Consider the following 55,004-nt stretch of genomic DNA (forward strand, 5'->3'; position numbering starts at 1 on the left):
TCATCCAAGACCCTCATTATTGGACCCCTTGCCAAGTCACTAGTCTCAGATTGTTGAATAATAATGCTCCATCGTTCGCCAATTAAACGCCATTTAAAGCCAATTAAACATAAAAATATCTGAATATATCAAAGGATTGATTTATTGCAGTTCCTATAACGTTATGTTATGTCAAGATTTATGAAAAAAGTACAAATGAGGTAAAAAGTATTCATGTGTGACCTCAAATGCCCTCTTGATAGCTGAAAACTCAAAATATGCTGGCAAAATTTTAATGATTTTTCTGCTCAAGTAACAGCTAAACATTGAAAGATGATTTGTAGAAAATATGGAAAGGTAAAGAAATTGATATTGAGGAGCCATCCGAGAAAAAACAACCAAAACGTTTATTTTGTATACAATAAAGAAAAAGCTATTTGGCCCCCTCTAAATTTCATGACTCTACACTGCTGGTATAAATGCTTGTTAGAACTTCGTTGGAAAATCTAAGTTTCTCACCCCTCCTATGAATTTTCCTATTTAGGCCATTGTCTGGTGGTTATTACTTCTAATTGCCATTTGATTTAATTTGAGCTTAACTGATATCTAAATACCATAATGCACATGCTATAGTGTAAATCTGTATGACACATATAATGTTGTATCATATTTTTTGGTAGATACAGAGTCTTTTCAACTTCTTTAGCCCAAGCCCTCAAATATGCGAAATTCTTAGCAAAATATCTTTAACACCCAGGCAGTCAAAGATTCAAACTGCTTCTACCTTACTTCATTACCCCCCCCCCCCCAATAGTTCTGTGTCCTTCGGTAAATTTTGTTTCATTTGGTGAAAATCATTTGTTGGTAGTCAGTAGTAACAAAGTGACGCCAAGATTTTACTTCATTTATTTTTTATCAGTATTTATCTTCTTATCAGTAGGAATTGTGAAGGACATAGACAGTTGTAGAATATGGTCAGCCACCTATGACGTTGAATAAAGGGAAATTGCCACGTAAAAATGCCATGTTTTTTAAAACACATTTACAAAATGGGTGTTTTCCCAAATTCTTAGGGTTGTGATCAGCAAAAATATTTTTTTTTTGGCCTACCAATCTTCCAAACCTGGCTACGCCACAGTTAAAAACCAAATTCTAAAAATGGACGTTTCCATCATTTACTAGTGACCTGAAGGGTGTGGCATCAAAATTAGTGTCTAACACCCCCCCCCCAATCATTGTTGCTTAAATCCGCCCCTGTACTTCATTCATGGACTTTTCTCATTATTTTCATTATTGTCAACAGTTTGTGGTAATGGAGAGGCTGAATTGAGTTTTTATTTATGGACCCCTATAGCCAAGGGCCCTCTGACCCCTTCTCTTCTCAGCACTGATCGTTTGATGTCTGCCATAAAACTCCATCTCTTGGAAATGTCTTGGAAAAAACGTTGTTGATGTTGCCCAAAGTTTAGCCTCTTATTGGGACCAATGCGCATGGCAATCACTTGGATGGCCTAAAGTGTGTTACAAAACTCCACGCGAACTGGTTCGGCTTTGGTTCCAGGCAGACGGGCAAGTATGATTCGAAACCTGACAAACAATTTACTGTACAGAAAAGGTATTTTTTGTTTTTACAGTAACTGTTTATTTCGCTTCCCCGGAGTACGCGAAAAATTCCCAGCCTTTCTCTACACATCTTCAGGACTATACCTAGACTGGGCAGTCTGTGCACGCAGAACTCGGATGTCCTGGTTGAAACGCTATAGTTTTTCGTATGCACAATTTGTTCCTTCCGAGGCTAGCTAGCAAAGCAATGTTAATCACAGCTCAAATCAAACCCACATAAAGCGTTCGACAAAGGTAGCAGCTCTGACAAAGATGGGAAATTTTTCTATTTTTGGTGTGCGACATTGTATGATACAAATTGTATCTATTTATAATCTTTCTTTGAACAATAGAAGTTGGAGATTGATATTGATCTAGATGAAATGTGTCTATTCACTAAATCAACACAAAATGTGACAAGAACTTACATCTGACAAGGCTAGTTAAAATAGTGTGGTTGTGCTATAAAGTTATTAGTGTAGCTCTTTTCATAGTCAAGCACAACTTCCCCAATATAAATTAGCAGTAATGTAAAATATTTACAAATTTATGTGGCCTCTATGGGCGAAAAAGACATGAAATAGTTTGTTTTAACAACAAGTTTCTTAATTTTTTTGATAAAAACATCAAACTTTTCACCATGAGACATTATATTAAAACACTAGTGAAGATTTCAGTCTGTACTTAGCTACTAACTCACTAATGAGTACATACTCTAAGGGTCTGCTGTTGATTCTCGATTTCCACTGAACCCCTCTATTCATGCGAAGCTGTCTCGACCTTCATCATGGGCATAATTACAAAATTTTGCTGCAAAATGAAGTTCAGCCACTTGATTTGATCTAATGTTAATTCAAATCCTTGATTAAGCTATTATTGAGCCTCATTATCTAGTTGACCAGTAACCTGTACATACTAGGCAATGACTTTAAATTGGTTATGATATAAAAAGGCCACTGAGATCACTGATCTCACTTAACAGAAATGGTTTTATTGTAATGGAAAAGTTTGTAGGCTAATACTAGGGGGTAACGGTAGTTTGGTTGTATCTTTGAAAACCATTTGCACCAGCTTTATTCTAATCCATTTGCTAAGTGTATATATTTAATTTTTTTTGAAAAAACCATTTTTGGTTTGTAGGGGCCTCAGAATGTGATTCTACATCTCTGGGGTGGGAACAGCCTAGTAGCCAGTCTATTCTTACTTGAATCAACATGAGAGGCAAGATACTGCCACAAACCAACTTTATTGTGTATAAATGTTGATAGCTTGAATATAAAAGACAAATAATTTAAATATATATATTTGCTCAATCTGGGCCAAGCCAATGCTGCCCAGATAGGCCAAAACAGGGGCGGATTTAGACGTTCGCACCGTTCGCACATGTGACAGTCAAACTTTTAAAATTATACTAAGAATCTGTCTCGAGAGAGGTTTTTGCTGAACAACAACTTTTTCGCTTATTGGCAAATTTCTCATTTGTGTTTTGATTCTATTTACTCGGGAATTATGCTTCAGTTATATTTGACAACTGAACACCGTGCAGGAGCAGGAAGATCCAAGGTCTGAATCATGCATGATTTAAATCTGGCCATAAACAGAAGCAAAATCTTAAACACAATCTCTAATTCTATCTCGATCTTGATTCAATCTGATTCAAATCTCAAAGCATCCTGACTAAAAAACAACAGGGTACCAATGTAGTTAGATTAGGGTATTTCGGTGCACAGTATGATTAGTAGCATGTTCGCACCGATTCGCACAGCTTTTGTTTCAAAATATTTAGCCAATCAAATTGCTAGATAGTGCGAACTTCGGTGCACAGTATGTTTTTTAGTAAGGTCGCACCACTGGGCTAAGATTAATCCGCCCTCATTGCGTGTATTGTGCAGTTTTGAGCTTATTTATGCCTGGCATGGGCAAGTTTTTCACTGGAGAAAAGGAATTTTGTGTTATGGAGTCGGCTGGCTACATGTAAAACGAATAGGTTAAACCTGGTAATTTGGAAGACAAGGTCGCTAGATTTTCAGAGTAACATTCGACACGGGATGTTTTCAAGTTTCGATGTTCATTACCTCCTCCATGGATCGAGGGCCTACTAATGTCAATAAATGCACTGGACTGGGGTGATAATCAGTGGGCGATACCTGCGATTTGGCTCTGGCGAAGAAATAATGTTCAGGACGTTGGCAGAGAAAAATTTTCACTTAGACAAAACTTTCAAAGTGAATCTTTTCAATGTGGATTTTCAGTTCTTTATCAGCTTTCAGATATTTCCGGGTAATGTTTACTTGTTTGGGTATTCCCCTGAATTCGAAGGGGTTTCTTGGGAGTAAAATACATGCTTACACGCTGATTTGGTTTAGCTATTAAATAATATTAGTTATTAATGCAGGTTTTATGAATATTTGTGTAAATTTGTTCTATTTGGTTAGTTCTGAAAATTCATTGCAATGATGTTTTTTATTTTTTCGCGTGGCCTGGTTTGTCATCGTATGCTATAAACAAATCGAAAAAGACGACTCGAATTTTTGCCTGACTATGAAAGGAAAACCGTCAATACGCTTTCTTGCTTTACGCTTGGCTAAGAAACAACACAAATGATTCTGTAGTATCAATTGAAAACTCAGATAAGGAATAAACAACAGTTTGGCCACGTTCTAAATAAAAGCCAATTTAATGTGCGTGTCGACTGCTCAAATGAGAAGGGGGCGAATATCCTTAAAAACCAAGGGGTGTGGTCACGAATGATATTTCCGACCACACCCTTGTGTGCGACAGTCAGAATATTTTCTAGATCCGCCCCTGGGCCAAAAGATGCTAATATGGGTCAAAATAGTGACTTATGGTTATTCATGACTTATGGTTATTACCTTGCATCTGAAGGTTACCTTCCATCAACAGTGTTAAATCAAAGGCTTTCTCATGACAAATCAAAAATTCCCTGCAGACATTCTAAATCTATATATACTATTTGAATATGCTTGATGTATGTTTCTGTTAAGAAATAATCATAACTGAAAAGATACATCCATAGAAATGAAAGTCACAATTAAGTAAAAATATTCTACTTAACAAGAAAAATGAATTTCAACTATATATTTCATTTAAATATAACATAAACTAAGTAGTTGATTAGGAACTTATAAAAATTGTTTTCTCATAACTTTTAAAACCTTTAAAAAAAAAAGTTTAAGGCTTTTCAAAGTGAATTTTTGCTGTCTTCCTAAGTTGTAATTTCTTACAACATGGAATCGTGTTTGCCATTCTATGCAAGAAGCACTGGATACATCTTGTTGGATACATTTCATCGAAGTTAGAACCACTTTGGCATCTAACCTCTTGCTAAACCTCGAAAAATTCCAGTTTAATTTTTTTTGAAAATCCAACATGCCAAATTGTGTTGTTTGTGTATGATATATAAATATTTTTGTTTTGTGTTAAATCCTTTTATTTTACAGTAGGAACTACAAAAGCATGCCTGCTGTTGGGAAATAAAAATCTACGAGAGGTATGCTCCAATAATTTGTTTTTCTTTTAATTTTGAAAACATTAAGAAAAAAGACTTCTTTACAAATGATATAAAATTGGAAAATAAACAAGAACCTATTTATCCTTTCCCCTACACTATGATGTTTTTGTCACAAGAGATTGGGGGGAGGGGGCTGTACATGTACATAGTGTATAGAATGACATGTAGCCCATATTTGAAATTTGTAAAACCATTCAGGCCCATTTGTTCATTAATTTTTACTCCTAGTAGATCCCCAGTTTTTTGTTTTTATGGTAAGAGACTACCTAAAGGAGATCCCCAGATGCACTTGTTTAGAGTGTTGTTCCACAGTTAATCATGTCCTTTATTGTTTTTGTCCTTATTTCTGTAATTTTGTTATTTGTTAAGTTTAGAACAGTATTTTCATCTAATTTTTCATCAATTTTTTTTTCTCATCAATGATTCAACATTTGGCGCTGTTTATATACCGAAAGGCCGCCAGTTCACACATGTTTAGAACAAAACTTGAAAAACTTGAATCTTTTTATTCATCAATTGATTGATTCATTGATTCAGGTTTGATTGATCAATTGATTCAGGTTTGATTGATCATCAAAATGCCCTTATATATGCAGAAAATAACAAAGAATAAATGAAGATATGAAAACCAGACTTGAAAACTCCCATTTAAAAATCTTTGTTACAAAGGGTTAAAAAGATGATAAAAGGGTTATGGCTTTTCAGTTGCTAGGAAATGGATACCTGCATAACCAAGGAGTTTTAGTTCAAAATAGTGTAGGCTGTAGTTCAAATTTGAAACTAAAACAAAACATAAATATTATTTTTCCAAGTTTTTAATAACAGCTGCATAAATATTTTTCCTGATTATATGATTCCTCTCTTTTGAAGGCACCCAACAAAACTTTCTACCAGTTATGGAAAGGTATGTATATCTAAAAAAATATAAGAAATTATTTCAGAAATTAGAAGGGCATTAATCAAGGAAAAGCAACCACTAGATCTTATCTATGAATTGCAACCTTATTGATTGCTGTAGTGTTCAACTAAAGTTGGAATTTTCAAATAACAATATCTCATAAGGGTCATTCCATGCCAAATGGACTAGGGGTCCCACATGCACCACCTCAGATTTGCACGACGCTTCAGAGTATCAATTTTGAGGCTTCTAGAGTTATCAAAATCAAGCCAGGAAATATATCTCCCAGAATTGCGGATCAGAGCCAAAGCTGGGGTCTTTGAAGAACCATATCTTTGGGATGGTATAAGATATCAAGCTGAAATTTTCAGGATGCTCCTACATATACGAATATTAACATAAATTTTCATGCAAATCTGAGGTGGTGCATGTGGGACCACTTCAAAAATTGGTCCATTTGGCATGGAATAACCCATATATTCGCATGTGTAGCACTTTGCTATAATTTTTCATCTCAGTTCTTATAAGCATATTATTATTTTTTGTAGAATTGCAATTAAGATGTTATGCTGCTGAATCAGCCAAGAAAGTTTTTGATAGAACAAAGCCACATGTAAACATAGGTACAATAGGTCACGTGGATCATGGCAAAACAACATTAACAGCCGCAATCACAAAAAGTATGTGCCGATTTTTATAATTAATAAATGGTAGTCGACATCAATTCTTTAGACTCCCCATACAAATACAAACTAAGCCTTGAAACAACCCAACTCCAGTCTCTGGAGGCCATTAAAAAGGCTGCCAAGTCCATCCTAAAACATAAGCTGATATATAGCTTTCAAATAAGGTACAGCTGTACAAGATTTGTTTCCAAAAAATGCTGCTTCTTTGTACCCAATATGTTGAAAGGCTTAAGGAAAGGAATTCCCCTTTCCTTAAGGGCTGCATGTTTTTATATATGAGAAGCAGGGAATTTTATATTAATTTATAAAGGGTAATTTCATATAATTTTTGCAGCCATAAATTTTTCTTATCTCTTTCTATAAATTTATCATTAAAATTGATCTGGATTTTTGGAGATCTTGTTAAAAAGAAAAGTGTTGTAAATAGTATGTAATTGAGGTAATAATGGAGTGTTTCTTTTATTAATATTTTCATTTATAATTGTAAACCCTTTTAGCTTGGGTTGCCAAAGTTTCTAATTTTTCTGCCAACTTGAACCCTATGTCTCTTATATGCATGTTTCTGAAATAAAACACTGTGCACCCTGCTACAGTCTATAGCGTATTTGAAGATAAAGGATCTTTGCAATGAACATATGATTTTTGGAGTAAACATTAAAATTTGCTAACTTTTGTGTACAGCTCTTGCAAATGCTGGCGGTGCGAAGTATAAACAATATGCAGATATTGACAATGCTCCGGAAGAAAAGGCGAGAGGTATTACAATCAATGCATCGCATGTGGAATACGAAACAGAAAACCGGCATTACGGACACATCGATTGTCCAGGGCATGCAGATTATATCAAGGTGGGGATTTTAGCTTGTCTTTGCATGCCCGAGGCTCTAAAAAAGGTTTTTTATAGATTTGCATTTTTGCATGACTTCAGAGCATTGGCCTGTAGATTCAGAACTGGTTTTGCAATAAAAACCCCTAAATATTTGAAAGAACATTTTGAAGGGTTGGAGTGACCTTTAGAAGAGTCAAGAGTAAAAAGCTGTAAAATACTATTAATAGAAAGTTTAGAATTAAAAGTGTTTATTGAATTCCGAACAGGTTTTTGACAAGTTTCTACTTTTGAGTTTCTTGTGTTTTATCAGCAAAGAATGTTGATATTCCCCACAGAACATGATTACTGGAGCAGCGCAAATGGATGGTGGTATTTTGGTGGTTGCAGCAACAGACGGACAGATGCCGCAGACCAGAGAGCATCTTCTTCTTGCTAATCAGGTATACCCTTTTTTTTACACCCCTTTAGTCACCGTGTTTCATCCTCTTTCTGTATTTTTGTTAAACGCATTGGATAAGTTTTTAAGAAAATTCATGGAATAGTGAAAAGATTTGTTTACGTGTTAGTATTACCTCAGAGCTTATTTCTCCAGTCTGTATTTTATTATCCATACTCTTCCCCTTTCTTTTTCTCCACCTTGCTCTTCTTTCTTTACCCTAAACAAATCTCATTTACTTTCCCACTTTTCCCTTTTTCGCCCCCTCTTATCTTCTTCCAAAAATGTTTCATCGTAGCTCAACTGCTTTCATAAATTGTCATAACATCCATTTGGTACGGCCACCACATATTCTTAGCAGCTAAAATTTGGTATTTCTACCTTTTATTTAAGACCGCTATTACTGATTTTGATAACAAGCGTTTGTTTATTTCTAGGTCGGAGTTAAGAACTTAGTTGTCTTCATAAACAAAGCAGATGCTGTTGATGATAAGGAAATGCTTGACCTGGTAATCTAAACGTATTTAAGTTCTACATGCGTAACCTCCAATATTCTTTGAAGATATATCTGGAAAAAACGCCCATCCCCCGGCAAAATGAGTGTGCCTGTGTTAGTTATCCCGTCCTGTCATCATTATAAAGTCTTCCCGAAAACGGGTCGTGGAAAGATCTTGTTTAGATAATTCCTGAAACCAATGTCTTTTTAAAGGTAGTACCAAGAAAACTTGGCAGGCATACTTTCCACTGAGCAGTAATTCTAAGAAATCACGTCCTGGTGTGTTAAGCACTATGCAAAGTAAACTCTGCCTGGGACTGTTCTCGAGAGTGATACTTACTATGTGTTGAAAATGTCAAATTCTGTATAGAAATTTTATTAGGTTTAGAGTCCCAATAAAAGTTAGTTCTTAAATAAATGTCTCTATTACATTGAAAAATATTACAAGAAGTTTTCTGAAAAGCGTTAACAATTTGTCTGTAAAAAAGAGGAAATCCATGCCAATCTAAAAAGGGGGTGGTCTTTAGAATTTTTTCTCGGGGTTGTAGCTTGTAGCCGCGTTCTTCCTGTTCTAGTAAGTTTCTTTCGACCCGCGCCTCAAACGCGCCAGATTTCACTATATAATGGACTTTCCCGCGTCTACTTCAAGCAATGCATACTAAGATATGCCATTTAAAAGTGTTTGTTGGTAGATGATGGATATCTCGTGGCTGACGTCACCATTCTATATTTCAGGTCGAATTAGAAATGCGTGAAATTTTGTCTCAGTATGGCTATGATGGTGATAATACTCCTGTCATCATTGGTTCGGCCTTGTGCGCCTTAGAAGACAGAGAAAATGAGATTGGATACAATGCGATTTTAAAACTGCTCGAGGCAATCGACTCACATATCCCGACTCCAACACGTGACCTGGACAAGCCCTTCTTATTGCCTGTCGAAGATACGTTTTCCATTTCTGGACGTGGTACTGTTGTGTCTGGGAGAGTTGAGAGGGGAAGAATTAACAAGGGTGACGAAGTTGAGATTACCGGTCACGGCACCACCCTCAAAACAACAGTTACAGGTTTGGATTGCGTTTGATAGATTTTGAAAACACATTTTTGTTGATGTTGAATCAGTTAGCATTGCTGAACTGGACAAGAGTCTTCCATGGAATAGTTTGTTTTATCTTTGATCAAAACGAAACAGCCACTAGAACTGTTATTTTTCAGAATCTGCATGACAGTCGGTATCAGAATGAAGCTTATGGGATACAACTCCCCTGTTCTAGATATGTATATTCTAGATACTAAACTGCTGGATATGGTTAATCAAAGAAGGCACATTCTATAAACATACCAGCTGGCTCTTCTGCTTTCTTTTCATATAATCCAATTGTTTTTAACTTCGGCCAGAAATCCTAAGAGTAATCAGAAATGTGCAAAACCTCTGGTATGATACCCTAAACTGTTAACTCTGCACGAAGGAAAAATTTTCATGAAACAAAATACTTTTGATGAAATTGAGGACAATTTCTGTCATTTACTTCTTAAACCAACCTAGAGCCACAGCTACCAGTCTGCAAGTTTCTAGCTTTGTTCACAGTTGCATATCATCGTACCTTTCAAGGAGCCAGACATTGTTCTCATTGTTAAAGACTCCAGCTCGCTGTTCGCTGGACTATGCTTTGATTGACACGCTCATTCTTGCAATTTTGATGAATAATTAAAGTCACTCGCAGTGAACACTTTCTAGGACACACGCTGTTTTATCTCCCAACCTTACCACCCTCTAATAATTTCCAAAATTTCTTCAAAACCATACATTGAATGATCATGTTCTTGAATTGTGGCATATTGAGCACCCCTCATCACAAAACACTTCAGCCCCCTCACCACAAAACACTTCAGCCCCCTCCCCAAATCCGTTCTATGCTCAGGCAGAACATTTCGACCGAAAGAAGCTAACAATTGTTGACTTTTCTTTGTTCTTATTGATGGCCATGGACTTCCATTGATATTCAAAATTGATTGATTCGTAGGACTAGAAATGTTTCATAAGCAACTGGACAACGGCCAGGCTGGAGACAATCTTGGGGCTCTGGTGAGAGGAATTAAAAGGGAAGACGTTAAACGTGGAATGGTCATGTGTGCCCCAGGATCAATCAAATCATACACTAAGTTTGATGCTCAGGTAACAATGCGCTTTTTTAAATGTCATTTGATGTATTTATAAGGTGCCTCGTTCGAACGTAATATGTTACGGTTGTCTCGTTTGTCTTGCTCTTAGGCCTTGTGCTAAGCTACTAACTTGCATGGATAACGTAATACTAATATGATAATTTATGGTAAATTATCTAACCATTACTATCCTTTTGTCTTACTTGAAACAAAGAAGAAACCCAAATCCTTCAGCATTTTTCGTGCATCAAGGCGTCATGTATTTCTAAGAAAGGCACAAGAAACGGAAAGAAGATTGACTGCTTCGAGTTGATACCTTAGACCTCTGTTTCGTGCTCTTCTGTTCGATACTTCGCCTTTGAATGCATCTGCGCTTTGAAGTGAAAGCTATTTTGCCTTTGATAGTCATGTCCCAGTATCCTTCAGAATTCAGAACATGAAGTATTAAGCTATGTGGCAACGCGAGAAATAGTAAGCTTGGCGTAGATAATTTCTGGATAGAAGGTGCCGCCAGGATTGTTTTCATGGTAGTCTCTTTGGAAGTCTTTTCGGAAGAGCAAAATCTTCCAACTTGCTGGGGGTGCTGATAACCTACATCTAATTTAGAGAAGGGCTTAGAATTGGAAGGGGTGTTAAAAAAGGGAAAGTGAATCTATCCTCTTTACAATGAAGGCATTGACTTTTCGGTATTTATTTCGACTTCCTGCTTGTCTGTCTTTGTATTATTACTATTATTATTATTATTATTATTATTATTATCGAATATTTATACAGGATAATACTTCAGTAGTGATATGCATATATACATATTTACACTATTTTCCCAGTAGTCCTGTTAGAATAAAAACAATAAACAAAATAAGATAAAAAAATTAGTTTACAATCAGCATTTTTGAAATATAATTTGAAAGAGAAAAATAAGTCCGTACCAGGGGAATGAAGTTGAGTAGTATATAAGAGAGTTATAAGGTTGAGAGTTTACGTTAAAGTATAAAAGCTCTTCAATTTATTTTTGAAGGAAATAAAATCACTTTTTTGCTCGAATTTCTTTTGGAAGTTTGTTGAATAATGAAATATACAGTAATGAAACGTGTATGTTCTAAAAATGCATCCTCAAATCCATCTCACTGATGAACATGTAATGTGGTTGGGGTTATTTATTGAAAACAGCTGAAATTAATGGGTTCAATTATATGCATGTTATCTTTAGGTTTATATACTAAAGAAAGAGGAAGGAGGCAGACACAAGCCTTTTGTCAGCAACTACACACCACAGCTCTATGTGAGAACGGCCGATGTGGCAGCCGCCATCAAGCTACCTGAAGGAGTATCTTTTGTCATGCCTGGAGATGATGCCAAGTTCAGTATGGCTCTCATGCATCCACTGCCTATTGAAATTGGCACAAGGTTTACGTTACGAGAGGGCAGCAGGACTGTTGGCACCGGAGTTGTCACCAATTTGATAGAGTAGTTGAATCCACAAATAGTTGATTGATTACATGCTTCCTCTCTCGTCAAAGACAGCATTGCTCCAAGAACAAAATACAATGTGCTCAATTTATGTAGAATGTGTGAGTCTGTATGGATATACATGATAGCATTAACCTTCCTTTTCGTTGTCAATATTTAAAGATATTGCGTAGTGCGTTTGCCGCTTCAAAATTTCTTGTACAATTAACAATATTGCTTGTTGACTATGGATGCTACCTGGTGTTAACCTACTTGAATACAGATTACATAAGATCTTTGTTACAGATTTTCTGTACCATGTAGATGCCTATGCGATGATGGCTCAGCTGTTAGAGTTGCCGACTACAGACCCAGGGTTCCGTGGTTCGAGTCCCTGGCATGACCAAACTTTTACCCAGAGTGACGAGAGTTGACAATTTTCTGTAATTCTAGGTGAAGGAAACACGAGGTGTGGTCAAATTGAGAGGAAGGACCAGGACACTGCTCGATAAGCGTAAGCTTCAGTGTCCTGCAAACTACCTTCGGATGTTAGATAGAAACAAATACAGAAAGTGTGTAGATGCCGCCCTCTTAGTTTACAAACAGAGAAATAATCGAATCTCTCTTTGTGGTCCAAACAGTTTTGGATTTACTGATCAGTTATCTTTCCATGTGTGCCGGAACGTATACTTATTTGAAAAAATGGTGCAATATAATATTTATCTTTGTTTAATGCACACAGAGAATGAAGCATAGATACGTTTGCCATAATAGTTGCCGAAGCAAATTTTCACTAGATAGACATCCGGTTTTGTTTCGATTCCTGTAGCCTTACCTACAGTTTATTGTGGAGTCATTATTTTTTTTGTTTAAAAAATAGAAACCAAATATTTACATTCTCAATAGGCAAGCGACGCTGATTGGCCTGTTTCGATCCACAATTGGGTAAATATATTTCCTAGTGGTATGAATCATCGATTTTCGCCCTATTGATTTTGTTTTTTGCTATTGATTTAGTTTAAGGGTGGCATCAAAAATCGACGAGCTTTCATCCAAACATCAATTTTGGAGAGTTTTGCCCCCTATTTATCACATTTTTTATGCCACCCTTAAACTATAACTCTTTCAATAACCTTTACCCTTAAGTATTTAGTGTTCATCGGAACATCGATCGATGATTGCCTAAATTCTCCATTAAACGACAAACGTGCTATCTTCAACCAGTGCGATCTTATTTAACGTGCAGAGGACACGGAGCCAGAGAGATGCAAACTGTTTGGGCAGTGTGTAACGTGATTTCTACTGACTGATTATAATTTATAAAAGTGGGTATTGATATAGAAAACTGGCAAACTTAATTAAGAGTTATACAAAGGAAAGGATATGCTCGATGGTTAGCAATGGTGTGATGGATTAGGTTAAAATGACGTGTAATTAGCAAAGAGAAAGATGAATATAGAATTACGTAGGTATGCAGAAGAAGCAATGATGGATTGTCTAAAATGGCCTAAATTGAATCACTACAAGTATAATAATCGGTAGCCATAAGTCAAAATGACACATTACAGCAGTTCTTCCACACTCTCAATGGCCTGCTTTGAAGAGATGTAAGACATGGCTTTTCTCTTTGTGTGTTCCATTCTTTCAATGACACCGTAAAGGGTGATCGCCACTATAAGCACGGCAATGAGAATGTAGAGCTTGGTGCTGACGCATATTGCACCGCTGTTCGCAAAAGCGATGACGAAACCAAGGGATTCCCACAGCTTGTGATTTGAGAAGGCAGCCTCTTGGCTATCCGGGTACAAATAACCGTAGAATGCTACAAAACGAGAGAGATTCTTCAATTTAACATATTCGTTCAATTCATTTCAATTCGCTATCGATTTGGGATGCGTGCTAAGTCATCACTTGCAGCCTGTCTCAGTCTGCAAAATTTGAACGTTTATAGCCTTTTTCAGGGCCTTAGCTAGCTATTGTAATCCATCTAAGCACCCCTAGATGATAACAAACCCTTTGTTTTTGCAACAGAATTTGACATTGTCACAAGGGGGTATCACACCACTCACGCCCTCCCCGCGACGGCCCTGAGCTTAGTGCCACTTTTTCAGAACCAGCAAGGATTCTTGCGGTACCATTTCCAAATAGAACACCAATCGTAGAAGTTCAGTGAGGCTAAATTATTCGATCTTCCTCATTAATTTAACATTGGATCATTGCTCTGGGTCGAACTAAATCCTTTTCTTCTAAAATATTTGCTTTTTGGGTCTTTTTTACATAGATTCGTCTCTCTACAATCAAAGCAAGATAAACTTGAGTCAGGGCTGCCTAAAATTTTTTGTATGTTTCTATACATCTCCATTCACTCCTATTCAGCAGTACATACATCTGGGAAGAACAAAAACTTAGTCATCATTGTAGAGCCATTGGTATACCCTTCTGTCTAACGTATTCATTGTATTTGTCAAATTAATGAATTTCACATTTCATACTAATGTTTTCTGGAATAGCAACTATTAAAGTTTCTTAATTTTAAACATGAATTGATGCCAGCTTACTTACCATGTCTCCCAGAATATTTTAAAACATTACAATCTTTAAGTTACTCTCCCCCCCCCCCATCCGGTAAGGGTTGATGTCAGTTCGTCTTCTTTATAACATTCTATTACTTATAATAACCTTGTGCTAATTCTTCGTAAGAATAAAAAACAAACTTTATTTTGACCCCAAAAAGTTTTCTAAGCATACCTAAAATCTGTTCTTTCTTTTGAGGGTTTAATGTTTTAAATCACAACTCTCCTCCCTCCACCCCAACAATCTTTAGGATCCAATCCAGCTAGTGACAAAGGTTAACAGCAAGATGCTCGCCAAAATCAAGAACAATGTTTGAATGACAAGAGACGGCGTTTCTGTCAAATCTATAATATACTCTCTAAACCATTTTAACCGTAGCTACACCTTAAGCTCGAAGATATTAAAAAGAAAGGTTACGATATAGTTTTGTTAAGACGATATGTATCGATCTGTGGATTATGGAATTACGCCAACTGTGTTGTGAAGTATGCAGAACATGTTGTCAACCAATATAAAGGCAACACAAAGCTTGTTGCTGACGTTTGAAAAATTCAATGATAATCAACACATACAATCTAGGGCCGGTAGAATTCTATTAAGCCTGTTGTTTTCCCGCACTGAGGCACCTATAAAGGAGACACGCTAAGAAACTCGGGGAGAGTGAGGGAAGGGAGAAGGGACAGGTTCCCCAAACGTTTATACTTGAACATTTAAAAGGCCTTAGTATAGTTTTCTGATAGCTTGCCATCTGCAAATCATGGAAGCATGTAAAGGATATGCTGCATCTTGCTGCTAAGAGGCAACTACAGGGTGTGTTTGGAAGATAGTATTAATTTACCAGGCAGGTATCGAGGCGTTTTTCCCAAAAGCAACGAGCTTGTATGCATGTTGGAAAGTATTGCTCTCAAACTATAAACATTGTATTGTGGTACAACTAAAGCTATTTAATCTATATACAGCAAAAACCCGCAAGGAAGAACCTGCATTATTCTTCAGTTGAGCCTACAATCTTGGAAATAGCTGTAGAGACAAACCCTGAAGAGACCCCTCTCCCTCATTCAAAGTTGCAGCGTATCTATTTCAGTAGAAGAGATAGCGCACTCAGGGAGTGTTAAATTTCAACATCGTCTGTCTAGGATTGAAGGTTGATTCTTACTAAATGCTAATCTTTGACTGTAGGTTCTAAATATAAAGCAGGTTTTCTATTCTCCCGGTACGTAATTATTTTTAATCTTTAGCCCTTAAATATTTGAACAAGAAATTTTTCGGAGAATTAGGGGATACAAAGCGTTTATTGCATTGGAGATAAATGCCACTTTTTAGCCTACGGGCTCTTTTAAAAGTAGGCCATCTTTAAAAGCGGGTTTTCCTGTACAACTCTAGGCATTTGTTATTTTGACCCGTCCCATTCTAAATTACGAAAGTTCTTCTTTTCTTTCGATGGCCTGCATCGAAGGGGCATAGGACATGGTTTTTCTCTTTGTGTGTTCCATTCTTTCAATGACACCGTAAAAGGTGATCGCCACTATGAGCACGGCAATGAGAATGTAGAGCTTGGTGCTGACGCATATTGCACCGCTGTACGCAAAGGCAATGACGAAACCGAGCGATTCCCACAGTCGGTAATTTGAGAAGGCAGCTTCTTGGTTGTCCGGGAACAAATAACCGTAGAATGCTACAAAACGAGAGAAATTGTCTCAATTCTTTATGAAGTTAAAAGTATTCATCGTCCAATGACTTTTCTGATGAATTTTATCGTGGAAAAATTATAGCCTCGTTCGGGTGTTTTGATTTTAGCCAATCACCTGTTATATCTGTCTTTGTTATTCCATCCGGGTTAGTGATTGGTCGAAATCAAGACAGCAAAGCATACACTGACTGAAATACAGAGAGCAGAATTCTTCTGACAATTTAACGCAATACTCGATATTCATGTCGAAGAGTTTGGCCCAATTGTTGAATGTAAAGAACATATTGTACTGTGTTAAGTTTGAACAAGGTCAAGAAAATCCCAAGCGTTGTCAAATGTTGTCGAACATTGCGTTTTCAAGCCTTGCCCTGTGTTATTGCGTTTTAAGATATGTTTTGAGCAGTTGGGACTGTTTCGACGCGGAATGCGATTCGTTCTTGACATTCTTAGTCTTGTTTGAAATGTTTGAAATGGAAACAAGGGAAAAAGTATACATCAATGTCTTCTGATGAATTAACTTCAAGCTCAGTAACAGTTTTTTAATAACATCCTCGGGGTTCAGTTCTTCTAAGGCCTTTGCCCTGTCCTTCCTCTTTCAGTTTTAACATCAAAATGATTGATGAGTTGCGAGACAATTAATGCTTCAAGAACATTCCGTTTGCTCAAGGCAAGAACAAAATGAAGTTCGTAGTAAGAGAAATTAAAAAGAAGCTTCGAGCAAAAGTGCCCTCCAATTCAAATCGAGACGGCAAAGTGAAGACAATGGTTTTGTGAAACGCCAGTGGAAACCTGATGTGAAAATCAAGAATGTCGAGACAAGTCGAAAGGAACAATGTCGAGCATTGTAACGTCAAAAGTCGAGAGGCTTTGACCAAGGCTTAAAGACAATCGACAGAGGCTTAAGCCACTTAAAGGCTCTTGCGCAACCGGCATGCTTTGCGACTTTATTTTCGAAACCGGCCTAGTATCGTACTGTATGAAAATAAAAAACACAATAAATTTCTCAAGACAGCTGCCGCTAAGCATGCCGGTTGCGCAAGAGCCTTTAAGTATCTGTCAACTACTTTCAAAATTAACTTGATTGGAAACCTCCTAAAGTGGAAAATTTGAAGAAAAGTCGTTTCTGGAGTTGATTCCGTATAATGTTCTATCTTGGTCCATTTTATTTTTCTTTTACTCTTTCTCTTTTTATTTTTTTCTACTTCTCTTTTCTTCTTCTCTCCTATCTCTCCTACTCTCCATTTAGACCTTCGTCTACTATTCGTATACTATTCGTCTACACTAGACAGGTTTTGTCGTGCTGTCTTTCTTTCATTTTCTGCTTTTTATCGCTTCCAATTTTTTTAAAGAAATTGATGTACTTTTCCTTAGAACTCTTTCCTAGTCCCAAAACAAAGAGCAAATCTTTTCAAATCCGCCTTTTAGAGGCCTTTGGATTCTTTGGTCAACAGAATCAATTATAAGAACGTTTCACAAACTTTAAGGGGAGAGGGATCGTACTGAGTAATGCTCTAAAGCAACGTACCGTTTACTTGGGTTTGCCACAGAGAGTCAGCCACACCCCACATTGCTGCAGCAACAAAGAACATGGGCAAATCATCAGGCACCGGTTTCCATATCAACAAGCCCACCATCAAACCGAGGTTCAAAGCTGCACCCGAAAACATAAGAACTGGCCTACCAGTGTACTCAGACAATTTCCCGATGGCGTAGGAAAGAATAGCGTCAGTGACACCGAAGCATATCATCACATAGCCAACTTTATCCACTCCCAATACGCATGTGACAAAGGACTGCAAAAGATGGAAAGAGCAAAAACATTTTCACATGAGATCAGTAATGGCAGCTAAATAACACATTTTTACCATATTCCAGCACTAAAACATTTCGTTGCAAACAGGTTCTGTTGCTTCAAGGTTAAGAACTGAAGTCACAGTAAAACGACTTGAATTCCATTTTGCAAAAACTCACAAGTGGTGATAAATCAGCTTTTTTTAATTCTGGGGAAAAAAGACAAGCTAAAACTGCATCTGGCGACAAATTAAAATTTTATTACAAACTTCCTTCTAGCGTTTTACCTATGGAATGAAAAGAGCACGTGAAAATATGAACAATACGATATAGTAGCCTACGTGAGTGAGCCCTCTACTTGACGACCTTTTTAGTGCAACCACAGGTCGGTTATACGTTATATGGAAGATGGGCAACCACAGGTCGGTTATCCGTTCAGGGACTTGACCAACAGTCTTCTGTGGACTTGACCAATGGTCTCTACTGTTATTCCCTAATACCCAAAGCTGTTATTGGTGAATCCAATGAACCGATGGCCTCTACTGCCATGCATTTATACATTGTTAATGGCCTATACCTTAGTAAAATCGCCATAGACGAAACCCTGCTCGAGCCCACTGTACATTGTCAGCGGAATCAACAGCTGCATGCGCCTGTCTTTCAAATGCCTGGCAGTAGCGATGAACAAACTGAAGACGCCATGGTTTTTCTTCTCACTTCCAAGAATTGTAATTTTATCAAGGGTCGTCGAAATCAAAATAACGGCAAGAATACCAACAGCCAGGTAAATGCTCATCAATGTGATGATCTTTTTGTCTGGTCCGTCTGTTTTGTCGGCTGCAGATGATCCATTCACTGGAGTTCCTGGACAGTCATTTGCTCCGCACAAACCATAGTTGATCATTGAGCTGTTTCTGTCATCTAAAAATGTATTGGAATCAGTGTATTATCATATACAACGGGGGATCTATTAACATTCATACTGGTAGGAAAATTCCCAACTGGACCCTAAGATTATTCCACTGGTAAGTGGCCACCTTGGATTGCGTCAGTAAGAAAAGTGTCATTTGCTCCGCACAAACCACAGTTGATCATTGAGCTGTTTCTGTCATCTAAAAATGTATTGGAATCAGTGTATTATCATATACAACAGGGGATCTATTAACATTTATATTAGTAGGGAAATTCCCCACTGGACCCTAAGATTATTCCACTGGTAAGTGGCCACCTTGGATTGTGTCAGTAAGAAAAGTGTCATTTGCTCCGCACAAACCATAGTTGATCATTGAGCTGTTTCTGTCATCTAAAAATGTATTGGAATCTGTGTATTTTAATATACAACGGGGGATCTATTAACATCTATATTAGTAGGGAAATTCCCCACTGGACCCTAAGATTATTCCACTGGTAAGTGGCCACCTTGGATTGCGCTAGTAAGAAAAGTGTCGTTTGCTCCGCACAAACCATAGTTGATCATTGAGCTGTTTCTCTCATCTAAAAAGGTGTATGCATCAGTGTATTATCATATACAACGGGGGATCTATTAACATTTATATTAGTAGGGAAATTCCCAGAGTCCAGAAAAGTTGTTAACCTTCCTCCAGACAAAAACATCCCAGAGGGCAAACCTTCCTCACAAAACAATAGAAAGTGGGCGTGGCTTGGGTGTGTCGTAGGAGCTTCTATTGTTTTTCGTGGACCTTCCTCCGGTCAGTGGCCGTGCGAACGTAATGTTTTCCTGACTCTGGAAATTTCTTACTAGACCCTAAGACTTCCTTACTAGTAAGTCGCAAGCAAGAAGGGATGGCGAAACGATGATTAATACAACAAGTTTGTCATAGATACGTTGGATACAAGACAGTGATTTAATTAAAGTATATGTAAATAATCGCAGGGCACTTTGATTCAAGGTATATAAGACCTCTGTATCGAAAAGGAACGAAAAAACATTCTTAGGAAATAAGATACAGGACTCCACTTGAATCAAAGGGTATGAAACCTTAGTCCATATGTCACTTTTGAAACTTAGTTGAGGTTGATCTTCTGGTTTCATCAAATATATATTTTGAAAGTCATAGCATTTGAAAGGATCAAGAATTCCTTATCCTGTTTAGTTTGAATTCAACCCTGACCCTTGACGTGCAGTTTTACAGTTTCCTTTGTTATTCCCCCTAAAGTGCGCGCGCATTTACGATTGAGTTATGATCCCATTTAGTTTAAAGCCGATATTCCGCTTACAGCATTACTGAAATTTGTAAGCATGATTAAAGCGTAGTATGAATATTCAGATACTATATAGGCATAAATTTCTTATTTCTTATATCATTCATAAACAAAATTCCTTCAGCTTTTAATGTTACTAAAAACATACACTTCAAATTTTAAATAAACAAGAAGAAAGCATTCTAGGTTAAAAATCGTTGCGTTGCTGTTTTTCCAGGCTGTCGTGTTTGTAAATGTGCTTCTGCTCATCAAATGTGTTTTTAGATATCTTTAAATCGGGGCAAGGTAGGAAGTGATGAGCTTAAACTTCAAAATGGGCCAAGACCAACTCTAGTAAACACCTTTGTTTATAATAGTAACTATTTCATTCTCAAATAAAATGTTTCCAATAAAAAAATCTGCGTAATGTTTGACTTACTGTATTCGAAAAGGAACAATTTCACTTCATATTAGCAGTACATGCAGTATCTAGTTTCTAGGACGAAATTCTCTGATATTTTCGATATCGATATTCTTCTTCTTTCAGAATATCCTACCTTTTTGTTGGAGCACTAGAGAAGAAATCAAGTTGCCCCAGATCTGTCCACTCTGAAAAATGAGGAAGAAAATGCCAAAAAAGCGAGTAACCACGGCATCTCCAGTTTGTTTCGTTAGCTCTCCGTAGCGGATTCCACTTGTTGTCAGATAAGCACATTTTGCAGACCAGAGTGGAGCTGCTGCAAACCCTGCGGATGAGATCACATAACAGTGAAATTTCTGCAGTCCAACGTTTACCCCGAGGAAAACCTTTGCAAATATTGTACGAGATTTCCACCAAAACAATATGAATTCTACGGATTTCCTGATAAAAAAATAGGGTTTCCACCAAAGTTTACGAGATTTTCCATAGAATGATCTGCCCCCGGTTTACTCCAGGCATTTGCCTACTTAGTGACCACTGAAACTACTGCAGTCCAACGTTTACCCCGAGGAAAACTTTTGCAAATATTGTACGAGATTTCCACCAAAACAATAGAAATTCTACGGATTTCCTGATAAAACAATAGGATTTCCACCAAAGGCTTGCGAGATTTTCCATAGAATGATCTGCCCCCGGTTTACTCCAGGCATTTGCCTACTTAGTGAGCACTGTACAGTTAACTTCCACCACCGCCATTGAATAGGACCCTCAGAAGATGGTTCTTTACATGGGAAGGTAAAGCAAGAAACTCCCAGGAGAGGACCTGACACTTGTGTAGGGGTACCCTTTGTTAGCAGGGGCAGTGGCACTATTCATGACCATTGTACACGTCCAGTTATGGCCATAGAGGAATGGTGGAGAAGAGACCTTTGCACCAAGGATGCAACAAATTCAACCCAATGATTGAATGCCAGATAGTGAATGGACGAAGAAACCTTGTGGGGAAGGGGAGGAGAGGAGAGGAGAGGAGAGAAGAGGGGAGGTGAGGTGAGGTAAGAGGAGGTGAGGGGGAAGGAGAACGACTTAAACTTACCCAGAAGGATTGACGTCGGAATCATTGTGGCCCATGTTGCGTAGTAATTGGCAATAATATATGCACAATAACAAGACATCGATGCAGCTATGGTCCACTTGCAGCCGAGCCTGTCAATGACAAGGGGTGGCACAAAGAGACAGGAGACGATCAATGCACCATAGATGACGCTGAGTGATGCGACACCCAAACCACCAACTCGGTTCAAGCTGCTCTGTAAATTAGACAGTGACTGGAATGCAGTGAACAGGAGAAGGAAGGCAAAGCTGACAATGAGGAGATTCTTGATGATATGTCGCTTTTCGGCCTTTGCATCTGCAAATGACGGTGTGGGGACAGGGGCCTCCTTGTCTTTGAAAGACTCCATCTATAATAGAAGCAGCTTTGGCTATTTAGAGTTGATTTTTTGGGGGGGGGGGGGTTAGTGGCAGCAATGCAACAGTATTAGTACAGGCAAAGAATTGTTGTACTAATGACAGAAAATGGCAATGTTAATTCATGTAATAAAACCTATTTAAAATTTTCCCTGCTTAAAGAAAAACATTGGGCAAGACTACTCTTGGTTCCAGAGCCATTTGAATTAGGGCACAGGCATAGAATATAGGAGCGGGGAAGCATCTAGCTGAGAAAAAGTTTTCTAGCTGCTGCCGTTACGCCCATGAGACCAAGCCAAGACGCACCAATTTTGAACAAAGTGATGTTGCCCCGGGTTTTACCGCGTACTTGGAAAAAATTTGCCTTAAATTCATTTTCTAACTACGGGTTAAGCCTATTTGAATATCTGCAATTGAGAGCTTCTACGGTTGCTGATAAATTTGGACTTCTAGGTGCGTAAGCAAACATTATATTTGACAACCTGTACAATGCAAATACGTTCTTCTCATTAGCATGCCATGTCGCAAAACAAATTGTTGCGTCGAAACAGATCCCCACTGTAAATTGAGATCGCTGAGAACCAATTTTTGCTAAATATAGCTTGAGAGAATTTTTATAAAGCTTTATTAGAAGAAATTTAAACACGTTAAACCCCTCACAGGGTTTGCCTTTTTTGAGGTGTCCGTTAGGCTTTTGTTTTTGGCACAGATAGCACGATTGTGGAGCTTTGTGCTCATAAGGCCAAAGCAACAATCGTGTAAGTTTGCATTGGCCTTGAGTATATAAGCTTTTTCTTGGTATAGTTTCTTCAACACACGTTGCAAGACAATCTGAAGTTGGACTGTGGAGAACAAAGTTTTTTCCTTACGATGCCAACGACTAAATTGGCATTCTATCTGGTTGCATTTGGCTCACCTTTATTTTCTAATGTTTTGCGAGGTAACCTGGAACAAATATTAATAAGCAATAAATAGAGAATATACAGTTACCTTTGAGTTGAGTATGAGGCTCTCCATGAAGCGGTTAGAGTTAAAATTGTATTCAAGCATTCACCAAAACCAGCCTTACTAGTAAGTAGGGCGACCGTGAAAGGGTGTTTTTGCTGCGCTTTTGCTTGTTTAAATGCTTCAGGACCGTAGCTTCTATTGTCTTTTGGGGAAGGGGGTTCGATGGGCCCCAATAATAACAAAATTGCTTTGTTCCCAAAGTGGTTTTCTTCCTATAAGAACTACCTCTAGTCAACGAGGCTATCGTCATTTTGAAAGTTTTAAATGAAACAGTAAGATTTCTCCTCAAATGCAATTGTTTTGGTATGCTCAACTTTATCTGCTGCGATCCCCTGGACCGCTTCCCGTTTAGAACGAAAAGTGGAGTTCATAGATGATTTCCATCAAAACGTAAATACCTTGAATGTTGTAAACTCATAGACGATATTCTTCCCATGACAGAGAAATGAAATGTTATACTTAACCAAAAATTTCAAACTATTTACGAATTAATAAATTGTTATATGATATGAAAGATGATTCGTTAAAATTAAAAGCGTGCATTGGACATATTTTTTGCTGTCAGAAGACTTCTGTGCAATAAAGATATCCCTTCGGCGAAGAAGGCCTAACCTTTCCATTTTGGGTTGCGAGGATCCGTAAAACAGATTCTGATTCAGATTGAACTTAGTATGCGCTACTTCAAAGTTTTAAAGCTGAAAATGCGAGTCGTCGAATAAACGCCACTCTGGTATGTTTCACTGCAAGGCCTACATAGCCTATCGCAGCAACGTAAACTTCAGCTTAGCTTGAATTGAATTGCCTGGGGCTTCATGGAATGCAGACTCGTGTAGATGAAGCCAATCAGAGGGCAGTTTTTATTTGAATAATTGACCCATAAAGCCCTGGCAAAACGACTAAACATTTCACTAAACATTTCGCTCAACTTTTGATTAGTCAAAAGTTTAGTGAAAAGTTTAATCCTTTTGCTACCTTGTTTAGTGTTGTTTAGTGGTTTTTAGAGTGTTGTTGAGCAAAGTTTGATCCTGGTCAAAAATGTTTAGCGTTGTTTAGTATTGTTTAGCAAATGTTTAGTCGTTTTGCCACCGATTAAACATTTGTTGTGATCGCGCAAGCGCACTAGCTGTGGAAATCCAAAGGTTTTCGTCTGTTTTCGTTGGTTTTCCTGTCTCTACGTGACCCAAAAAGCCTTTGAGACATCTGCATATCTCGTTGTACGCTACTGATTCTCACTTTTATCCACTGCCTGTGCATGCAACAAAATAAACCAAAAGCAAATTCCTTTCCAAGATCTCTAACAACCCAGCAGCGTCATAGACAGCTCGCAGTTCAAAAAAGTTGAGTGAAGTTTAATGAAAAGTCTAGCCACTTTTTGCCACTCTCGCCAAACTTCGCTGAACTTCACTAAACAATAGGTGAGTGAAATGTTTAGTGAAATGTTTAGTCGTTTTGCCAGGGCTTAAGAAGCACTTATTGGTGCATTCTCTTCTAGTCTGGGGCTAGCCACCAACAGCTCGGAAGATGGTTCATGATAGGTGTTTTTGTCTAGTTGTCAAAGAAACGCGGGTAGTGGGACGTAAACAAACTAGAGAGTGGGCGCATAAGGAAAATTGGAGTCGCTAAATTAGAGAACATTGCTAATGGAGGTTTATCTTATTGAATTAAATATATTTAAAACTTACGGTGGCCCATAAGGGCCACGGCAAGAGAGTTATCTCGCGACAAACCACGGCAAAACAAAGTTAACCACGGCAAAATAAAGTCAATTCACGGCATGAGTAATCTAACTCACGGCAAAAGAAAGTCAACTCACGGCGGAAGTATAAAAAATTGACACATGCGCAAGGTAATGCTCAAACGGCGAACCATCACTGATCAGTTCGGAAAGTGATCTTGCATGTAATGTACAACATGTTCTGCTCAGACTGCGGGTGCAAAGTTGAAGATAAAGCGGCTAAGCCTCTGAGTCGTCTCTTTAATGTCTTTAAACTTATTTCTATTCCATGACACTCGGAAAGCATCGCAATGATTTCTCCATATTTAAAGCCCTGATTGAAAAATATGTGATAATTTCTTTCTCATCTACATCAGACATATCCATACTTCGTCAATCTAGCAACAAATCTAGCCCCCCCCCCCAAAATTCATTGAGCCCCCCCGTCGGAACTTCAATTTTTGAAAAATTTTAAGCAATGTCGGCACTTTCAAAACTTCCACTTCGTGATTTTTTTTACTTTTTCATTGTTTGATTTTTTTCAATTTTTTTTCATTTTTTGAACTAGAATTACCACAGCGGAAATGGTGTTATATTACATCTTTGTGGGTGGTTCACTCATTGTCGGCACCCTGACATTACAGCCCCCCTCCCTAGCATTTCTTTTCTGGCGCCATCCCTGTTTTAATGCTCTTAGGAACATTGCTATAGAGTTAAAGGGGCAGTAGGCCATTGCCGCCGCTTTTAAAATGGTTCAAGTGGAAACTAGCATTAGACTTGACAGTCAAGTCAATCCTAAATAAGTAAAGTATTAGCTTAATATCCGACGCTGATCCCTATCCAAACCTTGTGTATGGTTTTCTATGAGCTGTCACATGCTGAGAGGTACCTTGGTGCATAAACGCCAAAAACGATAATAATAAAAACCGTGACAACAAAATACCGAAATCTGAATTTCAAATCTGCCATGTCCACTACATCCCTTCCCCTTGGTCAAAACAAAACTTCCTCTTCGCCATTTCCGTCATCAAACTGTCCGTCTAGGATTTCTTAGCTCGCTTTTGACCCTGCTGTGCAAATTAAAAGTTCGCTCCGCATATCATATTCACAGCTTCGTTGTTATCTCATATTACAACATTTTCGTTGAAAAGGCAGTGTTGGCCGACGGAGGTGTGAGCTGGGAGTGAAAATGATCATTTGATGCAAAAACGGAAGTAGGAGTCGAGTGAAAACGCTCGATGGATTTGGATAGTTAGCGGGTAACAACACATCACAAATTTTCATGATAATATTGTGCACTTTATTAACTTGCCTTCCAATCCTAAACCAGTACCTGAATAGTTCTAAACTTTGTCAGCAGTCAGAATTCGCCTACACTATACAGGTACTTGACAATGTATTAAAAATAACATAATTTGCTTTAAATAGAGCCCCTAGTTCTACATCGATTACCAAAATCAACTGTTCTTTACAATTAGATTAGCACGATCTGTGACGTAAAGACAATCGTTGACAAGCATAACGTCGAAGGAGAAATATTTTTGTCTCTAACTCCGCAACACAATCACGAACCAGCTTCTTAGAAGAAAATATATCTGCATGGCCAGAACAACGACCTGCTAATAGAAAATACCTGAATACATACTTACGTTTGAAGAAAGAGCGTTGACCAAATATTTCACTGCGTCCGAAAAAGGCCTTCGTTCAAATGATTCAAACAGTCAAAAAAAAACGGGGGTTACAGGCATCTGGACAAATATTTTCATATCCCAGCATTAGTAGCGGGCGGTAGTCAGTAACGGCTAAAGCAACAAGCGTGCAAGTGTGCATTGGCCTTGGGTATATAAACTGTGTCTTAGCACAGTTTCATTCTCACACGTTGCATGACAACTCGAAGTTGGACTTTGAAGAGGAAAGGTTTTTCCTTTGCGACCCTACCCACCCAGCCCATATCTAGAAATTTTCAGGGGTTTCTATTTACATGCATGCTGACTTTCTACTTCTTTTTTTCGTGCATTAGTTAATGGCCGTATGGCTTACGACTTTTTGCATGAACAAGGTGCTGCTAGACGGCGGAAGAAGGCCATTGTTCTTGTTCTCAACCCCCTCAAAAACGGTTGGTGTTTTATTTATGGCCGTCTTTGCGATTGGCGCACCGACAGCCCAAAAATAAATGGTTCAAATGATGAGAGAACACCACCTTCAGTCTTATGATTGACAATGGTAAAACATTCTGAGGACCATCTTACCCCTATTTGCTAATGGTTTTTGTTTAGTAACCTGGAACAAATATTAATCGGGGGTAGACTTTGGCCGCCTCTTTGTAAATTGTAAACCGATGAAGAAAGCACAAAAAAGCAAGATATGCAAAATTAACTATTTATTGCACTATTATTTTTCATTCCTTTCATTTTATTCTTCTCTGTATTTCTCAAAACAATTTTTTGCAAAAAATGGCGGAATGGAGGCTGAAGTCCCCCAGCCTGTCTAAAATGTTGGCCGAGCGTTAGAATCCAGAGGGGGAATCATAGCAGTGCTTTCTTTGTTTGGTGAGGAAACGGGTGCTGTCAGCCTTGAGTGGTACAGGTGAGACAGTCCCAAATCCCTCTTAGGAAACTCTATGCCTTTGAGAAGCGAATTCTTTATGACAATATTAAAATATCTATCAACAAAAATGGTTGAACCGAAAACTCTTGGCAACCATTAAACTTCCAAAGAATTCAACCTCTAATGTTGAGAAAGCAACAGGTATAGAACATGTTAGAAAACACAGCTTGAAACTTGTAGTTAAATTTTTTTATTATAGTTAGGCCAAACTACACCAATATGCGTTCCTAAACTAATTGCAACAAAAACTATTTATGGTGTTATTTGGACCTTTGTACTAGAGAAAAAGTCCCCTAAAACCCAAGTAGTGGAAATGCTCTAAAATAAAGGCTAAAATATGACAAAGTTGATGACGTTATCAACAACCTAGTAGCATTTAGCATTGATCAAAAAACATGTACATTCAAAATTTTTCCTCCTCAAAAAAGCTTCCGAAGCTAGGGATGGTAGGGACTCGTACGTAGTAGTTATGATGAACTTCTGCGCAAGACCATAGTTGCCATTGTGCCATGTGCAGTTTCCGTAAATCGGAACCATAAATTGTTTCGAATGTCGACTTTTGCCCCCTAGAAGAAGCTTAAAGCAGAAAAACCTTCCATTCAGGCTGCATTTGCTTATGGATTTCATGTCATACGTCGATCCGAACGTTACTGGGCTGGTCTTTCATCAGATTTTGTAATAGAACAGGTTTTGATGAGAAATCTTAAAACCACTGGTGGAGTGACCCATGGAAGAGGAATGTCGGAAATTCAATGGCTGGTATGGGTGCTGTCAATGCAAGTTTCAGCTGAAGTAAACAATGCATTGCTCGAATTCACAGGAGTAAAACATACCACGAGCGAGCAATATAAAGACACAATGACAGCAAGAATAAAAAGAGATCTAAACGATACAAGGCAAATTGTTAAATTCATGGCTGCAATAAGTCTGATGATCTTTCCTTCAGTTTCATCGCAACAGGTGTCATAGGAGAAGAGGGAGCAAATGTTGACAGAGCAAGATAAATTGGGGAAAACGTTTTAGATGATATAACGGGTAAGGAGTTAGAGCAATATGTTTTCAAAAAGGCAAACCAAGCAACTTTAATTACAACACCTAATGTGGCAAAAATGGCCAATATTGAAGCAGTAGAAGCAGTTTGAGTTTTTGATTGCCTGAATGATAAAGATATTTTCTCATCTTAGTGGGCTTGGGGTAAAGAAGTTGAAAAGCTTATCAAACAGCAAACAGAAATAATAGCCAACAGACAATTGCGTAGATAGAAAAATTCACAGGAGGAGTGAGAAACTTAGAATTTCCGACAAAAATCTAAAAAGCATTTATATTTTTGCCCTAAATATCAACATAATATAACGACATCGGAACTGACAAAAAAAACTTTTTATATATTCATATGTTTATTTAACTTTAAATTCTTTCATATCGAAACAAAGCAATTAGGTAAACATAGACAACTGTGTTAAATTTCCGACAAACCCAGATATTTTCCGACAAAATAGAAGTTTAGCTATACAGGGGAGGGGGGGGGGGGGGGGGTTTGCCCTCTGTGAGCCCCTCTATTTACGCTACTGTCACCAGAACAGTTTTGCCACCATAGCAATTATAGCAACCAAAATAGCCACCCAAGCAATTTTGGCAATCAAAATAGCCACAAGAGCAATTTTGGCAACCAAAATAGCCACAAGAGCAATTTTAGCAACCATCATTTCAAAAATTCCTGGGGAGCATCCCCCTACCCCCTAGAAGCATCTGCCTAAGGTATGCATCTTTCGTCTTGATCCGGGGCCCATCAATCCTCTCCGCAGCCCTGCCAAACACTTTACAAAATCACTTTTAGGAAGTATGAGAAGCAAGGTTCTTAAAGACGAGTCTTGCGGAATGCCACAAAACGATAACAGTTCTGCTAAAGCTGAGCTACATCCATCAGCATAACTGAACTGCTCCCTAAATTTTTGAAAGTACCCTGGGAACTAGCATTGACGATGTCTTCCGTAGCATTGGCAAAAAGTTTCCATGCCCTGCGCTGTCAGATGCTTCTTTGATATTAAAAGAAATCAATTTCTTCTTCGTCAGTGTTCTACAGCATGCGATTGATATGTTACATTACCGCTTGCAAACTGGCGAGATCTAAGTTTGTTTTGTCATCCTAGATATGCCATTTACTTATGATATACAATATTAACTAATATAATCGCTAAGACGAACAGAACTGAAATAGGCCTGTAATTGTTTGCAACATTTTTATATTCATCAGTCTACAATATCTTTCGTTCAGGCCCCGAAACCGCAAGCATACGATAGGTCCTAACAGACGTGGGATGTCAAATCTAATACCAAAGCCAGAAAACAGTGTGTACGTATATATTTGTGGTGCGAATCATAATTTTGTTACTGAAATTAATATTAATATAAACAAACGTATCAAAATGACGATTCACGGCTCTCCGCTATTGTCCGCTAAATTTCCTTTAAAATTTTCTGTGTAGCACATAACAGAAGATCTCTCCACTTCAGGCCTCTCCACCCCTTAAGTCGAAATGCTTCATGTGATAAACAAACATCAGGACAATTTTGGCATGACGATGCTTTGTAAAGGGTAAAAATGATGTCGTGTAGTTCAGAAGGAGGCTTCTCACTCTTTTAAAAATAATTTTAGGGGAAATACCTTGATGAAATTAATAGACTACATAATATTGTGACCCTTCCATGACTTTAAAGTCACCTGGAACCGTTTCATGGCTTTCCTTGTTGATTTCACAAAGTCGGCCATTGCCTGTTCCAGATTTTCTATAGTTGAAAGAAGCACAAAAACATCCATCACTACGCTGGAGACATTTAAGGCAGTGTGAGAAACATTGCTCCACAGACTTCACATCAAGAGTATGTACAATATGGTTCTGAAGTGCCTTTCCAGAAAACAGAATGTTGGTGTAAAATGCAACTGGCGTCTCTCCGACGATACTGTTTACTAAAGAATGAAGAAAAGACAAAAAAGTTTATTGGCATTGTCATAGGTGTTCAAAATATGATCTTGTCACTTGCTAATATCATCCATAGCATTAGCAAGTCACAGGTTTTCAAAATTTCTTTGGAATGAGATTTGCAAAACCTGAATTATCCTACCCTTATAAGCTTCTACCTCTTCCAAAGTTCTATGAGAGCTGAAAACTAAAGTAGCACTTGAAAATGACATTTTTCATACAGAGGCTTGAGACTGAATGGCCAGTTAACACCGACTGTTGATAATAAGTACCTCATGTAACAATTGATATTTGAGTAGAATGAAGAAACAACATGAAAAACCTTAAGTTGTAGAAAAACCTGAAGCCCGGTCCTGGTAGAGCAAAAAGTAGCGGGAACAAGAAAGAATAAAAGAGAGTTAGAAATATTTTTAGGCCCTGAAGAAATGCCTGCCCTCAAGTTCATAACTAGATTATGTGAACCAAAATATAAAAAGGCTTTACTTGAAATGAATCAAGATATAATGCTACCTTGCGGAAAGGAAAATGGCGCTAAAGATATTTGAAGGAGGAAATAAATAAATCTTTCCATTGCAATCATTATTTTATTCTATCAATTTGAATTTATGGTTTAAATCAAAAGTAACCTTTGTTGAATCAACAAGAAAAAATTCCAAGTTAAATGTAAAGATATAAGGCACAGTGCAAATTCTATTTCTTTTGACGTCACAAACTATAAGAGTTATCATGGAAATATAGAGTAGAAATGAAAAGAATCACAGAGCTTAAAATATAACATTTTTAGCACAGATTTCAATTAATTCATAAATTTCTATATAAAAAAGAGAACATTGGGAGGAGAGCTTCTCTGTATACAAGTTATACTCAACAACAATTTGAGTAGTTATGATGGTTACGTGGCAAGTTCTTTTGTCTTTACATTTAGAAATACAAATGTTGAAAAAACGAATTGCTTTGGTAGACATTGATGCAGAAGAAAGAAAAAACTTATTTGTAACAATACTCGATAAACAATTGAAACTAGATTTTTATTTGCAAACAATTTTTTCGTGGTACAGAACTTAAAATTTGCTACGAAAAAAGGAAATATATGAGTATACTAAAGCTTTTCGTCTGACACTCTTCAGAGTTTAAAACGTCAGAACATAGATCGAAAACTCTACGCTAGGAAATATATATACCCAGTTGTGGATCAAAATAGACCAATCAGAAACGCGATCACATGACTGTTAAGGTTGCCCAATCAGTGCCGCTTGCCTATAGAGAATGTGACGAATGGAGTCCTAATGTGAAAACAACTCTTTCTGTCTACACAATAGTGACTTTTGATGTTTATGTAGACAAATGATATTGTTTCCTTATGTAGATACTTCCTATTAATTCATATCGTAAGAAAAACATCATTATTTATGTCATTATTTAAAAGCAAACTCAGTATCTGCTTCTTAAAAAGTCATTGGGTGAAAATAACAGTTAATAAGAAAACATACCAGGCGAAGAAGGGAATGAAGTAGTAGATGCTAAAGAAAAGAGAAAAGATATTTTCATAAATCTGCATGAATCAATTTGCATTAAGCCAAAAATGATGAATAAATGTGCTTGTAAAATACAAGAACTACTGAAGTTGCAGAAAATTTAGGGACAAAATTAAATTCTAAGTTTATAAATTCTTGCTGCTTGTATTTAGTCCAAAGGGGGCAAAAGCTTGCTGCTGGTTTTCTTTTGCACTAAATAGAAAAGAAAATCAGCAGCAAAAATTGAGCGTTTAAGAGCAAAATTAATGTAACATTTTCTATGACGTCAAAGAATTTGGTAATTTAATATTATAAAAACCGCTGTTAATGAGGTTGAAATAATAATAATAATAATAACGAGGCTGAAAAGTGGGCTAAAAACATTGTCGTGAGCAAGATCCTATAAGATTGAAAATGAAATTAGTTTTCTGCTTTTTTTAAATTAAGAAATTCCAAATAAGATTAATTTGAAAACAAACCTTGTGAGGTTGGTAAGGTAGTTGAAGTCACTGAAGAAAGTTAAAAAATATTGTATAAATCGATGGCTGAATTTTTGAATATAGAAATTAAAAGGTAGATTTATTATTCTCATTAGTAAGGCAAATGAAGGTGTGTAAATTTGTAACAATTGCCTAGAGGAATTGCCTCGAGTATGAAGATACAAAAGCCTAGAGATGGCTGTGAAGTTGGAAATAGAATTAGTTTTTTAGATTTTTTAAAGTCAAGAAATTCCAAAATCAAGCAAATTAAAAACAAACCTTGCGAGGTCGATAATGAAGTTGAAGGCACTGAAAAAAGTAAAAATATTGCATAAATCGACGGCTTAATGCTTGGATATATAAGTTAATATAGAATATGTAAGGTGCTTACTTCTGTTTAGTAAGGCAAAAGAAGGCATGTACATTTGTAACAGTTGCCTAGAGGGATTTTTTTCATGTATTATTTTAAAGCTAGCAGTGACGTTTCTTTAAAAACATATTTGGCGAACTTAACGTCGAGGCTGACAATGTCATAAATATTGAAAAGGTTGGCTTATAAATTCATGCACATAAGTGTGTGTTATAAGAAATCTGGATCAGCAATTGACATTTGTGAAAGAAAGGGGATAGAGTCGGAAAAAAAAGCTGCATATTCTATCATGAGCAAGAAAATACAAAAAGCCTGGTAATAACGGTTGTAGCTTCAATTGAAATTAATTTCGTTACTTTTTATAAGATTTGAATATTGCAAAATCAATCGATTCAACAGCATACCTTGAAACGTGGACAATGAAGTTGTAGGCACTAAAGAGAGTAAAAGTATTTTACAGCTGTTGTAAATCTAGATCGATGGTTGAAATGTTTGATGATAATAATTAAAAAGGAGGACAAATTTTCTTTTAGAATCACACGAAATACACCATGTAAAATTGTTACGAGGAGGATTGACTTTTATTACTTGTTATGACATTTGAAAATGCTAAAGATCATTAACTTCTAAACAAACATATAAAGGTTAAAAAAATTTAAGCTGAAACGTTGCTCGAAATTTTTGTCAAGAAATGATCTCTTGACATGAAAGGTGTAAAAAGAGAGTGGCATATTTTTTTGCAAATTATAAAGTACAAAAGCTTGAAAAATGCATAGTAGCTATATCTTTATTTTTTTTGGCTGCCTGTCCTTATGACATGTAAAAGTGCAAAGAGAATATAAAATGAAACACACCTTCGGAAGTGTAAAGTGAAGCTGAAGGTTCTGAAGAAAGAAAAGAAAAAGCCTTGTATATTTATATAGGTCATTCTGCTACCATCTTTTATGTCACTTTCTAAAAGTAAGTATTATGAAATTATAAATCGCTTCGATTATTAAAAAGGAAAGTAAAATAAAAGGCGTGATGAAAGCCAGGGACTGCGTACCAGTCCAAATGTGGGAGGGCTGAAAAGGCATGACCGGAATTTTTTTGAGGCCGTGCCCTCTAAAACACCGGAAAACCCCCCTTTAAGAAAACACTTTCTTATTTCTGTTGAAGTTTTATAAACAAAATGGTTCAGAGAAGATATCAAAAGCTATGAAAATAGATAGAATTAGCTCAGGGATAATGAAATAGCAAGAAAAACTGGGTACCCAGTGAAGAAAAACTGCTACTCCTTAGGAGCATACTATCCAATATTGCGCTAGAGCATAGTTAGAGTAAATTGTCCAAAATATTTTCTAACCTATTATTGCAAAAAAGTGGTGGGGCTATAGCCCCTGCTAACCCAAAGGCTGCGCGGTGCCATATGAAAGGTGCCTAAAGTGAGAAGTTGTCGAGTCTTTGGATCAAGGGGAAGGAAAATTGCAAGATCAAAATGTGTAATTGGAATACTAATCAGAGCTTGCCTGTGTCCACAGTGTCATAATATGCCGAAAACCCTCGGTATGAATACCCACTGTCACTTCTGAAGGTTATGTTGAAAGCATTCTCAGCCGAAAGAAATGTTGTCAAATTTGAGATTATCCCAGACAGTGTTCCAACATGCTGCAAGGAGCCGTTAAGGAGCTGCTCTATGGTCAGATAGTCATACTTTTGCTCCGTCCAAATATCGTTAAACGTAAGAAGGATCTGCTTATCCCTTGGAACAATGATTTCGTAGCGACAGTATGCATTATGAGGGTAACTCTTCGGGTATCCAGGTGAAGTGAAGTTGCTTTGCAATGACTCCATTTTCATATTGCAGTCTAAAATGTGATTGATGTGCTTAGAATGGCTAAGTCACGACATGGAAAATGGCAAGGCCATCACAATATGGAATCAATTCTCAGAGTTTTTAAAGTAGATAACAGCGTATCTTTGAATATACTAAATCTGATAAAAATGCATATATTCCATTTGGAGCTGTTTATTTTTAAATCTAACAAGTATTTATTGTCCAAGTCAAAATTAAATTATACCTAGCAGATTTTACAATGAACTAAGATTGATAGAGAAAGATTTAAGAAAGACTTAATAATTTACACATGTAGTAGGGAATCATGAATCTGATCCGACGAATAGAATTGTGAAATACAACGGCTAAAAGCTGATTAATTTCTATCAGGCAGTGGAGAAAAAAATCTAGAAAAATCTTAATGTTAACGAGGAAAATTAACCTTTATCTTACAACTTTAAAGGTGGAAAAGTAAACAATATGTGAACACAATTGGCAACGAAACTGATGAAGCTGTAAAGGAAAAGTCTATAGATCCACGAATCTTCAAATTCGAGTTTTACTAGATGTTTTTATAAATATCTCGTCTAAGAAAATAAGAATTGCATAGAGGTGGGATTCTCAAAGAGATTGTTAGTAAATAAGTTAAATAAAGCATATAAATTCTGGTACGCTAAAAACAATTTCAAATTCTATTTAATTTGCATAAGAACTGAGCTGCATCGGAGGACATCGTATGTGAGACCAGTTCCTCTAGCTTTATCCTATATCCCTTTAGCTTTCTTTATGTAAGTTTTTTGTTATTGGTTATCAATTAGCAATTTTTCAAACAAATGCACTCAGCACAGCTGTCCGGGCTAGCTCGCTGCATATAAAGCCGGGATTAATTTTATCTCGGCAAGCGGAGCCAGCACAACTTTCTGTTTGAAAATGAGTCAAAAAAATGTCAAGTACATGCAAACAAACACACACAACGTTAACAATAATCATATTAAAATCTATCAAAACCTGCTAGTAATGCTTACCTGAGCCAAAGACAAGTTTTTTGGTCATTGTATAGCAGAAGATCGAAAGAAACAGGAACGGCATCGCATTTCGTAGCATTGTTCCGTTCGGTCTTTCATTTATTAATCTATGCAAAGATCCACATAAAAAGGAATAGTCGGTAAGCAATCAGCATCTCGAAAAAGAAGACCTGTATAAATTGCTACCTGTATAAACAATAACATTTTTGCTAAAATTGAAAACAGAAATGTGCAGAGTCAAAAAAACATTACGATCGCACGGTCATTGACCGGAGGAAGGTTTGAAAACCAAAAAGGTTTAGAGAAAGGTTTTGGTAAATATTTTTTCTAAGATTAAAAGTGAAGCAAGTTATTGACTCATTGGAAAGAAACTGTGAAAATAGTCTAGGCAGAGTCGACCTTTAACCGATTGTGCATGCAAATGCCAAGTGGCATAATTATTTAAAAACACAATCTTATTAACACAATCAACGCATTTATTTAAAAACAAAATTTTGTAATTTAAACAAGAATATTCTGTTACAACTGTACTTCAAACAAGATTGTATAAAAAGTACTTTTATTGTTCAAAGTGTAACAGCTATATTAAGCCGTAATGAATGGAGAACTCTCACAAATTACTTAGCAAAGTTTATGACAAAAGACAAATTAAAGAATTTGGACTCAAATCGTCAAAATGTCAATAACAATTAACCATTCCAAGTTGAAGTGACAGAACGATCTAATCTAATCTTGCTATTTTGGGATTGTTCGCAAGCCTGTTTAACCACAAATTTGGCTGTTGTTGGAAAGTCAATTAAGTTTGACGGAGAGGAACATAAAAAGCTTTAAACTATGTTTCTCAAACTTTCAATGCTGCCTAGTGCCAGTTAGAGAGAGAGAGAGAGAAAGGGCAAAAAAAGTTTAATATGGTCTGAAGCAAAATTCTATATCGACTTCCATACCACTGCTAGCAAGCAAAGAACACACCAGATTTTGTTGCCTTTGTCTGTTATCTGTTAAAAGGAGTGGATGAGTAGCAGACGTTGGCAAAGACAAATTCTGCTTACGCAAAAAAATTTGGACGTCTATCCATTAAAGCCAATCGTGTTTCGGGATAAAAGATTGAAGGGTGAATAAAGAACATAACAATTTCAGGCAGAAAAATATATGAAAATACTCGAAGATAAAGAACATGTTTATCTACAGGCATTTATATTGGAAAATGTGAAGCTTTAGAGAATGGTAACTTCCTGCAAGAAGAATTATGGGTTTCGAAAAGATCCGAGAAGAACAACAGAATGTCATTATCGCACAATTTAGCCGTTGTCTTGAGAACAAAGTTTTCCTTTGCAAGGCTCGCCACAGTTAAACATTTTGCACAAGTTCAAGGCCACAGCAGTGCAAATGTTTTTGGTCAATTGAATTGCCAAAGAAAGTAGGAAATTGCAACGGAATTTCTGCATATTTTTTTCAAATATGACTCACTGAGCTGCCTTGTTTTAAACAGTTGTTCTAGTGAAACTCTGTGGAAGATAAAGGATGTCTTTAAATAAAGACTGCACAATTAAAGACTTTTAGAACCTGTAAGTAATGTAAGAAAGTATTTCATGTTATCAACGGACACTTTTTATGGGTATACGGAAATGATTCAAACTCTAACAGCTTTATACTGCAACAATTTACAAGAAAATGCAGGATTTATTACCTTGAAGCATTCCAGCGAATTGTGTTTATTTCTCACTTGCACAAGTAAGCCTTGTTGGTGAATAAGTGTTTGCTCCAACTTCACTCTTTCAAGCAATGATGAGTTTAATTTCAAGGACTTCTTAGGTCGATCACAATTTCAATGGTATATTCAATAATTTGAAGAGTGACATTGCTTTATACTTTAGTTCACTTCATTTGAGAATGGAAATGCTTTCCAATAAGATTAAAAAATTCAATGATTTGTTCAATTATTTATAAGACAGAAAACCATTCCTGATGTAAAATTGACATTTTAACCGAACATAGAAATGAACTTGCCAGTAATCTCCCGGTTGCATTGATGTGATGCATAATGATTGATGAATTAAAACAAAAACAAACTTTATATCGAAAATCAAACTGATGTTTTATTGTTGATAGTGCAAACACGTTTTGTTAAAACTCTTCTAGTTATTGTCTCTTTTATCAGTTTTATTTTGAAGAGTAAATTTATCAATTGTTTGCAAAAAGTAGAAGAGTTTTGATAAAAACAATATCCAATCGTGTACTTGCACCAAACTTCATCCTTGTATCATAAAATGCATTGTTCTACAGTTATGTTACTGCACTATTATTAATCTTCAGAGCATCTTTTAACAAAAGAATTTTTGACAAACATTTTTTTACTCTGTTTTGCGAGCTCTTTTCAATGAAATGACCAGATTTGAAAACTTGGAAGGTCAAAATTTTGCTCACCGTGCATTTTTCAAGCCTCCGGAAACATGTTACTTCCAGCCATTTGTTGAAATTAAACTTAAATTTCCTAAACTTGCCTTTAACATTAGACTTTTAGCGGTATCATTGTTGTTTCTTTGTACATACTTTCCAATTTGCCACATGTTCAAATACATTATTTAGAACAAAATATGGACCACCAGAAATGTAAATTAAGCTTAAAATAAAAGTATTAAGACTGAAAAATTTGTAACAGACGTTTAAAATCTTGTCATTATCATTTTTGTTTGCTTATTTGTAGGATATACTTTTATTTGAGAGATATTTCAATCTAAAATTTCCCAATAACACGTTAGGACTTTTCTTGATCATTTAATTAATGAAAGCTGCTTGTAAAAATTCCTTATTTCATTTTCCAGGATCTTTTATCTCACTTTTGTTTATTCGCTCAAATTAGGGAGACAGAACTTTAAAATTGAATAAGCTACCTAATGCATATCACATTAAAATTTGTGAAACAATTTTAAGAGAAAAAAGGTCAGGGCACCAGTAATCATTACTGACAGGTAAATATTACAGAGGATGCAAAAGTGAATATAACTTACAAAGTGGGAAAGGCGACAGATAATGTAAAAACATTTCTTCTTAGGCCGATCTGTGCGCATTTTCTATTGTTAAATTGATAAATTTTTTCCTCAAAATAATGGAGGTTGATGGAGGAAGACATTGTGATGGTTAAAATTCCTGCGAAAGATAATTTTTGAGAATATGAGAAATTAAGAATTGACAGTTTACCTAAGTAGTAAAATCAAAGTTGTATAGTATCAAAAATCCATTCCTAACAAGAAAAAAAAAACTAGACATAGATATCAATGCTATTAAAACTTGTTTGGACCAGCCAAGTTTGAAAGTTTTCAAATCCAGAACCTTTTTTTTACATAATCTTTCAAATTTTGTTAACAGTGGTTCAGTGGGGATCTATTAACATTTATATTAGTAGGGAAATTCTCCACTGGACCCTAAGATTATTTCACTGGTAAGTGGCCACCTTGGATTGCGTCAGTAAGAAAAGTGTCATTTGCTCCTCACAAACCATAGTTGATCATTGAGCTGTTTCTCTCATCTAAAAATGTGTATTGATCAGTGTATTATCATATACAACAGGGGATCTATTAACATTTATATTAGTAGGGAAATTCCCACATTGATGAAATTAATAGACTACATAATACTGTGACCCTTCCATGACTTTAAAGTCACCTGGAACCGTTTCATGGCTTTCCTTGTTGATTTCGCAAAGGCGGCCATTGCCTGTCCCAGATTTTCTATAATTGAAAGAAGCACAAAAGCATCCATCACTACGCTGGAGACATTTAAGGCAGTTTGAGAAACATTGCTCCACAGACTTCACATCAAGGGTATGTACAATATGGCTCTGAAGTGCCTTTCCAGAAAACAGAATGTTGGTGTAAAATGCAACTGGCGTCTCTCCGACGATACTGTTTACTACAGAATGAAGAAAAGACAAAAAAGTTTATTGGCATTGTCATAGGTGTTCAAAATATGATCTAGTCACTTGCTAATATCATCCATAGCATTAGCAAGTCACAGGTTTTCAAAATTTCTTTGGAATGAGATTTGCAAAACTTGAATTATCCTACCCTTATAAGCTTCTACCTCTTCCAAAGTTCTATGAGAGCTGAAAACTAAAGTAGCACTTGAAAAGGACATTTTTCGTACAGAGGCTTGAGACTGAATGGCCAGTTAACACCGATGATAAGTACCTCATGTAACAATTGATATTTGAGCAGAATGAAGAAACAACATGAAAAGCCTTAAGTTGTAGAAAAACCTTAAGCCCGGTCCTGGTAGAGCAAAAAGTAGCGGGAACAAGAAAGAATAAAAGAGAGTTAGAAATATTTTTAGGCTTTGAAGAAATGCCTACCCTCAAGTTCATAACTAGATTATATGAACCAAAATATAAAAAGGCTTTACTTGAAATGACTCAAGATATAATACTACCTTGCGGAAAGGAAAATGGCGCTAAAGATATTTGAAGGAGAAAATAAATAAAACTTTCCATTGCAATTAATATTTTATACTATCAATTTGAATTTATGGTTTAAATCAAAAGTAACCTTTTTTGAACCAACAAGAAAAAATTCCAAGTTAAATGTAAAGATAATAAGGCACAGTGCAAATTCTATTTCTTTTGACGTCACAAACTGTAAGAGTTATCATGGAAATGTAGAGTAGAAATGAAAAGAATCACAGAGCTAAAAATATAATATTTTTAGCACAGATTTCAATTAATTCATAAATTTCTATATAAGAAAGAGAACATTGGGAGGAGAGCTCCTCTGTATACAAGTTATACTCAACAACAATTTGAGTAGTTATGATGGTTACGTTGCAAGTTCTTTTGTCTTTACATTTAGACATACAAATGTTAAAAAAACGAATTGCTTTGGTAGACATTGATGCAGAAGAAAGAAAAGACTTATTTGTAACAATACTTGATAAACAATTGAAACTAGATTTTTATTTGCAAACAATTTTTTCGTGGTACAGAACTTAAAATTTGCTACGAAAAAAGGAAATATATGAGTATACTAAAGCTTTTCGTCTGACACTCTTCAGAGTTTAAAACGTCAGAACATAGATTGAAAACTCTACGCTAGGAAAAATATATACCCAGTTGTGGATCAAAATAGACCAATCAGAAACGCGATCACATGACTGTTAAGGTTGCCCAATCAGTGCCACTTGCTATAGAGATTGTTACCAATGGAGTCCTAATGTGAAAACAACTCTTTCTGTCTACACAATAGTGACTTTTCATGTTTATGTAGACAAATGATATTGTTTCCTTATGTAGATACTTCCTATTGATACATATCGTAAGAAAAACATCATTATTTATGTCATTATTTAAAAATAAAACTCAGTGTCTGCTTCTTAAAAAGTCATTGGGTGAAAACAGTTAATAAGAAAACATACCAGGCGAAGAAGGGAATGACTCTCCGACGATACTGTTTACTACAGAATGAAGAAAAGACAAAAAAGTTTATTGGCATTGTCATAGGTGTTCAAAATATGATCTAGTCACTTGCTAATATCATCCATAGCATTAGCAAGTCACAGGTTTTCAAAATTTCTTTGGAATGAGATTTGCAAAACTTGAATTATCCTACCCTTATAAGCTTCTACCTCTTCCAAAGTTCTATGAGAGCTGAAAACTAAAGTAGCACTTGAAAAGGACATTTTTCGTACAGAGGCTTGAGACTGAATGGCCAGTTAACACCGATGATAAGTACCTCATGTAACAATTGATATTTGAGTAGAATGAAGAAACAACATGAAAAGCCTTAAGTTGTAGAAAAACCTTAAGCCCGGTCCTGGTAGAGCAAAAAGTAGCGGGAACAAGAAAGAATAAAAGAGAGTTAGAAATATTTTTAGGCTTTGAAGAAATGCCTACCCTCAAGTTCATAACTAGATTATATGAACCAAAATATAAAAAGGCTTTACTTGAAATGACTCAAGATATAATACTACCTTGCGGAAAGGAAAATGGCGCTAAAGATATTTGAAGGAGAAAATAAATAAAACTTTCCATTGCAATTAATATTTTATACTATCAATTTGAATTTATGGTTTAAATCAAAAGTAACCTTTTTTGAACCAACAAGAAAAAATTCCAAGTTAAATGTAAAGATAATAAGGCACAGTGCAAATTCTATTTCTTTTGACGTCACAAACTGTAAGAGTTATCATGGAAATGTAGAGTAGAAATGAAAAGAATCACAGAGCTAAAAATATAATATTTTTAGCACAGATTTCAATTAATTCATAAATTTCTATATAAGAAAGAGAACATTGGGAGGAGAGCTCCTCTGTATACAAGTTATACTCAACAACAATTTGAGTAGTTATGATGGTTACGTTGCAAGTTCTTTTGTCTTTACATTTAGACATACAAATGTTGAAAAAACGAATTGCTTTGGTAGACATTGATGCAGAAGAAAGAAAAGACTTATTTGTAACAATACTTGATAAACAATTGAAACTAGATTTTTATTTGCAAACAATTTTTTCGTGGTACAGAACTTAAAATTTGCTACGAAAAAAGGAAATATATGAGTATACTAAAGCTTTTCGTCTGACACTCTTCAGAGTTTAAAACGTCAGAACATAGATTGAAAACTCTACGCTAGGAAAAATATATACCCAGTTGTGAATCAAAATAGACCAATCAGAAACGCGATCACATGACTGTTAAGGTTGCCCAATCAGTGCCACTTGCTATAGAGATTGTTACCAATGGAGTCCTAATGTGAAAACAACTCTTTCTGTCTACACAATAGTGACTTTTCATGTTTATGTAGACAAATGATATTGTTTCCTTATGTAGATACTTCCTATTGATACATATCGTAAGAAAAACATCATTATTTATGTCATTATTTAAAAATAAAACTCAGTGTCTGCTTCTTAAAAAGTCATTGGGTGAAAACAGTTAATAAGAAAACATACCAGGCGAAGAAGGGAATGACTCTCCGACGATACTGTTTACTACAGAATGAAGAAAAGACAAAAAAGTTTATTGGCATTGTCATAGGTGTTCAAAATATGATCTAGTCACTTGCTAATATCATCCATAGCATTAGCAAGTCACAGGTTTTCAAAATTTCTTTGGAATGAGATTTGCAAAACTTGAATTATCCTACCCTTATAAGCTTCTACCTCTTATAAATCTGTGCTAAAAATATTATCTACCTCTTCCAAAGTTCTATGAGAGCTGAAAACTAAAGTAGCACTTGAAAAGGACATTTTTCGTACAGAGGCTTGAGACTGAATGGCCAGTTAACACCGATGATAAGTACCTCATGTAACAATTGATATTTGAGTAGAATGAAGAAACAACATGAAAAGCCTTAAGTTGTAGAAAAACCTTAAGCCCGGTCCTGGTAGAGCAAAAAGTAGCGGGAACAAGAAAGAATAAAAGAGAGTTAGAAATATTTTTAGGCTTTGAAGAAATGCCTACCCTCAAGTTCATAACTAGATTATATGAACCAAAATATAAAAAGGCTTTACTTGAAATGACTCAAGATATAATACTACCTTGCGGAAAGGAAAATGGCGCTAAAGATATTTGAAGGAGAAAATAAATAAAACTTTCCATTGCAATTAATATTTTATACTATCAATTTGAATTTATGGTTTAAATCAAAAGTAACCTTTTTTGAACCAACAAGAAAAAATTCCAAGTTAAATGTAAAGATAATAAGGCACAGTGCAAATTCTATTTCTTTTGACGTCACAAACTGTAAGAGTTATCATGGAAATGTAGAGTAGAAATGAAAAGAATCACAGAGCTAAAAATATAATATTTTTAGCACAGATTTCAATTAATTCATAAATTTCTATATAAGAAAGAGAACATTGGGAGGAGAGCTCCTCTGTATACAAGTTATACTCAACAACAATTTGAGTAGTTATGATGGTTACGTTGCAAGTTCTTTTGTCTTTACATTTAGACATACAAATGTTGAAAAAACGAATTGCTTTGGTAGACATTGATGCAGAAGAAAGAAAAGACTTATTTGTAACAATACTTGATAAACAATTGAAACTAGATTTTTATTTGCAAACAATTTTTTCGTGGTACAGAACTTAAAATTTGCTACGAAAAAAGGAAATATATGAGTATACTAAAGCTTTTCGTCTGACACTCTTCAGAGTTTAAAACGTCAGAACATAGATTGAAAACTCTACGCTAGGAAAAATATATACCCAGTTGTGAATCAAAATAGACCAATCAGAAACGCGATCACATGACTGTTAAGGTTGCCCAATCAGTGCCACTTGCTATAGAGATTGTTACCAATGGAGTCCTAATGTGAAAACAACTCTTTCTGTCTACACAATAGTGACTTTTCATGTTTATGTAGACAAATGATATTGTTTCCTTATGTAGATACTTCCTATTGATACATATCGTAAGAAAAACATCATTATTTATGTCATTATTTAAAAGTAAAACTCAGTGTCTGCTTCTTAAAAAGTCATTGGGTGAAAATAACAGTTAATAAGCAAACATACCAGGCGAAGAAGGGAATGAAGTAGTAGATGCTAAAGAAAAGAGAAAATATATTTTCATAAATCTGCATGGATCAATTTGTTAACCCAAAAATGATGAATAAATGTGCTTGTAAAATACAAGAACTACTGAAGTTGCAGAAAATTTAGGAACAAAATTAAAAAAGTTTATAAATTCTTGCTGCTTGTATTTAGTCCAAAGGGGGCAAAAGCTTGCTGCTGGTTTCCTTTTGCACTAAATAGCAAAGAAAATCAGCAGCAAAAATTGAGCGTTTAAGAGCAAAATTAATGTAACATTTTCTATGACGTCAAAGAATTTGGTAATTTAATATTATAAAAACCGCTGATAATGAGGTTGAAATAATAATAATAATAATGAGGCTGAAAAGTGGGCTAAAAACATTGTCGTGAGCAAGATCCTATAAGATTGAAAATAAAATTAGTTTTCTGCTTTTTTTAAATTAAGAAATTCCAAATAAGATTAATTTGAAAACAAACCTTGTGAGGTTGGTAAGGTAGTTGAAGTCACTGAAGAAAGTTAAAAAATATTGTATAAATCGATTGCTGATTTTTTGAATATAGAAATTAAAAGGTAGATTTATTATTCTCATTAGTAAGGCAAATGAAGGGGTGTAAATTTGTAACAATTGCCTAGAGGAATTGCCTCGAGTATGGAGATACAAAAGCCTAGAGATGGCTGTGAAGTTGGAAATAGAATTAGTTTTTTAGATTTTTTAAAGTCAAGAAATTCCAAAATCAAGCAAATTAAAAACAAACCTTGCGAGGTCGATAATGAAGTTGAAGGCACTGAAAAAAGTAAAAATATTGCATAAATTGACGGCTTAATGCTTGGATATATAAGTTAATATAAAATATGTAAGGTGCTTACTTCTGTTTAGTAAGGCAAAGAAGGCATGTACATTTGTAACAGTTGCCTAGAGGGATTTTTTCATGTATTATTTTAAAGCTAGCAGTGACGTTACTTTAAAAACATATTTGGCGAATTTAACGTCGAGGCTGACAATGCCATAAATATTGAAAAGGTTGGCTTATAAATTCATGCACATAAGTGTGTGTTATAAGAAATCTGGATCAGCAATTGACATTTATGAAAGAAAGGGGATAGAATCGGATAAAATAGCTGCATATTCTATCATGAGTAAGAAAATACAAAAAGCTTCATAATTACCGTTAATAGCTTCAATACAAATTAATTTCGTTACTTTTTATAAGATTTGAATATTGCAAAATCAATCAATTCAACAGCATACCTTGAAACGTGGACAATGAAGTTGTAGGCACTAAAGAGAGTAAAAGTATTTTACAGCTGTTGTAAATCTAGATCGATGGTTGAAATGTTTGATGATAATAATTAAAAAGGAGGACAAATTTTCTTTTAGAATCACACGAAATACACCATGTAAAATTGTTACGAGGAGGATTGACTTTTATTACTTGTTATGACATTTGAAAATGCTAAAGATCATTAACTTCTAAACAAACATATAAAGGTTAAACAAATTAAAGCTAAAACGTTGCTCGAAATTTTTGTCAAGAAATGATCTCTTGACATGAAAGGTGTAAAAAGAGAGTGGCATATTTTTTTGTAAATTATAAAGTGCAAATCTTGAAAAATGCATAATAGCTCTATCTTTATTTTTGGCTGCCTGTCCTTATGACATGTGAAAGTGCAAAGAGAATATAAAATGAAACACACCTTCGGAAGTGTAAAGTGAAGTTGAAGGTTCTGAAGAAAGAAAAGAAAAAGCCTTATATATTTATATAGGTCATTCTGCTACCATCTTTTATGTCACTTTCTAAAAGTAAGTATTATGAAATTATAAATCTCTTTAATAACATCATTTTAAAGCTTCGATTATTAAAAAGGAAAGTAAAATAAAAGGCGTGATGAAAGCCAGGGACTGCGTACCAGTCCAAATGTGGGAGGGCTGAAAAGGCATGACCGGAATTTTTTTGAGGCCGTGCCCTCTAAAACACCGGAAAACCCCCCTTTAAGAAAACACTTTCTTATTTCTGTTGAAGTTTTATAAACAAAATGGTTCAGAGAAGATATCAAAAGCTATGAAAATAGATAGAATTAGCTTAGGGATAATGAAATAGCAAGAAAAACTGGGTACCCAGTGAAGAAAAACTGCTACTCCTTAGGAGCATACTATCCAATATTGCGCGAGAGCATAGTTAGAGTAAATTGTCCAAAATATTTTCTAACCTATTATTGCAAAAAAGTGGTGGGGCTATAGCCCCTGCTAACCCAAAGGCTGCACGGTGCCATATGAAAGGTGCCTAAAGTGAGAAGTTTGTCGAGTCTTTGGATCAAGGGGAAGGAAAATTGCAAGATCAAAATGTGTAATTGGAATACTAATCAGAGCTTGCCTGTGTCCACAGTGTCATAATATGCCGAAAACCCTCGGTATGAATACCCACTGTCACTTCTGAAGGTTATGTTGAAAGCATTCTCAGCCGAAAGAAATGTTGTCAAATTTGAGATTATCCCAGACAGGGTTCCAACATGCTGCAAGGAGCCGTTAAGGAGCTGCTCTATGGTCAGATAGTCATACCGTTGCTCCGTCCAAATATCGTTAAACGTAAGAAGGATCTGCTTCTCCCTTGGAACAATGATTTCGTAGCGACAGTATGCATTATGAGGGTAACTCTTCGGGTATCCAGGTGAAGTGAAGTTGCTTTGCAATGACTCCATTTTCATATTGCAGTCTAGAATGTGATTGATGTGCTTAGAATGGCTAAGTTACGACATGGAAAATGGCAAGGCCATCACAATATGGAATCAATTCTCAGAGTTTTTCAAGTACATAACAGCATATCTTTGAATATAGTGAATCTGATAAAAATGCATATATTCCATTTGGAGCTGTTTATTTTTAAATCTAACAAGTATTTATTGTCCAAGTCAAAATTAAATTATACCTAGCAGATTTTACGATGAACTAAGATTGATAGAGAAAGATTTAAGAAAGATTTAATAATTTACACATGTAGTAGGGAATCATGAATCTGATCCGACGAATAGAATTGTGAAATACAACGGCTAAAAGCTGATTAATTTCTATCAGGCAGTGGAGAAAAAAATCTAGAAAAATCTTAATGTTAACGAGGAAAATTAACCTTTATCTTACAACTTTAAAAGGTGGAAAAGTAAACAGTATGTGAACACAATTGGCAACGAAACTGATGAAGCCGAAAAAGAAAAGTCTATAGATCCACGAATCTTCAAATTCGAGTTTTATTAGATGTTTTTATAAATATCTCGTCTAAGAAAATAAGAATTGCATAGAGGTAGGATTCTCAAAGAGATTGTTAGTAAATAAGTTAAATAAAGCATATAAATTCTGGTACGCTAAAAACAATTTCAAATTCTATTTAATTTGCATAAGAACTCAGCTGCATCGGAGGACATCGTATGTGAGACCAGTTCCTCTAGCTTTATCCTATATCCCTTTAGCTTTCTTTATGTAAGTTTTTTGCTATTGGTCATCAATTAGCAATTTTTCAAACAAATGCACTCAGCACAGCTGTCCGGGCTAGCTCGCTGCATATAAAGCCGGGATTAATTTTATCTCGGCAAGCGGAGCCAGCACAACTTTCTGTTTGAAAATGAGTCAAAAAAATGTCAAGTACATGCAAACACACACACACAACGTTAACAATAATCATATCAAAATCTATCAAAACCTGCTAGTAATGCTTACCTGAGCCAAAGACAAGTTTTTTCGTCATTGTATAGCAGAAGATCGAAAGAAACAGGAACGGCATCGCATTTCGTAGCATTGTTCCGTTCGGTCTTTTATTTATTAATCTATGCAAAGATTCACATAAAAGGAATAGTCGGTAAGCAATCAGCAACTCGAAAACGAAGACAATATTGCTACCTGTATAAAAAATAACATTTTTGCTAAAATTGAAAACAGAAATGTGCAGAGTCAAGAAAACATTACGATCGCACGGTCATTGACCGGAGGAAGGTTTGAAAACCAAAAAGGTTTAGACAAAGGTTTTGGTAAATATTTTTTCTAACATTAAAAGTGAAGCAAGTTATTAACTCATTGGAAAGAAACTGTGAAAATAGTCTAGGCAGAGTCGACCTTTAGCCGATTGTGCATGCAAATGCCAAGTGGCATAATTATTTAACACAATCTTATTAACACAATCAACGCAATTATTTAAAAACAAAATTTTGCAATTTAAACAAGAATATTCTGTTACAACTGTACTTCAAACAAAATTGTATAAAAGGTACTTTAATTGTTCAAAGTGTAACATAATGAATAACATAATTAAGCCATAATGAATGGAGAACTCTCACAAATTACTTAGCAAAGTTTATGACAAAAGACAAATTAAAGAATTTGGACCCAAATGGTCAAAATGTCAATAACAATTAACCATTCCAAGTTGAAGTGACAGAACGATCTAATCTAATCTTGCTATTTTGGGATTGTTCACAAGCCTGTTTAACTACAAATTTGGCTGTTGTTGGAAAGGGGGTTTAATCAACTGTCAATTAAGTTTGACGGAGAGGAACATAAAAAAGCTTTAAACTATGTTTCTCAAACTTTCAATGCTGCCTAGTGCCAGTTAGAGAGAGAGAGAGAAAGGGCAAAAAAAGTTTAATATGGTCTGAAGCAAAATTCTATATCGACTTCCATACCACTGCTAGCAAGCAAAGAACACACCAGATTTTGTTGCCTTTGTCTGTTATCTGTTAAAAGGAGTGGATGAGTAGCAGACGTTGGCAAAGACAAATTCTGCTTACGCAAAAAAATTAACTTTTGGACGTCTATCCCATTAAGCCAATCGTGTTTCGGGATAAAAGATTGAAGGGTAAATAAAGAACATAACAATTTCAGGTAGAAAAATATATGAAAATACTCGAAGATAAAGAACATGTTTATCTACAGGCATTCATATTGGAAAATGTGAAGCTTTAGAGAATGGTAACTTCCTGCAAGAAGAATTATGGGTTTCGAAAAAATCCGAGAAGAACAACAGAATGTCATTATCGCACAATTTAGCCGTTGTCTTGAGAACAAAGTTTTCCTTTGCAAGGCTCGCCACAGTTAAGCATTTTGCACAAGTTCAAGGCCACAGCAGTGCAAATGTTTTTGGTCAATTGAATTGCCAAAGAAAGTAGGAAATTGCAACGGAATTTCTGCATATTTTTTTCAAATATGACTCACTGAGCTGCCTTGTTTTAAACAGTTGTTCTAGTGAAACTCTGTGGAAGATAAAGGATGTCTTTAAATAAAGACTGCACAATTAAAGACTTTTAGAACCTGTAGTATTTCATGTTATCAACTGACACTTTTTATGGGTATACGGAAATGATTCAAACTCTAACAGCTTTATACTGCAACAATTTACAAGAAAATGCAGGATTTATTACCTTGAAGCATTCCAGCGAACTGGGTTTATTTCTCACTTGCACAAGTAAGCCTTGTTGGTGAATAAGTGTTTGCTCCAACTTCACTCTTCCAAGCAATGATGAGTTTAATTTCAAGGACTTCTTAGGTCGATCACAATTTCAATGGTATATTCAATAATTTGAAGAGTGACATTGCTTTATACTTTAGTTCACTTCATTTGAGAATGGAAATGCTTTCCAATAAGATTAAAAAATTCAATGATTTGTTCAATTATTTATAAGACAGAAAACCATTCCTGATGTAAAATTGACATTTTAACCGAACATAGAAATAAACTTGCCAGTAATCTCCCGGTTGCATTGATGTGATGCATAATGATTGATGAATTAAAACAAAAACAAACTTTATATCGAAAATCAAACTGATGTTTTATTGTTGATAGTGCAAACACGTTTTGTTAAAACTCTTCTAGTTATTGTCTCTTTTATCAGTTTTATTTTGAAGAGTAAATTTATCAATTGTTTGCAAAAAGTAGAAGAGTTTTGATAAAAACAATATCCAATCGTGTACTTGCACAAAACTTCATCCTTGTATCATAAAATGCATTGTTCTACAGTTATGTTACTGCACTATTATTAATCTTCAGAGCATCTTTTAACAAAAGAATTTTTGACAAACATTTTTTTACTCTGTTTTGCGAGCTCTTTTCAATGAAATGACCAGATTTGAAAACTTGGAAGGTCAAAATTTTGCTCACCGTGCATTTTTCAAGCCTCCGGAAACATGTTACTTCCAGCCATTTGTTGAAATTAAACTTAAATTTCCTAAACTTGCCTTTAACATTAGACTTTTAGCAGTATCATTGTTGTTTCTTTGTACATACTTTCCAATTTGCCACATGTTCAAGTACATTATTTAGAACAAAATATGGACCACCAGAAATGTAAATTAAGCTTAAAATAAAAGTATTAAGACTGAAAACTTTGTAACAGACGTTTAAAATCTTGTCATTATCATTTTTGTTTGCTTATTTGTAGGATATACTTTTATTTGAGAGATATTTCAATCTAAAATTTCCCAATAATACGTTAGGACTTTTCTTGATCATTTAATTAATGAAAGCTGCTTGTAAAAATTCCTTATTTCATTTTCCAGGATCTTTTATCTCACTTTTGTTTATTCGCTCAAATTAGGGAGACAGAACTTTAAAATTGAATAAGCTACCTAATGCATATCACATTAAAATTTGTGAAACAATTTTAAGAGAAAATAGGTCAGGGCACCAGTAATCATTACTGACAGGTAAATATTACAGATGATGCAAAGTGAATATAACTTACAAAGTGGGAAAGGCGACAGATAATGTAAAAACATTTCTTCTTAGGCCGATCTGTGCGCATTTTCTATTGTTAAATTGATAAATTTTTTCCTCAAAATAATGGAGGTTGATGGAGGAAGACATTGTGATGGTTAAAATTCCTGCGAAAGATAATTTTTGAGAATATGAGAAATGAAGAATTGACAGTTTACCTAAGTAGTAAAATCAAAGTTGTATAGTATCAAAAATCCATTCCTAACAAGAAAAAGAAAATCTAGACATAGATATCAATGCTATTAAAACTTGTTTGGACCAGCCAAGTTTGAAAGTTTTCAAATCCAGAACCTTTTTTTTACATAATCTTTCAAATTTTGTTAACAGTGGTTCAGTAGGGATCTATTAACATTTATATTAGTAGGGAAATTCCCCACTGGACCCTAAGATTATTTTACTGGTAAGTGGCCACCTTGGATTGAGTCAGTAAGAAAAGTGTCATTTGCTCCGCACAAACCATAGTTGATCATTGAGCTGTTTCTCTCATCTAAAAATGTGTATGCATCAGTGCATTATCATATACAACAGGGGATCTATTAACATTTATATTAGTAGGGAAATTCCCACATTGATGAAATTAATAGACTACATAATACTGTGACCCTTCCATGACTTTAAAGTCACCTGGAACCGTTTCATGGTTTTCCTTGTTGATTTCACAAAGACGGCCATTGCCTGTCCCAGATTTTCTATAATTGAAAGAAGCACAAAAACATCCATCACTACGCTGGAGACATTCGAGGCAGTGTGAGAAACATTGCTCCACAGACTTCACATCAAGAGTATGTACAATATGGCTCTGAAGTGCCTTTCCAGAAAACAGAATGTTGGTGTAAAATGCAACTGGCGTCTCTCCGACGATACTGTTTACTACAGAATGAAGAAAAGACAAAAAAGTTTATTGGCATTGTCATAGGTGCTCAAAATATGATCTTTTTACTTGCTAATGCCTTCTATAGCATTAGCAAGTCAGAGGTTTTCAAAATTTCTTTGGAATGAGATTTGCAAAACCTGAATTATCCTACCCTTATAAGCTTGTACCTCTTCCAAAGTTCTATGAGAGCTGAAAAACTAAAGTAGCACTTGAAAAGGACATTTTTCATACAGAGGCTTGAGACTGAATGGCCAGTTAACACCGATGATAAGTACCTCATGTAACAATTGATATTTGAGTAGAATGAAGAAACAACATGAAAAGCCTTAAGTTGTAGAAAAACCTTAACAATGGTCCTGGTAGAGCAAAAAGTAGCGGGAACAAGAAAGAATAAAAGAGAGTTGGAAATATTTTTAGGCCCTGAAGAAATGCCTACCCTCAAGTTCATAGCTAGATTATGTGAACCAAAATATAAAAAGGCTTTACTTGAAATGACTCAAGATCTAAAGAAAATTTACAGCATAAATATACTGTTTTAGATCAAAGTTAACTTAACATTTTCTATGAGGTCAAAGAATTTGGTAATTTAATATTATAAAAACATGCCTTGTGAAAACATCAGTGAAGCCGAGGATACTGTAAAAGGAAAGAAGATATCTTATTGAGTCTAGGCAAGTTATTCTGTTACCATGAATCTGAATAAAAATTGTTTTAAATAGATAAGATTGTACACAAAATACATTAGTATAATTTAAAACTCGGTAAAAATATACAGCAAAAGAATCTTTGTACAGAAAAAAGCAATTTCTCTCGAATAAATACAATAGCTAGAATGGCATTTTACCTCATTCAACACTCCAAGAGGGCCAAAAGAAGAAGATCAAAGCATACCTGACAGTGTGGATAATGAAGCTGACGATGCTATAAAATTTAAACAAATTGATTTATCATATATATTTTTATGTGATTAATGAATTATGGATAAATTAATGTTACCAAAAGTCAAAATAAGCAAATCGGTTTTTCTGATAATGAGGTTGAAAAGAGGGCTAAAAACATTGTCGTGAGCAAGAGCCTGTAAGGTTGCAAACAGGATTAGTTTGGTACATTTTCTAGAATTAAGAATTTCCAAATTAGATTAATTTCAAAACAAACCTTGCAAGGTCCATAATGACGCTGGAGGTACTGAAGAAAGTTAAAAAATATTGTATAAGTGGACGGCTGAATCTATTAATATATCAAAAATAAAGGTATAGTTATTATTTCTCACTAGAAAGGCAAACAAAAAAATTAAATTGGTAACAATTGCCCAGAGGAATTACTTCGAGTATCAAGAAACAAAAGACTAAAGATGGCTGACACGTTGCAGATGGAATTGGTTTTTCAGATTTTGTAACGTTAAGAAATTCAAAAGTAAACAAATTAAAAACAAACCTTGCGAGGTCGATAATGAAGTAGAAAACACTGAAGAAATTAAAAATATTATTTTTATGGACGGCTGAATTTATTGATATATCGAAAATAAAAAGTACATTTTTTATTTCTCATTAGTAAGGCAAACAGAGGGTTGTACATTTTTAGCAATTGGCCAAAAGAATTGCATCGAGTATGAAGACACAAAAGTCTAAAGATGGCTGCAAAGTTGCAGATGGAGTTGGTTTTTTAGATTTTTTAAATGTAAGAAATTCCAAATTAAAGAAAATTAAAAACAAACCTTGCAAAGTCGATAATGAAGTTGAAGGCACTGAAGAAATTGAAATTATTGTTTTAATGGACGGCTGATTTGATTAATATTTCAAAAAAAGAAGGTACATTCTTTATTTCTCATTAGTAAGGCAAACAAAGGCGTGTACATTTGTAACAATTGGCCAAAAGAATTGCATCGAGTATGAAAATACAAAAGTCTAAAGATGACTGCAAAGTGTAGATGGAATTGGTTTTTTAGATTTGGTAAAGTTAAGCAATTCTGAAATTAAACAAATTAAAAACAAACCTTGCGAGGTCGATAATGAAGTAGAAAACACTGAAGAAATAAAAAATATTATTTTTATGGACGGCTGAATTTATTGATATATCGAAAATAAAAAGTACATTTTTTATTTCTCATTAGTAAGGCAAACAGAGGGTTGTACATTTTTAACAATTGGCCAAAAGAATTGCATCGAGTATGAAGACACAAAAGTCTAAAGATGGCTGCAAAGTTGCAGATGGAGTTGGTTTTTTAGATTTTTTAAATGTAAGAAATTCCAAATTAAAGAAAATTAAAAACAAACCTTGCAAAGTCGATAATGAAGTTGAAGGCACTGAAGAAATTGAAATTATTGTTTTAATGGACGGCTGATTTTATTAATATTTCAAAAAAAGAAGTTACATTCTTTATTTCTCATTAGTAAGGCAAACAAAGGCCTTTACATTTGTAACAATTGCCTTGAGGAATTGCTTCGAGTATCAACATACAAAAGTCTAAAGATGGCTGACAAGTTGCAGATGGAATTGGTTTTTTAGATTTTTTAAAGTTAAGAATTTCCAATATCAAGCAAATTAAAAACAAACCTTGCGAAGTTGATAATGAAGTTGAAGGCACTGAAAGAATTAAAAATATTGATTTAATAGACGGCTGATTTTATTAATATTTCAAAAAAAGAAGGTACATTCTTTATTTCTCATTAGTAAGGCAAACAAAGGCGTGTACATTTGTAATAATTGCCTAGAGGAATTGCTTCGAGTATCAAGATACAAAAGTATAAAGATGGCTGACAAGTTGCAGATGGAATTGGTTTTTTAGATTTTTTAAAGTTAAGAAATTCCAAAATCAAGCAAATTAAAAACAAACCTTGCGAGGTTGATAATGAAGTTGAAGGCACTGAAGGAATTAAAAAAATTATTTTAATGGACGGCTGATTTTATTAATATTTCAAAAAAAGAAGGTACATTCTTTATTTCTCATTAGTAAGGCAAACAAAGGCGTTTACATTTGTAATAATTGCCTAGAGGAAATGCTTCGAGTATGAAGAAACAAAAGTCTAAAGATGGCTGACAAGTTGCAGATGGAACTGGTTTTTTAGATTTTTTAAAGTTAAGAAATTTCAAAAGTAAACAAATCAAAAACAAACCTTGCGAGGTTGA

The 55,004-nt window shown here is 35.4% G+C and overlaps 4 protein-coding genes and 1 long non-coding RNA gene across 14 annotated transcripts; 1 reads left to right on the forward strand and 4 right to left on the reverse strand.

Annotated features, from left to right (window-relative positions):
* The first annotated feature begins 1,441 nt into the window (after window positions 1–1,441).
* On the forward strand, window positions 1,442–12,314 carry LOC135683838 (uncharacterized). 2 transcript variants are annotated; one of them, XM_065199202.2, is made up of 10 exons: window positions 1,442–1,594; window positions 5,043–5,092; window positions 5,984–6,017; window positions 6,560–6,691; window positions 7,379–7,545; window positions 7,862–7,966; window positions 8,400–8,471; window positions 9,194–9,524; window positions 10,482–10,633; window positions 11,831–12,314. In XM_065199202.2, the coding sequence occupies exons 1-10, from the start codon at window positions 1,555–1,557 to the stop codon at window positions 12,089–12,091; spliced, it is 1,344 nt and encodes a 447-aa protein (XP_065055274.2). In that variant the 5' UTR covers window positions 1,442–1,554; the 3' UTR covers window positions 12,092–12,314. The 2 variants fall into 2 exon arrangements, with proteins under 2 accessions (XP_065055274.2, XP_065055275.2); XM_065199203.2 differs by having other exon boundaries at window positions 1,480–1,594; window positions 5,046–5,092.
* Window positions 12,315–12,942: 628 nt separating this feature from the next.
* Window positions 12,943–26,708, reverse strand: LOC135683837 (N-acetylglucosamine transporter UNC93A). Of its 3 annotated transcripts, none has more exons than XM_065199199.2 (6): window positions 23,205–24,592; window positions 21,841–22,207; window positions 20,884–21,072; window positions 18,702–19,045; window positions 17,859–18,126; window positions 12,943–13,891 (listed from the first exon to the last, which is right to left on the reverse strand). In XM_065199199.2, the coding sequence occupies exons 1-6, from the start codon at window positions 23,262–23,264 to the stop codon at window positions 13,632–13,634; spliced, it is 1,488 nt and encodes a 495-aa protein (XP_065055271.2). In that variant the 5' UTR covers window positions 23,265–24,592; the 3' UTR covers window positions 12,943–13,631. The 3 variants fall into 3 exon arrangements, with proteins under 3 accessions (XP_065055271.2, XP_065055272.1, XP_065055273.1); XM_065199200.2 differs by lacking the exons at window positions 12,943–13,891; window positions 23,205–24,592 and adding exons at window positions 14,955–16,318; window positions 26,586–26,708; XM_065199201.2 differs by lacking the exons at window positions 12,943–13,891; window positions 23,205–24,592 and adding exons at window positions 14,955–16,318; window positions 26,582–26,645.
* A 152-nt stretch (window positions 26,709–26,860) lies between these two features.
* LOC148959980 (uncharacterized) lies at window positions 26,861–37,835 on the reverse strand. Of its 3 annotated transcripts, XM_089109338.1 has the most exons (10): window positions 37,416–37,835; window positions 36,673–36,723; window positions 35,729–35,835; window positions 34,396–34,734; window positions 33,742–33,771; window positions 33,292–33,321; window positions 32,797–32,826; window positions 32,518–32,547; window positions 32,015–32,044; window positions 26,861–30,511 (listed from the first exon to the last, which is right to left on the reverse strand). In XM_089109338.1, the coding sequence occupies exons 3-10, from the start codon at window positions 35,805–35,807 to the stop codon at window positions 30,219–30,221; spliced, it is 861 nt and encodes a 286-aa protein (XP_088965464.1). In that variant the 5' UTR covers window positions 35,808–35,835; window positions 36,673–36,723; window positions 37,416–37,835; the 3' UTR covers window positions 26,861–30,218. The 3 variants fall into 3 exon arrangements, with proteins under 3 accessions (XP_088965464.1, XP_088965463.1, XP_088965465.1); XM_089109337.1 differs by lacking the exon at window positions 36,673–36,723; XM_089109339.1 differs by lacking the exons at window positions 33,742–33,771; window positions 36,673–36,723.
* A 49-nt stretch (window positions 37,836–37,884) lies between these two features.
* LOC135683845 (uncharacterized) lies at window positions 37,885–50,285 on the reverse strand. 5 transcript variants are annotated; one of them, XM_089109334.1, is made up of 12 exons: window positions 49,653–50,285; window positions 48,918–48,968; window positions 47,959–48,138; window positions 46,625–46,963; window positions 45,948–45,977; window positions 45,502–45,531; window positions 45,008–45,037; window positions 44,729–44,758; window positions 44,234–44,263; window positions 42,665–42,703; window positions 41,132–41,170; window positions 37,885–39,637 (listed from the first exon to the last, which is right to left on the reverse strand). In XM_089109334.1, exons 1-12 carry the CDS (start codon window positions 49,660–49,662, stop codon window positions 39,345–39,347), a joined length of 1,101 nt encoding a protein of 366 aa, XP_088965460.1. In that variant the 5' UTR covers window positions 49,663–50,285; the 3' UTR covers window positions 37,885–39,344. The 5 variants fall into 5 exon arrangements, with proteins under 5 accessions (XP_088965460.1, XP_088965462.1, XP_088965461.1 ...); XM_089109336.1 differs by lacking the exon at window positions 48,918–48,968 and having other exon boundaries at window positions 47,959–48,065; window positions 49,653–50,284; XM_089109335.1 differs by lacking the exon at window positions 48,918–48,968 and having other exon boundaries at window positions 49,653–50,284.
* A 1,372-nt stretch (window positions 50,286–51,657) lies between these two features.
* On the reverse strand, window positions 51,658–54,177 carry LOC135683846 (uncharacterized). The gene is made up of 8 exons (XR_016143865.1): window positions 54,152–54,177; window positions 53,872–53,901; window positions 53,593–53,622; window positions 53,313–53,342; window positions 53,034–53,063; window positions 52,770–52,799; window positions 52,485–52,514; window positions 51,658–51,874 (listed from the first exon to the last, which is right to left on the reverse strand). It is a non-coding gene; the product is annotated as an uncharacterized LOC135683846 (long non-coding RNA).
* Window positions 54,178–55,004: the final 827 nt, after the last annotated feature.

This window comes from Rhopilema esculentum, chromosome 7 (assembly GCF_057945365.1).
Source record: "Rhopilema esculentum isolate cy_ngs chromosome 7, ASM5794536v1, whole genome shotgun sequence".
Classification (NCBI taxonomy): Eukaryota; Metazoa; Cnidaria; class Scyphozoa; order Rhizostomeae; family Rhizostomatidae; genus Rhopilema; species Rhopilema esculentum.

What these genes read in the sequence shown, in the direction of transcription:
- LOC135683845 (XM_089109332.1), bottom strand. Translation starts at nt 49,155, where the DNA reads ATGTTCTTTATCTTCGAGTATTTTCATATATTTTTCTACCTGAAATTG. An exon ending in TTCACTTTACACTTCCGAAG is followed by an intron (nt 45,532 to 45,947) that starts GTGTGTTTCATT and finishes TACTCTCTTTAG; the next exon opens with TGCCTACAACTTCATTGTCC. An exon ending in TTCATTATCGACCTCGCAAG is followed by an intron (nt 44,759 to 45,007) that starts GTTTGTTTTTAA and finishes AACTTTCTTCAG; the next exon opens with TGACTTCAACTACCTTACCA.
- LOC135683838 (XM_065199202.2), top strand. Translation starts at nt 1,555, where the DNA reads ATGATTCGAAACCTGACAAACAATTTACTGTACAGAAAAG. An exon ending in AACAGCCGCAATCACAAAAA is followed by an intron (nt 6,692 to 7,378) that starts GTATGTGCCGAT and finishes TTTTGTGTACAG; the next exon opens with CTCTTGCAAATGCTGGCGGT. An exon ending in GGCATGCAGATTATATCAAG is followed by an intron (nt 7,546 to 7,861) that starts GTGGGGATTTTA and finishes TATTCCCCACAG; the next exon opens with AACATGATTACTGGAGCAGC.
- LOC148959980 (XM_089109337.1), bottom strand. Translation starts at nt 35,807, where the DNA reads ATGCTACGAAATGCGATGCCGTTCCTGTTTCTTTCGATCTTCTGCTAT. An exon ending in TTATGACACTGTGGACACAG is followed by an intron (nt 33,772 to 34,395) that starts GCAAGCTCTGAT and finishes TTCTTTCTTCAG; the next exon opens with AACCTTCAGCTTCACTTTAC. An exon ending in TTCATTATCGACCTCGCAAG is followed by an intron (nt 32,548 to 32,796) that starts GTTTGTTTTTAA and finishes AACTTTCTTCAG; the next exon opens with TGACTTCAACTACCTTACCA.
- LOC135683837 (XM_065199199.2), bottom strand. Translation starts at nt 23,264, where the DNA reads ATGCTTGAATACAATTTTAACTCTAACCGCTTCATGGAGAGCCTCATA. An exon ending in TCCGACGTCAATCCTTCTGG is followed by an intron (nt 21,073 to 21,840) that starts GTAAGTTTAAGT and finishes TCTCATCCGCAG; the next exon opens with GGTTTGCAGCAGCTCCACTC. An exon ending in TCTAGTGCTCCAACAAAAAG is followed by an intron (nt 19,046 to 20,883) that starts GTAGGATATTCT and finishes ATACATTTTTAG; the next exon opens with ATGACAGAAACAGCTCAATG.